Source organism: Zootoca vivipara, chromosome 3 (assembly GCF_965207765.1).
Source record: "Zootoca vivipara chromosome 3, rZooViv2.hap1.1, whole genome shotgun sequence".
Lineage (NCBI taxonomy): Eukaryota > Metazoa > Chordata > Lepidosauria > Squamata > Lacertidae > Zootoca > Zootoca vivipara.
This window is the reverse complement of record NC_142586.1, coordinates 119186056-119253865: the sequence shown is the minus strand read 5'-3', so window position 1 is coordinate 119253865 and position 67810 is coordinate 119186056. Positions and strand designations below refer to the sequence as shown.

At 54.5% G+C, this 67810-nt stretch overlaps 3 protein-coding genes across 6 annotated transcripts in view; 1 reads left to right on the top strand and 2 right to left on the bottom strand.

The window, feature by feature from the left end:
* Positions 1 to 20458, bottom strand: part of CAD (carbamoyl-phosphate synthetase 2, aspartate transcarbamylase, and dihydroorotase) — a 43731-nt gene extending 23273 nt beyond the window's left edge. The window contains exons 1-20 of the mRNA XM_060273243.2: positions 20247 to 20458; positions 18714 to 18853; positions 17122 to 17251; positions 15915 to 16057; positions 14623 to 14764; positions 14312 to 14483; positions 13539 to 13724; positions 13201 to 13313; positions 12491 to 12639; positions 11207 to 11338; positions 9533 to 9766; positions 8229 to 8450; positions 5803 to 5991; positions 5506 to 5630; positions 4992 to 5125; positions 3589 to 3701; positions 3213 to 3466; positions 2489 to 2735; positions 1335 to 1433; positions 215 to 439 (exon numbers count right to left, since the gene is read on the bottom strand). Coding sequence (XP_060129226.2) covers positions 215 to 439; positions 1335 to 1433; positions 2489 to 2735; positions 3213 to 3466; positions 3589 to 3701; positions 4992 to 5125; positions 5506 to 5630; positions 5803 to 5991; positions 8229 to 8450; positions 9533 to 9766; positions 11207 to 11338; positions 12491 to 12639; positions 13201 to 13313; positions 13539 to 13724; positions 14312 to 14483; positions 14623 to 14764; positions 15915 to 16057; positions 17122 to 17251; positions 18714 to 18853; positions 20247 to 20331 — 3234 coding nt within the window. The 5' untranslated portion in view covers positions 20332 to 20458. The remainder of the gene's footprint in view (positions 1 to 214; positions 440 to 1334; positions 1434 to 2488; positions 2736 to 3212; positions 3467 to 3588; positions 3702 to 4991; positions 5126 to 5505; positions 5631 to 5802; positions 5992 to 8228; positions 8451 to 9532; positions 9767 to 11206; positions 11339 to 12490; positions 12640 to 13200; positions 13314 to 13538; positions 13725 to 14311; positions 14484 to 14622; positions 14765 to 15914; positions 16058 to 17121; positions 17252 to 18713; positions 18854 to 20246) is intronic.
* Positions 20459 to 29934: 9476 nt separating this feature from the next.
* Positions 29935 to 39743, bottom strand: ATRAID (all-trans retinoic acid induced differentiation factor). 2 transcript variants are annotated; one of them, XM_060273240.2, is made up of 6 exons: positions 38965 to 39743; positions 34426 to 34497; positions 33519 to 33590; positions 33132 to 33253; positions 30638 to 30738; positions 29935 to 30131 (listed from the first exon to the last, which is right to left on the bottom strand). In XM_060273240.2, the coding sequence occupies exons 1-6, from the start codon at positions 39198 to 39200 to the stop codon at positions 30027 to 30029; spliced, it is 708 nt and encodes a 235-aa protein (XP_060129223.2). In that variant the 5' UTR covers positions 39201 to 39743; the 3' UTR covers positions 29935 to 30026. The 2 variants fall into 2 exon arrangements, with proteins under 2 accessions (XP_060129223.2, XP_060129224.2); XM_060273241.2 differs by lacking the exon at positions 34426 to 34497 and having other exon boundaries at positions 38965 to 39233.
* A 4159-nt stretch (positions 39744 to 43902) lies between these two features.
* On the top strand, positions 43903 to 66150 carry SLC5A6 (solute carrier family 5 member 6). Of its 3 annotated transcripts, none has more exons than XM_035110776.3 (16): positions 43903 to 44104; positions 50424 to 50971; positions 51935 to 52000; positions 53272 to 53323; positions 53549 to 53616; positions 54074 to 54228; positions 55007 to 55147; positions 55841 to 55970; positions 57687 to 57775; positions 58183 to 58295; positions 58450 to 58517; positions 58671 to 58757; positions 59906 to 60078; positions 62748 to 62851; positions 63841 to 63962; positions 65228 to 66150. In XM_035110776.3, exons 2-16 carry the CDS (start codon positions 50630 to 50632, stop codon positions 65399 to 65401), a joined length of 1884 nt encoding a protein of 627 aa, XP_034966667.3. In that variant the 5' UTR covers positions 43903 to 44104; positions 50424 to 50629; the 3' UTR covers positions 65402 to 66150. The 3 variants fall into 3 exon arrangements, with proteins under 3 accessions (XP_034966667.3, XP_034966668.3, XP_034966669.3); XM_035110777.3 differs by having other exon boundaries at positions 43950 to 44112; XM_035110778.3 differs by having other exon boundaries at positions 44039 to 44243.
* Positions 66151 to 67810: the final 1660 nt, after the last annotated feature.

Below are 67810 nucleotides of genomic sequence, written 5' to 3'. Positions count from 1 at the left end.
TAAAGGGCCGCTGGAAACTGGGATATAAGATTTAGGTTAAGCAAGTTTCAATACCCAGTTATCTCCAATATTATTCTTATCATATATATCATTTCTCAATATGCCAAGCACTGCCAAGCGAGGGGCAGAGCCAGCCTGGCCGCTGGGCCCACGGAAAGAGCTGCTGTTGCCCCCAGCCGCCCTCCCTGGCTCCCCCCCCCGGCCCCCTCCTCACCTCGGTGTCCGAGAGCTCCTTCCAGAGGGGCTGGCTGATGCTGATGGTGTCCAGGAGGCGGGAGAACTTGAAGCGGTTCTCGGCCGAGTCGATGGCCTCGGGGGACGTGCCCAGGATGCGGCACTGCTGGCGGTGAAGGGCCATGGCAATGTTGTTGGGCAGCTGCCCCCCCATGGACAGGATCACGCCCTCGGGGTTCTCCAGCTCGTAGATGTCCATCACCACCTGGTTGTGGGGGGGAGGAGGGAGGGAGGAGACTGGGTGAGGATCCCAAGGGGGGGCAGGATCAGGCCCGCCATGCACAACGGCTCAGGTTTCCCGCTCCTCCTGCTGCACTAAGGAGAGACCCCCCCTGCCCCCTGCAAAGCCCAGCTGCGGTTCTAGTTGCAGAGACGGGGGGGCCCTTTTCACGCACTTGGGGGTCCTTTACACAGCCATCGCCGGCCACCACCAGAAATCATTTTGGGGAGAATCCTGATGAGGTTTTATTCCACTGTTTTACAGTTTTAATAGCACGCTACCACGGGAGGCCTTGATACCTGCACCACATCAGTAACAACTCCAATATTTTAGGGTAGCAGCTCAGAACCTTTGGAACTCCCTGCCTATTGAGATCACTGCACTCTTTTCAGCACCCGCTAAAAAAACATTCTCGCTTAAACAAGCCTGCCAGGAGAGTGGATCCCAGTCTCGTGTGGCTGCAGTTTTCTGCATGTCTTGAATTATGGCTGCAACTCAGTGATACTTTTATTGCTCTTATCTTTCCTCTTTTTTTTGTGTGTCAACTGCATTGAGGTCCATCCGTCCGCCCCCCCCCCCCCCGCGCCTATGATCAAGGGGCATGTAGATTTTGTGCAATAAGCAAATCAAAGATGGCTGAGGAATAGCGTGAAATATATAAAGAGAAGCCCTACAAGACAAGTGTATCTGACGAAGTGCGCATGCACACGAAAGCTCATACCAAAATAAAAACTTAGTTGGTCTTTAAGGTGCTACTGAAGGAATTTTTTTTATTTTGCTTCGACTCAGACCAACACGGCTACCTACCTGTACCTACAAGACTTGTTAGAGGCCCCGATCCCGCCCACCCCTGGCATAACCACCCCTGGGCGGGACCCACCTCAAAGGACATCTCGTCGAAGTAGAGCCGGTCACACATGTCGTAGTCTGTGCTGACCGTCTCCGGGTTGTAGTTGACCATGATGGTTTTGTAGCCCATCTGCAGAGGAGAGAAGGAAGGAGCTAGTCTTCCCAGAACACACAATCCCACGGCAGCCTGAAGAAAACTGTGAGTCCGGCCCCCTGCCCTGCCACCCCCCCCCCCCAGGACACCCTGCGACAGCCCTTCTCAAACCTGGGTCCCTAGCTCTTGTTGGGACTACAGTTCCCATCGTCCCTGATCACGGGCGCTGCTAGCTAGTTCAGGGTGATGGGAGTTGTAGTCACAGAATCATAGAATCGTAGAGTTGGAAGAGACCACAAGGGCCATCCAGTCCAACCCCCTGCCAAGCAGGAAACACCATCAAAGCATTCTTGACATATGGCTGTCAAGCCTCTGCTTAAAGACCTCCAAAGAAGGAGACTTCACCATACTCCTTGGCAGCAAATTCCACTGCCGAACAGCTCTTACTGTCAGGAAGTTCTTCCTAATGTTGAGGTGGAATCTTCTTTCTTGTAGTTTGAATCCATTGCTCCGTGTCCGCTTCTCTGGAGCAGCAGAAAACAACCTTTCTCCCTCCTCTATATGACATCCTTTCATATATTTGAACATGGCTATCATATCACCCCTTAACCTTCTCTTCTCCAGGCTAAACATAGTCCATCGACAGCTGGGGCTCCAGATGAGAAACACGGCCCCAAACCATCAATGGCCCGGGGGCCGGACAGAAGGGCCTCCCCAGCGCCGGGGTCGCCCACAGCCTTAAGCCCAGAGACAGCCAGTGTGATGCTCACAATGGTGACCAGGGACAGGACAGGGCCTTCTCCGTGGTGGCTCCCCATTTAGGGAACACCCTCCAGATTGAGATTCAAGAATCCGCCACATCGGCTGCATTTAGGAGAAATTCAGGTGAAAACGTATCTGATAGGGATGCCGCTTAGAGTTCAGCCCCAGTGTTTCTGTTTTATCATGGGGGTCCTTTCAACCCTACAATTCTATGAAATACCATGGCTGGATGGGGCATTAGCATCACCGAACCCTGTGCAGCCGAGGGAGATGGGGGGGGGAATAGAACGGGGGCCCACAGACCCGCCCCCTCCCGGGAAGAGGCTCACCTTGCGCAGCTCCTGAATGCAGCCCACAGCGCACCAGTCAAACTCCACGCTGCTGCCAATGCGGTAGACGCCCGAGCCGATGACCATGACGTGGGGCTCGCGGAAGGCCAGGTCGTGCTCCGCCCCGTTGTAGGTCAGGTAGAGGTAGTTGGTCTGGGCCGGCCACTCGGCCGCCACCGTGTCAATCTGCTTCACCACCGGCAGAATCTTCAGGTCGTGGCGCATCTTCCTGACGGCCAGCTCCGTGCTGGAAGAGACAGAGTTGAGCCAGGGCCAGATGTCAAAAAGATAAATAACTACCTGACATTTAGAAGACATCTGAAGTCAGGGCAGTTTTTAATGTGTGACATTTTAATGTATTTTAAATCTTTGTTGGAAGCCGCCCAGAGTGGCTGGGGAAACCCAGCCAGATGGGCAGGGTACAATAATAATAATAATAATAATAATAATAATAATAATAATAATAATAATAGGATGACAACTCCCATGAGCCACAGCATCTTTCCCTGTGATTCCGGCATTGTAGGGGGTTGGGCTGGATGGCCCTTGGGGGTCCCTTCTATGATTCCATGACAATTGCCCCGGGACAGCTGAATGAAATGCCGAACACGCTGGCAGTCAGGCCTGCAGTGACGCCCTCCCTCCCTCCCTCGCTATTCCCCACATGGGAAGAGGGGGCTGCTGTTCCTGGTTGGAATGGGGGGTGGGGCACACCTCCGGGTACCTGAGCACAGCTTGGGCCACCTGCTTGTCTGAGAAGCCGAGCTGCTTGGCCAGCTTGAGGACGGCGGTGGGCATGGAGCCCGGCTCGGCCTGCCGGTAGGACTCGAGGCACAGGGCGTGGTCCGTGATGTTCTTCATCTTGTGCAGGAACCAGCGGTCAATCTTGGTCAACTCGTAGAGGCGCTCGATGGAGTAGCCGGCCCGGAGGGCGGCCGCCAGGACAAAGATGCGCTTGTCAGTGGGCGTCTCCAGCTCCTGCGGGTTGGGGAAGGGGGGGGCAGGCAGGCAGAGAGGGTTAGAGCTCTGAGCCCGGTGGGGCAGCCACAGTCTCGCCAGGAGGGCAGCCGGACTCTCCCCAGCCCCCGGGACCCCCTTACCATGTCTGAAGCGGGCTTCACGGTGTGGTCAAAGCCCACACAGTTCTCATCCACCATGCGCAGAGCCTTCTGGAAGGCCTCTTCAAAGCTGCGCCCAATGGCCATCACCTCACCTGGGGGGGGCAGGAAAGGAGGGGGGGCAAGATGCAAGTTATCAAATGATCTGAAAGGGAGCCTGTTCCCCAAAGCAGGAGAGGCAGGCACTAAACCAAGGAAGTGAGCAAGACTCAAGGGAGAAGATTGGGGGGGGGTGTCAAGAGACCGATGAAGAATCGCGAGAGTCTCCCTCCTCACTGTTCTCCAAGAATGTGCAAGAACACCAGGAGGCCAGATGTGCGCAGGTGCAGTTTTGAGACTGCTGGGGAATTGACAAAGCTTGTAGGGTTAAAAGAAGTTTTGTAAGGAGCAATTTATAAATTATGGGACCCAGGTGGCGCTGTGGGTTAAACCACAGACTCTAGGGCTTGCTGATCAGAAGGTCGGCGGTTTGAATCTCTGTGACGGGGTGAGCTCCCGTTGCTCGGTCCCAGCTCCTGCCAACCTAGCAGTTCGAAAGCACAACAAAGTGCAAGTAGATAAATAGGGACCGCTCCAGCGGGAAGGTAAACGGCGTTTCCATGTGCTGATCTGGTTCACCAGAAGCAGCTTAGTCATGCTGGCCACATGACCCGGAAGCTGTCTGCGGACAAACGCCGGCTCCCTCGGCCTATAGAGCGAGATGAGCACCGCAACCCCAGAGTCGGACACGACTGGACCTGATGGTCAGGGGCCCCTTTACCTTTTAATTTATAAATTATTGGGGGGGGGTTAAGAATAGATATATTGGAAATTTATAGTAACAAAATGGATAATTAGAAAGACTTTAGAAAACCATCAGTCGAGGTTGAAGGAAGTCTAAGGCTGAGATAGCCAAAAATTTCGAAATGGTGTTTAAAAGGATGCTATGTTGGGAAAAATGTGTAAAAACTAATAAAAAATATTTTAAAAAGAGAGAGAGAGACTTCTGGGGAAACATCCGAGAGAAGAGCCTTTGAGAGAGTGGAAGGCTCAGTCTGGGACGCTGCTCTGTAGGATCAAGACCTGCCCTGAAGGGTTGCTGAGTTGTCTCCTTGAATCAAGAGGCAACTTTGCTGACTACAGACTCTGCCTCTTGGCGCTGAACGGCATCGGACTCCAGTCCCAACTCCAGCTCTACGCTAGTCCGGGGCTTATGCTCTTAACTCAAAGTTCTAGACCCGCAAAAGGCAAAAGGAGGTGGCAGCGTCACGGAATCGGGAAGCTTGCAACTGCCAGGACCAAATCCTGCCTCTTCAGCCTCTCGGAAGCACCCGGAGGTCAGGCGCCAAGCAAGAGAGCTCAGCCGGGTCTCCCAGGGACACCGCCCCCCCCCCCCGGCCGCTCACCCACACTCTTCATGGAGCTGCCAATCTTGGTGCTGACACGGAGAAACTTGCTGAGGTCCCAGCGCGGGATCTTGACCACGCAGTAATCCAGGCTGGGCTCAAAGCAGGCGGTGGTGGAGTTGGTGACAGAGTTCCTGGGGCAGAGATTCGGACAGTTGGAAGGGACCGGAGGGTCACCTAGCCCAACCCCCTGCGAGGCAGGAATCTCCTGCCCAACGTGGGGCTCGGACCCACAACCCCGTTTGTGGAAAGCTCTCCCCAGGAAGCCTTGCCTGGTGCCGTCACGATACACCTCTGGTGCCAAGCGAGGGCAAGGAGGCAAAGCCAAGTGAGGGCAGCTAAAATCCAGACGCAACTCGGCCGCTTCTGTGTTTCAAGGGAAGCTTCTTGCAAGGAAAGCCATTTTGCTCCACAAGATGCTCAAGCAGTGAAGGGCCCTCGGATCCCGTAAGCAGCAAGCCCCCCCTCCCAGCCAGTATTCAGCCCCCCCCTCCCTGGCCAGGGCGAGCATTACCTGAGGACAGGCAGAGGGATGCCCAAAGCCAGTTTGGCAGCCACGTACGCCAAGGGGTAGCCGGTGGCCTTGCTTGCCAGCGCTGAGCTCCGTGACAGCCGGGCATTCACCTCGATGATGTAGTACTGCGGGGGGGGGGGGTACAAAAGAGAAGGTTGCAGCAGCAGACCCAGCCCCCTCTGGCCACAGGGGGCAAGGAGGTCTGAGCAGGCTCCTTCCCGCGGCAGTCGGGGGCCAGAGAGGGCAGAAGCCGCCATTCGCTGCACAGGCACAGGGCAGCCACCGGCTGAGTCTCACCTGCTCCGATTCGGGGTTCAGGGCATACTGGATGTTGCACTCGCCCACAATGCCCAGGTGCCGCACCACCTTGATGGCCGTGGTGCGCAGGAGGTTGTACTCGCGGTCGTTGAGCGTCTGGCTGGGGGCCACCACGATGGACTCCCCCGTGTGGATGCCCAGGGGGTCCAGGTTCTCCATGTTGCACACCTGGCCGGGGGGGGGAGGAGGAGGAGGAGAGCAGGTGAGGCAGGTAGGAGGAGGGGGTCCCTTCTGGGGCACAAACACGCCCCCTCCAACCACACAAGGTGTTCTGGCAGTGGGTGTGACATCAAATGATGTTTATACAGTCGTACCTCGGGTTACGACCACCTCGGGTTGCGAACAATTCGAGGTTACGAACTCTGCAAACCCGGAAGTATTTTTCGCCGCACGTACGTTCCGCGCATGCGCAGGCGCAAAGAGTGCGAAAATCGCGCTTTGTGCATGTGCAAAATGGCGCTTCGGTTTACGACCTTTTCGGGTTACGAACTGCGACCCGGAACGGATGGTGTTCGTAACTTGAGGTACCACTGTATATAGCTGGCAGATAAAGAATCGGAAATTTCTTTGTTTCTTAAGTTTATTCCTCTATTTTACCGTATTGGCCTAAATATAAGCCTGTCTTTTTATTCCAAACCATGAAAAGTTAAAGGGTGGATTATATTCACCACCTTACAAAAATTGGCTTTTACAATATCGCTGCGGAAAGAGACATCCAGTAAAATGGAACGGAATACAGAACACAAATGACTTCGCATCTACCTAATTCAGCTATAGAAAATTGGTTGCCGATACAAACTATTATCATGATTGAACTGCTTCTTCATTAATCTTGAGTCTCACATTGTTCTTGAAGCTACTACTGAAATTAGTCAAATGCTGCGACAGAATTTAAACTGCTATATTTATTGTTTAAATACATTTTTAAGACTTCCCATTTTGATACGAATACCGGTTTTAGTTTATTCTTTCTTTTTTCAGACTATCTAATTCCGCATATTCAATCAATTTTTGAATCCATTCCTGCATGGAGGGGAGTTTGTCAGATTTCCAGTTTGCAGCCATTAACATTCTTGCTGCAACTGCGGCGTATAAGAAGATATCCTTCGTTTTTTTGAGTAAAATCCAGACCTGTAATCCCCGGAAGATAAGCTTCTGGGTTTGTTTTTTTAAAATTAAAAGAGATTTTTAGTAGTTTCTGCAATTCTGTACGGATGTTATCCCCAAACACTTCCATTTTCTTACACTGCCACCACATGTGGTAGAAAGTGCCTGGTTTTTCTGCCCATCTCCAGCAATTGCCTGGGACATTTTTATACATTCTAGAAAGCTTCCCAGGTGTTAAGTACCACCTATGATGCATTTTTAAAAAATTCTCTCTTAGGGGAAGAAAAATGGTAAACTTCCAATGACTTTCCCACAAATTTCCCCATTGGGACAGATTTATTGCATACCCAAAGTCTTGTGACCACTTAATCATAGCCGCAGTGACCTCCTCTTCCTTGACCTCTCAGTCAAGGAGTCGGTACACTTTGGAAAGGGTTTTACTTTTGGAGTTTACTAACTCCAAATCTGGAAGTTTCTGTTGCAAAGCCCTTTTGTTTATCAAATGCAAATTGTTCAAATAATTGATGATACTGGAACCAATCAGATACATGCTTTCAGTTCTATGAACCATTAGAACAGGCACCCCCAAACTGCGGCCCTCCAGATGTTTTGGCCTACAACTCCCATGATCCCTAGCTAACAGGACCAGTGGTCAGGGATGATGGGAATTGTTCGGTTTCTGTTAATTGGTTCTCATGGGAAACTTACAGATTCTTGCTTCACACAATTAACCCAAGGCAGTGTCAATTTACTCTTGGCAGAAAGCCAAGGTCTGCCTGGCCTGGCAACAGCTCTCTGATTGGTTAATGACCAGCACTGAACTCTGTTATCTAGGAATGCTAGCCCAGTTGTTTCTTGTTGGGTGTTAGGAGTAGGAGTGCTGTGTGTGGTTGGAGAGAGAGAGAGACAGAAAGGATTTATTTTGCTTTGTATGCAGAAACTCTGCTGCTTTTATTTTCTTTTAATAAATCCTGTAAATCGTTATTCTGCGTCTAGCCGACTAGTCATTTCCACCTCAACTAGCTTCTGCGCTGTGCAGGAAAACTCTGCTACGTTTGGGCTAAAGCCACTAGACTAGAGCTATGCCTGACACTTCAAAATTCTAAGAGGAATTGTAGTCCAAAACATCTGGAGGGCCAAAGTTTGGGGATGCCTGCATTAGAGGCTTGCCTGGACTGGCCGCTTGCAGACAGAGATCCAACAGGGGAGGAGCAGCCGGGTCCTGCGAATGCCAGATCTGCCTCCTTGGACCCAACAAGGACACACACACACACACACACACACACCCCGCTGCTTACCGTCACGCAGTTGTCGTAGGCGTCCCGCACCACCTCGTACTCAATCTCCTTCCAGCCCTTGAGCGACTTGTCCACCAGCACTTGGGAGGTGTGGGCAAAGGCCTGGCTCACCAGCGCCGTCAGCTCCTCTCGCCCGTTGGCAAAGCCGGAGCCCAGGCCGCCCAGCGCATAGGCAGAGCGCACAAGCACTGGGTAGCCCAGCCTCTCAGCCGCCGCCTGCGCCTGGGGGGGGGGGAGGGAGGGAGGAAGCAGTGAGGGGCCCGGCCTCATCCAGGAGGCCCCCAAGGGTCCCCAGCGAGTGGCACCTCCAGGCAGTGCCCAGGAAGCCACCGTGCCCTCGAGGGCTCCTTGCAGTTCCCCCAGACCCAGCAGTTTGATAAAATCACGCTGTGCAGAACAAATAAGTCGGCGAGTCCTTACAGACACAAGTTCTCAGACTCCATTTGCACTGCGTATGCTGGGGGCAATGGGTGCGTTTAAGATCAGATAAAGACTTTATTGTCATTGTACATCAGGGGTCCCCAGACTTACCGGGCTTTGGGCCGGCGGGCCGGAGGGCAGGGCGCGGCGGGCCGGAGGGCGGGGGAGTGCGCACCCGTGCGCATGCGCACACACACTTACTGGCGCACTGGCGCGCTTCCCGGTCGAAAAAAATCGCCAAAAATCGCTTGTGGGCATGCGTATGGGCCTCCCCCGACCCGGAAGTGCCCCGGAAATGACCTCTTCTGGGTCGGGAGAGGCCCATACGCATGCGCACAAAGGACTTTCGGCGATTTTTCCCCGATTTGGAAGATCGCCGCTGCGGGCGGCGGCAGCGGGCGGCGTCGCGGGCCAGATTGGGAGGCCAATTGGGCCGCATCCGGCCCGGGGGCCGTAGTCTGGGGACCCCTGTTGTACATAGTACAATGAAGCTGAGTGCTATCCCATAAAAACAAAACAAAAACACAATCATAGCCACCCCCCCACAACTCCCCAAGATCATATTATTTAGTTGCAGCGTTTAAGATTGCTGTAGCTCTTGGATAGAAACTGTTTTTTAATCTATTCGTTCTTGATATAATTGTTCTGTATCTCTTAGGGGGGTGGACCCCTCTGCCCCTTTGTAGCCACTCAGATATAGCAGCCTCCCCACCCCCTGATTTTCAGAAGCCCCCCCCCCCCACAAAGAGAAGCAGACGGGACTCTTCCAGACCTTCTTCCCACGGGAACAAGCCCCCCCCCCAACTGCCTTGGGAACCACACCCCCTGCAAAGGAAAGGCCAGCCTTGAGAATGAAGGGGGTCGCCCTGCCTGAGCCCCCTCACCTGTTCCAGGGAGCAGGCGGCCTCGCTGGGCGCCACATGTTCCCCAATCTCCTCCATCTTCTCCACAAAGACCTTGCGGTCCTCCGTCATCTCGATGGAGGTCACCGGAGTGCCCAGAACGCGGACGTGGTAGCGCTCCAGGACGCCCGCCTTGGTTAGCTCCACGCCGCAGTTCAGGGCCGTCTGCCCCCCGAAGGTCAGCAGGATCCCATCGGGGCGCTCGTTCTTGATGACCTGGTCGCAGGGAAAGAAGGGGTCGGGAATGGGCAGGGGCTGGAGCCTGGCCTGGGAGAGCGGGGCAGCGGTTTGCAGGGGACTGTCCTGGCCAGGAAGCAACAGTTGGAGGCAGGAGAAGCTTCAGAGCCGGAGGAAGAGGCCAGCCAGGCAAGCAAAGGATCAGGCCCTTCCCCACCTTCTCCTGCAGAACCAGGAGGGGACTGAAAAGGGAGCAGAGGAAGTTGCCACACGGGGGCAGTCTCCATCGAGCACCTGGCTCTCCTAATGCAGTGGTTCCCAACAAGTGGTCCGTGGACCCCCAGGGGTCCGCGAGCTATGCCAGAGGGGTCCGCAAGATGCTATTAGAATAAAAAATATATTAAATATATTTCGTATGATAACAGATTTTTTGTTTTGGCCGCTTCCTGCATGAGCAGAGTCTAGCGCAGAGTCTGTTTTGCAAAGAGGCAGCGCGCGCTCACCTCCCCAAGATGCTTTGCGCGCGTCGGCTTCATTTGTGCGCTACTGCGCAGGTACCCTGTCTTCTCCATTCCCCTCCCTCCTCCCTGGCGCACGCTGCCTCTTTGCAAAACAGTCGTGTTTGTCAACAAAGCAAGCCTTTTCTTCCATGTGTTTCATGAAAAACAAATATAGGAATCGGCTCGGCATGCGGTCGGATTTCAGAGTGTAAGTTTCAAGTTTGGAACCTAATATTTCAGAAATAATGGACTCAAAGGACAGATTTAACTCATCTCATTAAGAACTGAAAATTAAAACTAACTGTATACTGATGGAGTACTCTGTTGTAACTGTAAAAAAAACGTATAAATATAAAATATAAAAAGACTCTTAATTTGGCTCTCACTTTTTAATTTTAGGATTAGGAATTAATGGGGGTCCTTGTCACAATAGCGGATCAATGAGGGGACCTCGAGAAAATTTTGTTGGGAACCCCTGTCCTAACGCAACACATCTCTCCAAAGCTCTGGGGGCCACCAGGCACCGCTGAGGTCCCTGCTACGTGAAAGTCTTTTCGCCCTCCCTCTCTCGTAACAGCATGACTCTGAGCCATCCAAGGAAGGCTCCGGACAGAGAGAAGAAAGTCCTTCTCCATCCAGCGCAGAGTCATAGCTGCCAAGTTTTCCCTTTTCTCGCGAGGAAGCCTATTCAGCATAAGGGGAAATCCCTTTAAAAAAGGGATAACTTGGCAGCTATGCGCAGAGTTAAACTGCGGAACTCACTGCCACAAGAGGCAGTGAGGGCCACCCACCTGGACAGATTTAAAAGAGGATGGCACAAATTCTTGAAGCAGACGGGTTGCAACGGCCACAACTTGCTGCCTCCAGATGACTCACTATGCCACTTGCCGCTGGTTGGGCTCGATGCCCCTTGCCTGCCCCTCCAAATTCTACAATTCCAGGGTGCGGAGGGAGAAGGGGGGGGGGCAGCTCAGCTCACCTGAGCCACGTAGTCAGGGGTGATGGGCAGGAAGTAGACTTTGTCCGCCAGGCCTTTCGAGGTCTGCACCGTGGCAATGTTGGGGTTGATCAGCACCGTCTGGATGTTCTCCTGCTTCAGAGCCTTGATGGCCTGCCAGGGAGGGAAGAGGGAACTGGGTCAGTCGTGTGTGTGCGTGTGTCCCCCCCACAATCCGCCTTGCCAACAAGGACGCCAGTCAAGGGAACGACCTCGAATTTGCAACCACAACGTTCACAATCTGAAGCAACGCGCTTCAGCCCTATTGTGGGAAAGCAGTTGGCGAGGCTCCGCTTGGCCTTGGGCTGATAGGGAGAGATTAGCACCTCCAGAAGGTTGGGGGGGGATGACATTCCCCACATGCTCCCAGCACCCTGACCTCCCTCCCGTCACCCCCCCCAAAAAGCCCTCTGCCCCCCACCTAATAACTTGAAAGTCTAAATCTGCTGCAGATATTTCTGTGAGATCAGGGACCTTCTGTATGGGGTGTGTCTGTCTTGCGTATTTTAATAAACAGAGGGAAGAAGTATGAGTCATTGGGGGGAGAGTATGTGTGAATTAATTTACAAGTGTTTAGCATATTTTCTGGTTGCTATCGGACATGACTAAACGACTAAATAACAACATCTTGTTTATCTTGTTTTAGAGATTATAAATGCCTCATTGATTTGTTAAGCATAAAACATGGACCTCTGTGGTCATTGCGATGTCCAGCTTGTTTTTTTGAGTTGCAGGTTTGCCAAGAGTCTTCTACAGATTGCAATTGCTTTATTGGGGATTTGTTAATTATATGATTTTTGTTGTCCCTGTGATGATCCGAAATCTTAACTGCTCACAGCTAAATTGCAAAGTATTTATTCTGTTGAAGATTTGCTTTATTGGTGCTGTTGACGTGTTTCTGTAATTTCTGAACATTGCTTTTCTGTGTTTTTATTACTTTGCTCCCAGCTCATTAAATTACAAATATAAATTCATGTTATAATTTTTCTGGTTCACGATACAATTGTTTAGCTGTTTATTGATGTTATTTACATGATTTTCTGATTTTGCCCACTGCTTTTCTCTGACTATTTTCATTACTTTGCTCCCCACTCTGCGGAGTGAAGGGTGGTCTGGCAAATAGTGTACACAAGGTGAAATAAAATGACATTATTGCTACTTATTATTGTTTCGTAAGCCGCTTTGGGATTCGTCTCGACAAGGGGGAAGCGGCATAGAAATACGATCCATCAAATCGATTGCCCTCCCCTCCCCCACTCCACTCACCTGGGAGCCAGAGTAGTCAAATTCGCCAGCCTGCCCTATAGAGAGCCCCCCCGATCCCAGGATGAGCACCTTGTGGGGTCGGGCAGTGCTGGTGGCGGAGGGGGCTTGGGCAAAGGAGAGGCGCTGCTGCAGGAGCTCACGAACTGAGGCTGGGGGGGGGGCGGAGAGAGAGAGAAAGAAAAAGGGGGCATCTCAGTTAACTCAGTGGTCTAGCCCAGGCTCCCCCAAACTAAGGCCTGGGGGCCGGATGCGGCCCGCGAGGCTATTTTATGCGGCCCCCGGTGACCCTGCTACTGCCGCCCGCTCTTAACGGCACGCTGCAGCTGCCCACTTCCAGGTCCCCGGAGCATTGGAAATAGCTTGTGCGCATGCACAAGCGTCATTTCCGGCGCACTTCCAGGCACGAGGAAGTGCATGCGCACAAACTATTTCCGGTGTTCTGGCGACCCAAAAGTGCGCTGGAAATCACATGTGCGCACGCATATGGGTGCACACTCCCGCGCGCTCCGGCCCGCAGCACGATGAGCGCTGGGGGCACCGGCCCTCGGCGAGATAAGTGTGGGGACCCCTGGTCTAGCCCCACCCGAGGTGCCTGCGACAGGGCAGAGACTGGGGCAGGGCCGACCAGCACGCAAGGCGGGAAAGAGGGTCTTCTGCAGCCCCTCAGGGACCAGACCTGCCCCTGCCCGCCCCCCCCCCCCGAGCGGCACCTGACTCAGGGCTCTGCGCTCCCTCCGCCTGGCCCCGCACCGTCTCCAGGAAGATGTCGAAGAGACACTCAAGGTCCGTCGGTCCAGCATTGTGCTCGGGGTGAAACTGCACACTGAAAGGGGGGGGGGGGAGAAAAAAGGCTTTGGGGGGTCAGGAGCCCCAGAGGTGTGGGGAGACCCTGCCAGCACACAGAATCCTGGAACTGGAGAGTCAGAAGGGATCTCAAGGGTCATCTGGCCCCACCTCCAGCATGCACTCTGCCATGTGCCGTACTCCCCACTCCAAAAGGGGGAGGGGGGAAGATGCCCCCCAATGCATACCCCCCCCCGTCTCCCACCTGAAGAAAGGCTTGGAGTCGTGGACGAGGCCCTCGTTGGAGAGGTCGTTGGCGTTGCTGAAGAGGGTGGACCAGCCGGCCGGCAGGCTAGCCGAGTCGACCGCAAAGCCATGGTTCTGGGAGGTGATGAAGCAGCGCTGGGAGGCCTCGTGGAGGCAGGGCTGGTTGTGCCCGCGGTTCCCGTACCTGCCCAGGTGGGGGGAGGAGGGAAGTCAGGCCTGGCCAGAGGGAGGTGCCCAAGGACTTCTGTGCCCAAGGCGAACTTGCGATGGAGAGACAGGAATGGTCAGAGGTGGCCTCTGCTGCCCTAAAGAGCGCAGGAAGGGCCCCGCAGCTGGATCCGGCCCGTGGCCCATCGAGTCCAGCCTCCTGTTTTCACAGGGGCCAACCAGATGCTCATTATGGGAAACCAGCAAGCAGAATCCTGTGGTTTGCAGAAACAGGGATTCGGAAGCACCAGCAGTGGAGAGAGAGCAGAGCCAACTTGGCTAGGAACCACCCATGAATTTGTCAACTCCTGGTGGCAATAATAATAATACATTACTTTTACCCTGCCCATTGAAATGGGTTGCCCCAGCCACTCTTGGGGGCTTCCAACACAATATAATAAACACAGTGAAACATTAGGTGTTAAAACCCTCTAATCCTCAAAGTCATCCAGGTTGGTGGTCATCCCTACCTCCTGGGGGAGGGAGTTCCACAGGTTAACCGTAAGCTGCCAAAAGAAGGGGCTTTCGTGTGACTGCCCCGAATCTCCCCACACAGGCACCTACTTCATCTTGTAGGTCTTGGCCCCGATGGCCAACGCCAGCAGCTGGTGGCCCAGGCAGATCCCAAAGACGGGCTTCGGGGTGGGCAGCTCCAGGACGTGGCGCAGGTTGGCGACCGTCACTTGGCAGAGCTGGGGGTCTCCGGGGCCGTTGCTGACAAACAGACCGTCGAACTCTGGGAGGAGAATCCAGAAATGGGGCAAGCTGGGACCCTTCACCAAGCAAGGATAGACCCCCAAGACCCAAGGCCTCCCCTCCCCGGGTCAGTCCAGGGCCCAGGAAGGCTTCTGCCGCGCCCCGGCTGCCCCACTCACCTGCGCTGTCCAGGGGGTGGTCCCAGGGCACCACTCTCACAGCTGCGCCACGGCTGCAGAGGCACCGGATCTGGTTGTACTTCAAGCCACAATCGACGGCCGTGATCCTGATGGATCCTCCGGGGTTGAAGAGGCGGGGTGCCTAGTCAGTCAGGGAGAGGCAGGGAGGAAGAGGGACGCTTAAGAACATAAGGAGAGCCTGCTGGATCAGGGCAAGGAAATCGAACCCAGAACCCTGTCCTCACAGTGGCTGACCAAGTGCCTCTCTTGCAAAATCCACAAGCAGGATTCAAGCCCCCAAGAGCCCTCTCTCCTCCTGTGGTTTCCAGGAAATGGCATTCAGAAGCGTGGCTGCCCCCTGCCAGGAGGAAGGCAGCAAGAAATTGCACGGCGTCCGTGAAGTTAACAAGGTCTGCTCAGGAAGTCAGGCCTAGCGAGCACAGCAACTCTTTCCTGGCAGATCTTGCCCCTACGAGGCTGATATTTGCCTAAGTCTCCTCCTCTCCCAGGTTCTTCCCAAGCAATCTGAGACTTTGTTGGCGTGCCGGTCTCTGCCCCTCCCTCTTCATGCCTCTTCTGGTTCTGGGAGGGGAGCTTGTCACCAGAGGAGGGGGAGACCCCTGTGACTCATCTCTGCCTCTTGGTCTCCCTCCTCTCCTCCTCCACCTTCTGCCTCCGATTCTGGACTGCTCTCTTGCACAAACTCTCCCTGCTCACTAAGCCCTGTTGCCTCTTCAGCTGCTGACACTTCCTCTCCCCAGGCTTCTCCCTCGGACCACCCACCTCCGTCCCACCCCCACTCTCTGGGCTCTGGGCCTTCTTCCCTTGGGGGGTTCCCCAGCTGCTTCCTCCCCCCCCCCCATTCTTCTACGTCCAAGCAGTCCACGAAACCTCCAACCATGGAGGCTGGAGCACAGCCTGCTCTACTGCTAAGCCCCCAAGGCCACGGGGACACATCCAGGCCCAGAGCAAACTCTGCCAGGCACCAAAGCGGGTCCCCTCATGGGCAGCCAAGCCCTGCAGCAAAACCACAGGCGTCATCCCCACACTTAGATGCCCGCCAACCCAACTGGGCAGGCGGCCAGAGGACACAGGAGGGGGGCTGGGGCTCCAATGCCAACCGGGCACCCGCAAGCAGGGGAATCTCCTTCTCATCAGATTGCAGGCGGGCATTTTGCCCTCACCTTTGGACTGGATAGGTGTGCTTTGCAGGCCAGACTCGCCCCCCTGCCCCCCGTCAGACATGCCACCTCCAGGTCCGACCGCCCGAGCTCCCCGCTTGCCCCACCTACTTGGAGGGAGACCTCCTTCACCAAGTGTCTCTTGTTGGGGTCCTCAAAGGGCAGGTGGTTGTTAGGGAGACCATCGGGCACCAGCCTGCCCAGCAAGCTGCCCTTTTCTCGGATCCTCTTGGTCAGCGCGCGAGTGTCCACTCCTGCAAGCGCAAAGGGCCAGTGAGGGCCAGGAACAGGCTCATCTGCATGTGCGTCCCTCGCAGCCCCCGCCGGACTCAGCGGGAGACCCGAGGCCCTCCCCACAAACACGCCCCACATAGCGGCCACGTTCTGCCCCCAAGTGGCAGCAAACATCTCGTCACACTTCTGCTTCCAGGGGTTTCTGACCGGGCGGCAGCTGTGGGGGCAACTTTTCCTCACCCCGTGGCAGAACACAGAATCATAGAATGGCAGGGTGAGAAGATTCCACCTGAACATTAGGAAGAACTTCCTGACAGTAAGAGCTGTTCGGCAGTGGAATTTGCTACCAAGGAGTGTGGGGGAGTCTCCTTCTTTGGAGGTCTTTAAGCAGAGGCTTGACAGGCATATGTCAGGAATGCTTTGATGGTGTTTCCCGCTTGGCAGGGGGTTGGACTGGATGGCCCTTGTGGTCTCTTCCAACTCTAGGATTCAATGATTCTATGAGAAGGGACCCCAGGGGTCATCAAGTCCAGCCCCTGCAGGGCCAGTAATCACAACTAAAGCGCTCCTGGCGGATCAGGTCTGCTTAAAAACCTCTAAGAAAGGAGAGTCTGCCATCGGACAAGGGAGCCTCTGACGCTGCCAAACAGACAATTATTCCTAGTGTTGAGCCAGAATCTTCTTTCTTGCCATTTCAATCGGTTGGTTTGGGCCTCACCGAGTGGAGCATCAGAAAACAAGCTTGCTCCGTTCTCCACGGGAGGAATCCACAATGGACTGTACGTTTTGGAATGAGAGGCCCCCGTCTGCTCCCTCCCAGAATCCCAAATGTGAGGGAAACACATGAGTATTTGTCACAAGGACTCCTGGGGGTGTCTATAACCCCCCCTCCCCATTTCTGCATTTTCCACCTACAGGACTCTATAATGGAGGCCACATCTTGCACATGGGAAACTGAGGCCAAGAGCACAGCCTGGGCAGGACCAACCCCTGCGGGTGCAGCAGAGGGAGGGCACCAACAGGCTCAGCCCTCTGCCCCCCTCCTGCTGCCCCCCAGGGCCTTCCCGTCGGGCGCTCGGCTTACCTTCCAGGCCAGGAATCCCCTTTTCCTGCAGCCAGCGGTCAAGCGAGGTTGTGGCGCTCCAGTGGCTGGGGTTTCGGGAACACTCGCCGACGATGAGGGCTGACACATGGATGGAGCTGGACTCAAACCACTAGGAGGAGGAAGAAGAAGGGGAGAGGGGATCAGGGCCAGCATCCCACCACCGCAGTCTTAAAGAATATAAGCAGCGCTGGCTGGATCCGTCCAGGTGGGGCCCATCTAGTGGGAAACCAGAAAGCAGGATCGGAGCACAAGAGCAGCTCTCCCACAGTTTTCGGATGTGGGGCTGCCTCCAACTGTGGAGACTGAGCATCGTCATCTTGGCTGGCAGCCCTGGAGAGCCCACCATGAATTTGTCTCATCCTCTTTCAAAGCCATCCAGCTTGGTGGCCACCACTGCCTCCTGTGGGAGGGAGTTCCACAGTTTAACTACATCATCATCATCATCATTATTATTAGAATTTATATACATGCCCCATACCTGGGGGTCTCGTGGTGGATCACAGAATAAAATCACAAAATACATAATCAAAATAAAAACAATAACCAACCGAATAACACCCCCCCCCCGAAAAGAGCCACATTTTAAAAGGGCATAGGATGCCAATCAGATCACCCAAAGGCCTGGTTAAAAAGGAAGATTTTTGCCTGGCACCTGAAGGCGCCAGGCGAACTTCCCCGGGGAGAGCATTCTACAGATGAGGAGCCAATGCAGAGAAGACCCCGTTCTCGTGTTGCCGCCCTCCAGACCTCTCGAGAAGGAGGCACACAAAGGAGGGCCTCAGAAGGTGATCTCGGGGTCCGGGTCGGTTCATATGGGAAGAGGCGGTCCTTGAAACATGGCGCTCCTGAGCCATTTAAGGCTTTATAGGTCAAAACCGGCACTTTGAATTGGGCCCGGAAACTAATCGGTAGCCAGTGCAGTCAGAGCAGGGTCGGTGTGAGATGCTCAAAGCGACTTGCTGGCCGCTGAATTCTGCACCAGCTGGAGTTTCCAAACCGTCTTCAGAGGCAGCCCTGTGTGTAACGCATTGCAGGAATCTAACGTGGAGGTTGCCAGAGTATAGACAACAGAGTCCAGACAGGGGCTTAAGAGCTGAGCCACGAGTTGAAGCTGATGGAAGGCACTCCCGGGCCACATGCATGTTGGGGATCCCTCCTCCCCCACTTGATGCAGGAGGGGGGCTGTGAGAGAGTGGGGTGCGCCCCACAGAGAGGCCCAACTGGGACCCACGTCGTTCTATTTGCAGAAGCAGGGAATTAGGAATTACCATTTCAGTCCTGCAAGATTGTTCCTTAGCTCCCTGTATGAACCCCGGTGATCCGATCAAGGTTTTTTTCAAACAAATTTAATTTACGACTTCTCTAAATACAGGCACAGGCTGGATTCCAAAGGACTAGCGCTTGACCTTTCCGACAGCCACAAGAACCCTCAACGACCAGCTTATTCTCAGGACTGGATGTGGCTCGTATGTCCTTTATAACGGCCTTTGCTGAGAAGCCAGCCGCTCATCCCTATAGATGACAAGCTATGGGAAACAGAACCTGGAGGGCATCTCTGACTGCTTACTCACCCGGCTGAGCCCGTACGGACCCTCCTCTTCCGGCGGGACCCCATAATTTCCGACAAGGGGGTAGGTCAGCACCAAGATCTGCGATTTGTAGGAGGGGTCCGTCAGCGCTTCGAGGTAGCCCACCATGCCTGTCTGGAAGACTGCAGAGAGGAGGCCTGGTCAGCCCCGCAAGGCCCTGGGCAAGGGGCCAGCCCTCCCCCCACCCTAGGAGCAAGCGCTGTGCCCTCCCGCATCCTGCCCCCCCCCAGTGTGGGGTTGCCGGCCACACCCCCAGGCACCTGGCCAAAGCCACTTCAAGGGGCTGGCGGGCGATCAGAGGGAATCGAGCTGCGCCATCGGCACCCCCCCCCTTGCAGGCCTGACCCTCCAGGGGGTCTCAGAGAAAGCCGAGACGCAGCGCCCCTGGACCCAGACCTCCCTGCCCCCCTCCCCACGTTCTCTGGGGCTGCGCTTCTCTCGGTCCTGCCTGCCCATCCTGCCGCCACCCCATCCCTTCTCAGGTGACGGAGAATTAGAAGTGCGCCAGAAGACGCTCAGGTATCAGGTGCCGCTGCCCCTGCAGGAGGGAAGGGGGGCAAGGAAGGGGGGAACCGCAGCACCCCAGGGCCCACTTCTGGGGAGCCCCCCCCAGGGCTAATTGAACGGGCACCCGAGGAGGAGGGCTGCCTGGCCTGCCCCTCAGCCTCAAAGGGGGCGTCACATGCAGACCGTGATCCATTTGTTGGCATTGAGTAAGTCTCATGACTTGTTCTAGGTTGATCAGGCCCAGATCATGGAATCGCAGAATTGCAGAGCTGGAAGGGATCCTCAGGGGTCACCTAGCCCAGTGGTCCTCAACCTTGGGCCTCTAGATGTTTTTTTGGCCTACAACTCCCATGATCCCTAGCTAGCAGGCCCAGTGGTCAGGGATGATGGGAATTGTAGTCTCAAAACATCTGGAGGCCCAAGGTTGAGGACCACTGGGCTAGCCCACTGTTTCCCAAACTTGGGTCTCTGGCTGCTTTTGGACTACAATTCCCATCATCCTTGACCACTAGTCTTGCTAGCTAGGGATGATGGGCGTTGTAGTCCAACAACAGCTGGAGACCCAAGGTTGGGGAACACTGATCTTTATTCTAGCCCATTGCAGAGCTCTGTCTCAGCTCTGAGCTGCACATCAGTCTCACTGTTTTTTTGGGGGGGGGTGTCTCATTTTGTTTCCATGCCCTGTCATTTTACTCTTACTGGAATTAGCCAGAGGTCTCTGTGGGGCCCCGAGAGTCTTGCCCCCCCCTTTTATCCCGGATTCTTTCTGCAACACAAAGCAAAGCTGCAGAAGCCTGCTGAGCACCGGGTCCCGGACCTAGAGAGGGACCCCCGATCGCCCCCCCCCGAGGAAAGAGAAGCCCCCCCCCGCCCACGTGGAAGCAGCAGGCTCTGGGGGGCGGGGCAGCCGCGGACCCAGATGGTGGCGGAGGGGGAGGGGGAAAGGGGGAGGGGCCGCCTTTGTCGCTCCCCCGCACCAGCCCCCCCACCTGATCCCCCCCCACTCACCCACTTCCCCGGCGGCGGCGACCTTGGCGGCTCCGAAGGGGCGCCCGCGCACCACCGTCCCATCTTCCAGCACCAGGCTGCCCATCGCGGCGCCGGGCACGTGGGCGCGCCCGCCGGCTGGACGGAGAGGCGGCGGCGGCGAGCAGGGAGCAGGAGCGAGCGGGCGAGGAGGCGGCGGCGCGCGGAGCGGGGAAGGAGGGCAGGATCGCCGCCGGCGGGAGGAGGGAGGCGTCGGGGCCGGCCTGGCGCGGAGCGGAGAGGAGCGGAGCGGGCAGACGAGGCGGAGAAGAGGCGGAGCCCCAGCCGGAGAGGAAATGACCCGCCGAGGGGGCGGGAGCCAAGCGGAGCCGCGGGCGCTTTGCTGGGGGTCGCCTGCTCTCCTCCCAGGAGGAAGGGGGGAGGCCTCGATCCCTGCCCCACCCCCAGGATCTACAGCTGGGGGGTCTCCACGCCCCCCCCCCAGCCCATCGGCTCTTCCTGCATTGCTTTCAATGGAGGGATCATGCAGCCTTTGCAACGTTGTCCATTGTGAAGTTTGCAGAGGAGGGCGACCCGCTGCCACGCCGGACAGAAGGCCGGCCCCTCTCGGCTTGCTGCCCCCTGTGCCCAGCCAGGCAAGCCTCAGAAATGCCATTTTGTGCAAGCAAAATTTCAAATGCACCCAGCTTTTTGGGGGGAGGAGGCAGCGAAAGGTTGCTGGCCCGCAGGAAGCCGGCAGTCCGTGCAAGGGAGCCGGCAGCTGGGCAGGGCTAGGGGGAGTCGGAATGCAACATCCTGGAGGGCGCCAGGTTGGCAGAGGCTGCTCGGACATCGCCCCAGACCCCGGGGCACGGGCGGGGAGCAGCAAATGCCTGGCGCCGCTGCACAGCCGCAGAGAACTCTGGCCATGCCCCGGTGCCCGTTGCCCCAGGCGCCTCTGGCAGCACGTGGCTCTCCTAGGCGTGTCTTTTCCGGGGAGTCCAGCAGGGGGCGATGCTCTGCCTCTGCAAGGTGCGCAGGTGCGGCTTAGGTAGGAGCAGTGCATTGTGGGAGCACGAAGCGGGGGGGGGGGAGATTGAGGCTCATCCTGGGCAAATCTTCGGGCGCGGCAGCCAGCAGGGGGCGCTTTCCAGGAGGGGCAGCGCATGCGTAGAAGAGCCAGACAGGCTTGGCGCTACCTTTATATGTGGGGCACCCGAGGAGTGTGAACCTGGCAAGGAAAAGCCGATGATCCCCGCCCTGGCAGAGGCAGCCACCTTGAGCGTTTGACACTCAGCGGTTCCTGCATGGCGGGGGTTGGTCTAGATGACCCTCGGGTCCCATCCAACCCTACTGTTAGGGAATTTTATGGGGGGGCACCCAAACGAGGCTTCATTTGGGAATCAAGATTGGCACAAATGCCCTCAAGGGGACCCCGGTGTCTGATCCTACAACACCACTCTAGTATCGCACCGACACGAACCCCTCAAGATCAAGCCCTGAGTAATAAAGGCTCCCTTTCCTACCCTTTCTCTGTTGCCTGAGACTCTATGAAACCATATTTCTTTATGAATGAATACCGTGTATCTGTATTTCTAAATGAAACCCCCTTTTGCGACCCTGGCCAAGGGCTCTCAGGGATGCAGGGAACAGCCATAATCCTTTAAGCGAGAGGTCATGTAGCCAGGGTGGTGCTCCTCTGCATATCCATAATCCATTCAGGTACCATCTCCTGCCATTTCCGACCCTAGGCAATACACACACCTGGACCCATTGTTTTTCCCCGCCAGGTACTCAAGGATCCCCTCCCAGATACTTACTGGTACTTGCTTAACAATGTCCTGGGACATCGTGCATTGTTACCTGTGAGGGACGAGGGATACAGGGAAGTCCCTCCCATCTTAAGTTCCAGCCCATCCCCAAGCGCGGGAGAGAGTAAGGAGAGCTCTGCCTCCAGCGGAGAGTCAGGAAGTGGTGTCCGAGGCTCAGGCAAGGTTGTGGAGCCCAGGCCGCAGGTGGGACAGGAAGTAGGACGCACAGGGGGGAGGCCAATTCCCCCAACTCCCGAATTGCGACGCAAACGTAGGGGGAAGAGGTTGGGTCTGCCAAAGCTGTGGTGCTGGAAGAAAACGCGCCAATCGCCATTCGGGAGTTCAGACACCTCACCTTAAGGATGCATTTTTACTGCTCTGAACACTGTAAATAATCAACTAAGTTTTTATTTTGGTATGAGCTTTCGTGTGCATGCACACTTCTTCAGATACCAATGCACACGAAAGCTCATACCAAAATAAAAACTTAGTTGGTCTTTAAGGTGCTACTGAAGGAATTTTTTTATTTTACTTCGATCCAGACCAACACGGCCACCTACCTGTAACCTGTAAATAATCAGCACTTAATAAAAACCTTAAAAGACCATGCTGGAGTCGTTACTCTAGAGTAGCCATACCAGGCCCTCTGACAGCAACTCCCGAATCTTTTTTTGGCTACTTTGGAGTGCAGCGATGAGCGCTCAAGAGGCTGAGCATTGGAGGCTGGAGGCCGAAGCAGCGAAGCAGGAGCTGCAGAACCTCACAGCGCACGCACAGCAGCAATTGCATGCCGCTCAGGAGGAAGCGCGAGGGGCGCAGGAGGAGCTGAACAAGCTGGTGGACCAGGTGAGGACAAAAGAGGAGACTGAGAAACAGCTAAGGGTGATGGTTTTGGACCTACAGAAGAAGTTGGAAGAGGAGAAAGCCGCTAGAGGTGGGGGGGTGCCCCAGCCGCAGCTAGTCCAAGTGAGAAGGGGACAGAGCCTAGTCACCAAGTTTAGCGGCGACCCTAGGGAATACCTAGGATTCGAGACAGAAATAAATTATGCGCTGGAATTGCATGCAGCAGAATTCCCAGATGACGCGCACAGAGTCTCCTTTATCATAGAGCATTTGACGGGGGCCGCCCGAGAATGGGTAAGACCGCTCATCGCGCAAAAAAATCCTTGCATGAAGAACGCAAAATTATTTCTAGAAGCTTTAAAAATAATGTACGCTAGTGACAGTGAAATGGAGGCCACTAAAGAGGAGCTTCATAACTTAACACAAGGAAAATCGACAGTTAGGGACTACTGGGCGAGATTCACCATGCTGGTGCACAAACTGGGGTGGGATCTGCAAAGTGAGCCAGTGAAATCAGCCTTCTACATGGGTTTGCACGCAGACGTTAAGGATGAGCTGGCAAGAGGTCCCAAACCGCGAACTATGGATGAGTTAAGCAAAGCGGCGCTAGCGGTGGGGGTGAGACAGGAATCCAGATGGAATGACAAACAAGCGACGCGCGCAGCAAAACCTTGGTTCCCACGCTCCCAGGACAGACCACATCACCAAACCCCACCCCAGGGCCCGCCCCCACACCCGCCCAGGCCAAGCCCAGAGCCGGAACCGATGGAGATCCGAGGAGCGCGCGCGCGGGCTTTTCAAACCCCGGCGGCGCCAAGACGCAAGGAGGGAAGAGGCGGGAATTGCTTTCTCTGCAACTCCCCCAGGCATCGCGTCAGAGACTGCCCTCATCGCAGAGAGTGGCAAGGAAAGGCGGGAACGGTTGTACCTTCCCCAGCTGACGCAGCACCACAGCAGGGAAACGAGACAGCCTGGCTGCAGGAGACAAGGGGGAGCGGCCAGGCACAGTCAGCAGACAACAGCCCCCGCCCGCCCACCCGCACAGAGAGGAGCACAGCCAGCCCACCCCTCCCAGAGCAGGAGTGGTTCTAGAAGTCACGCTCACGCTCCCAAATGGCTATCCCCTGACAGTCCTCGCCTTAATTGACAGTGGTGCCTCAGCCAACTTCTTCTCGAGAAACTTTGCGGAAGAGCACCAGATCCAACTTCTGCAGCTGGATTTTCCCCTGCACGTGGCCACCATTGACGGCAGAGAGCTGCTGGGAGGGGCCATCACGCATCAAACCCCCCCCCATGAGAATGACGGTGGGAAGGCACTCAGAGACACTGGCTTTCAACGTCACAACCATCTCAGACCCCCCCATCGTTTTGGGCATGAGCTGGCTGACGCGCCACGACCCCTCCATAAGTTGGCACCAGAGATGCATCACTTTTGGATCGGACTTTTGTCTGGAACATTGCATGCAGCACCAACCAGGGGAGGGGCCTCCGATAGCCACGGTGGCCACCATGCACGTCAAGGGGGGTGAGGCAATACCCAAGCCGTACTGGGACCTGCAGGAGGTCTTCAGCGAAGCGGAGTCCGACCACCTACCCCCACACAGGCCTTTTGACTGCCAGATCAACCTGGTGCCAGGGGCAACTATACCCCCAGCCAAGCTGTACGCCATGTCAGATCAGGAACTGGAGGATCTGCGCGCTTTCATCGACAAGAACCTCAAGCGGGGGTTCATCAGAGAAAGCAAGGCAGCAGGGGGCAGCCCGGTCTTCTGGGTGGACAAGAAAGACACGCAACAGCGCCGTCTGGTGGTGGATTTTAGACGGCTGAATTCGGTGACAGAGCCAATGGCTTTCCCCATGCCCAGAGTGGATGATCTCCTGACAGCGGCACGCAGGGGCAAGATCTTCACCAAGCTCGACCTAAGAGGGGCGTACAACTTGATTAGGATCCGGGAGGGTGATGAATGGAAAACCACGATGTTCACGCCTCTGGGCTCTTTTGAATATCTGGTGATGCCCTTCGGGTTGCAAGGGGGCTCAGCATGCTTCCAGGCCTTCATGCAAAACGTCCTGGGGTCCCTCCTCTTCAAGAACTGCTTGGTCTTTCTGGATGACATCCTTATCTACTCCAATGACCCAGTGCAGCATGTGAAGGATGTCAGGGAGGTGTTGCAGCGCCTGAAGGACAACCACCTGTATGTGAAGCTGGAGAAGTGCAAGTTTCACACCAAAGAAGTGGACTTCCTAGGCTACAAGCTGTCAGACAAGGGGCTGGCGATGGACAAGGACAAGGTGCAGGCCATCCTGGACTGGCACAGCCCCAGGACGCGCAAAGATGCCCAACGCCTACTAGGCTTCGCGAACTTCTACAGGAAGTTCATCAAGAACTTCTCTCGCGTCACGGCTCCTATCACCGACTGCCTGAGAGGCAAGCAGAAGTTCCGGTGGACACCAGAGGCGCAAGCAGCGTTCGAAAGCCTCAAGAGGGTATTCGCTTCAGACCAGCACCTGTTCCACGTGGTGCAGGATGCGCCCCTACGCCTGGAGACAGATGCTTCGGACAAGGCTCTGGGAGCGATTCTGTTGCAACTGGACGCCAACAGAGAGTGGAGACCCTGTGCCTTCTTCTCCAGGAAGCTGACCCAGCCGGAACGCAACTACACAGTGTTTGACAGGGAACTTCTCGCGATCCACGCTGCGTTCCAGCACTGGCGACACTTCCTGGTGGGCGCCAAGCACCCCATCCAGGTGTGCACAGACCACAAGAACCTGGAGTTCTGGAGAACTGCCAGGGTGCTCAACCAGCGGCAGATACGGTGGGCAGAGTTCTTCTCGAACTTCAACTTCTCCATCCACTACATCCCGGGAGAGCAAAATGTCAGGGCGGATGCCCTCTCCCGCAAGCCAGAGTACATGGAGGAGGAGTTGCCACCGGCACCCAGGCATATTTTCCCCCCATCAGCATGGTCCTGCGGAGCAACAGTGGTGAGCGAGGCAGAACTCACAGCACTGACAGCAGCTGATGAATTTGCCACCCGCATCTTCAGAGAACTGAGAGGGGGGGGGAGCAGGCCAAAGACTTTGAGGAAAGGAGGGGTTTGCTTTTTTACAAGGGAGCCCTGTACCTGCCAACCAAACAGCTGAGAGGTAAGGCCCTCAAGCAGATGCACGACAACCCAACGGCGGGTCATTTTGGAAGGGACAAAACCACTCACCTAGTCATGAGACACTTCTGGTGGCCAGGGGTGCGGGAGGATGTTCGGGATTATGTAAGGGGATGTGACACCTGCCAGCGAGCAAAGGTGGTCAGAGCGCCACCAGCTGGTTTGCTGGAGCCCTTAGCCACACCGCACAGGCCGTGGGAAGTAGTGTCCATGGACTTCATCACAGACCTGCCGTCGTCCAGGGGCAAGACCGCAGTGTTGGTGGTGGTGGACCTCATGTCCAAAATGTGCCATTTTATACCGTGTGCCAGGGCGGTCTCGGCAGAAGAGACGGCCAAACTGTTTGTTGACCACGTATTCAGACTGCATGGATTGCCTTTAAGGGTTATTTCGGATCGTGGCCGCCAATTTGTTTCCAGGTTCTGGCGGCGGCTCATGAACCTCCTGCAGGTGGAGGTCAGCTTGTCGACGGCTAGGCACCCGCAAACCAATGGACAGGCGGAGCGGGTCAACGCCATTCTGCAGCAGTACCTGAGATGTTACGTCAGCCAGAGGCAAACGGACTGGGTGGATCGCCTGCCACTGGCAGAATTTGCCTACAACAATGCGGTGCACGTCTCCACAGGGGTGTCGCCCTTTAAGGCCAACTACGGGCGCGACCTCAGATCTTTCCCGGAGAGGGAGGGGGAGGAGGAGGAAGAGGGCCCACAGGCAGAGGATTGGGCAGAGGACCTGGAGACGGTGCACCAGCAGCTCAGAGAACACTTGGAGAGGGCCAAGGAAGCGTACAAGAAGGGGGCAGATCGCCACAGGCGACCGGGAGAGGTCATCAGGGTGGGGGACAAGGTTTGGTTATCCTCGGAAGGTCTTCCCACCAGGGGGCGATGCAAGAAGTTAGCACCCAGGAGGCTGGGCCCCTTCACGGTCACGCAACAGGTCAACCCGGTAGCCTTCAGGCTAGCACTGCCGGAGGACATGAGAGTGCACCCAGTGTTTCATAGATCGCTGCTGTCGCCGTACAGGGAAAGTACCAGGTTCAGGGACAGCGATCAGCCTCCAGAGGGAGGGGGGGAGACGGGAGACGCCCGACAGCTCAATGAGGCAACTGAGATTTTAGACTCAAGGAGAGGGGTGAGAGGACTGGAGTACCTGATAGCATGGGAGGACACTCCGCCGTCCCACAATGAGTGGATACCGGCCACAGAAGTACCTGAGGAATTTTTAGTGGAAGAGTTCCACGCCCTGTTCCCCCACAGGCCCAAGCCCTGGCACATGGAAAGGGAGGGAGAGGGGGAGGGGCAGGAGGAAGGGATAGCAGGCAGCAGCTCTCCATGGAGATGGGAAGCGGAATTTGAGGACACGGAAGAAGAGGTGTGGGTTTCACCGAGGTCAACGACGTCAGAGGCAGGAGAGGACTGGCAGAACATTTTTACTCCCACCAGCTCTGACGCCACTGACTTCTTGGGATTCCCGTCTTCTCAGGGGGAAGGAGAAAGATCGCAGGATTGGGGGGAAATTTTTACACCCACAGGCTCGGATGCCACAGACTTCTTGGGGTTTCACTCGTCCCCAGCAAGCGGAGAGCCACTAGGAAGGGGGGGAGAGGAGCCTGGGAGGGGGATGGATGTGAGGGACGAGGGATACAGGGAAGTCCCTCCCATCTTAAGTTCCAGCCCATCCCCAAGCGCGGGAGAGAGTAAGGAGAGCTCTGCCTCCAGCGGAGAGTCAGGAAGTGGTGTCCGAGGCTCAGGCAAGGTTGTGGAGCCCAGGCCGCAGGTGGGACAGGAAGTAGGACGCACAGGGGGGAGGCCAATTCCCCCAACTCCCGAATTGCGACGCAAACGTAGGGGGAAGAGGTTGGGTCTGCCAAAGCTGTGGTGCTGGAAGAAAACGCGCCAATCGCCATTCGGGAGTTCAGACACCTCACCTTAAGGATGCATTTTTACTGCTCTGAACACTGTAAATAATCAGCACTTAATAAAAACCTTAAAAGACCATGCTGGAGTCGTTACTCTAGAGTAGCCATACCAGGCCCTCTGACATTACCTTATGCTAATCCTGTTTACCTCCTGTTTACCTGTATGCTAATGCCCCTTGCCCCTTCCCCTTTTCTGACTTTTACCCTGTCACAAGTGATGTATGTATGATGCTTTCGATGTGCATTATGGGATGGTGGTGGGAACTTTTAAAAGTTCTTGCAGCCCTGTTCACGGTGTTCAGTCTGGCATTGAACCTGCTGCGCAGTAATAAACCTTGCTGTTTGCTCCGGATCGTGGCTGGACTCCTTCCTTTTATACTCCGCAACGACCACAGGCCCTTGCCTGATGAGCTGGGTGGCTGAGCATTCTCGCACCCAAATTTTTGCCCTAACACTACAAATCTATGGTGTGTATGGAGAATGTCCAAGCATTGAACCGGAGACTGTGAAACTGAAACTCACAAGTATTTTCACAGCAAGAATTTTGTGTTGTTCGCCAAAGGCTCCTGAGGCTGTTTCAAGAGGAAACACTTGAGGAAATTAAACGGTAAGAAAAGCCTTCTGGATCAGACCAATGGCTCATCCAGGGCTCTCACATGGGCCAAATTTCAAATCACTCCCTGGGTGTAAAGCTGACACCAGCAGAAGAGCTACTTTGCTTCTGGGTCCCAGATGCGAATTATGCTCCTTGCCTCGGGCTGCTGCATCCAGCCTAACAGATCTTGCCTGCTGCCACCATCAGTGCAGAAGTTTTTGCACAACTCCAATCTTAGGGCCACACACACCACCTGGGAGGCTGCTCTAGCATCAAGCGGGGAGCAGGTGCCCCTTGCTTGTACGTGATTCGTGGCACCCTCCAAAACTCTTTGGCAAGCTGAAGGGAGCAGCAAAGATGAAGAGTGAGTCCCCTGCAATGCAAGAGTCCCAGGAAGGACCTACTCAGTCCCAGAAGGAAAATTAGCCATATTTCTTTATGAATGAATACCGTGTATCTGTATTTCTAAATGAAACCCCCTTTTTGCGACCCTGGCCAAGGGCTCTCAGGGATGCAGGGAACAGCCATAATCCTTTAAGCGAGAGGTCAGGTAGCCAGGGTGGTGCTCCTCTGCATATCCATAATCCATTCAGGTACCATCTCCTGCCATTCCCAACCCTCCGAAGCCAGAGGCAATACTCACACCTGGACCCATTGTTTTTCCCCGCCAGGTACTCAAGGATCCCCTCCCAGATACTTACTGGTACTTGCTTATCAATGTCCTGGGACATCGTGCATTGTTACCTTATGCTAATCCTGTTTACCTCCTGTTTACCTGTATGCTAATGCCCCTTGCACCTTCCCCTTTTCTGACGTTTTACCCTGTCACAAGTGATGTATGTATGATGCTTTCGATGTGCATTATGGGATGGTGGTGGGAACTTTTAAAAGTTCTTGCAGCCCTGTTCACGGTGTTCAGTCTGGCATTGAACCTGCTGCGCAGTAATAAACCTTGCTGTTTGCTCCGGATCGTGGCTGGACTCCTTCCTTTTATACTCCGCAACGACCACAGGCCCTTGCCTGATGAGCTGGATGGCTGAGGATTCTCGCACCCAGAATTTTGCCCTAACACTTAATTTCAGCAATTGTGGCTGGGGATGTCAACACGGGTGCCCTGGCTCCAGCTTGACTCTTACTGGGGGGCAACGGACAAACCCCATCCATGAGGCCTTTTGGGGGTTTGGGGGGGGCAGCAGCTGCAGCGAGGCTTCTGTGATAATCCCAAAATATCAAAGCGGCCTTGGCAGAGAAGGGGGGAGCCCAGGGACACCCAGAGGTGCTGCGGGCGCCTCCTCTTCTGGGACTCTCTGGCCAGCAGCCCCCAGGCAGAGAGAGCAATGCCACAGCCCCTGAGCCCTGGGGGGTTTCGGTTCCGCCACAAGGACCATTCCTCTCCGTGTTCCAGTTCCAGACTTTATTACAAACTTGTGGCACAAGCCAAAGGGTTTCTGTCCAGCCGCAGGCCAGGAGGAGCAGAGGGAAGAGAGGCCTCTAGGAGACCTTCGCCTTCCGCCTCTGGGTGACCCACAGAAGGAGGGAGAGGGCAATGGTGACGGCTCCCAAGGTCCCAAAGAACAGCAGGTAGGGAAAGGTGCCCTGGAAAAGAAAGGTCAGTTAGGAAAACTGCTCTCCTCTTGGGTCAGCCCCCCAAAGCCCCGAGCCAGAGTCTGCCGGGTGCCTCTGGGGAAGGAAGGCTGGGAGGGCGAAGCAGCTTTGACTCTTGGCTGCTGCCTTCTTGCAGAATAACGAGAATCATCAATTTGTTGAGTTGGAAGGGTCCCTGAGGGTCATCCAGTGCAACCCCCTACAATGCAGGAATCTTTTTGCCCATCGTGGGGCTCGAACCTGCGGCCCTGAGCCGCCAACACAGCTGCAGGGCTGGGGCAAGGCTCCCGCAGTTGGGCCGGGGGCGGGGGGGCGGGGAGGCAGCAGCGGCCCTACATTCCTGGCCTCCACTGTCTCCCAGCCCTCGGGCTTTCCTGGGGCACGAAAAAAGATGCTCTGCTCCAGTTCAGTATCACAACACCCCCCCCCCCGACACCTTCTTTGCACCCCTGCTCTCAAACACAAAGCCCCCCCCCCGCCCTCTGAAGCCAGCCCACCTGGCGCAGGCACTTGTAGCCGTAGTGTGGGCTGATGCAGAGGCACTGGGGCAAGCCGGGCCCATCCGGGACACACGAGGAGTCCTTTGGGCACAGGTGGCCTGTAGGAGGAAGAGGACAAAGGAGGGTGAATAATAGAATCCTAGAGTTGGAAGAGACCACAAGGGCCATCCAGTCCAACCCCCTGCCAAGCAGGAAACACCATCAAAGCATTCTTGACAGATGGCTGTCAAGCTGTCAAGCCTCTGCTTAAAGACCTCCAAAGAAGGAGACTCCACCACACTCCTTGGCAGCAAATCCCACTGCCAAACAGCTCTTACTGTCAGGAAGTTCTTTCTAATGTTTAGGTGGAATCTTCTTTCTTGTAGTTTGAATCCATTGCTCCGTGTCCGCTTCTCTGGAGCAGCAGAAAACAACCTTTCTCCCTCCTCCATATGACATCCTTTCATATATTTGAACATGGCTATCATATCACCCCTTAACCTTCTCTTCTCCAGGCTAAACATACCCAGCTCCCTAAGCCGTTCCTCATAAGGCATCGTTTCCAGGCCTTTGACCATTTTGGTTGCCCTCCTCTGGACACGTTCCAGCTTGTCAGTATCTTTCTTGACTTTCCCCCGATCCTGCACTTCCCAGGCCTCCCTTCACAGCAGGTGAAGAATCTTTCAGCAGTGTCTGCGGGATCAGGCCAGTGGCCCGACTAGTGCAGCATCTCATTCTACAAATATCCCAAAGAACCTTGGAATCCAGATAGACTGCCTCTGGACCTGGAGGTTCTAGAAGAACACAAGAAAAGCCTGCTGGATCAGGCTAGTGGCAAATCTAGTCTAGCGCCCTGTTCTTACAGTGGCCGACCACTTGCCTGTTATGGGAAACTTGCAAGCAGGATTTGATCAGACTACCAGGGCCAGGCCATGATGTCTCGGTGGCGGGGGCAATGAGACCACCCCCAGGGAGCTCCCCAGGTCCTTGCAGGCCTCCCCTCTGTTTCAGCGAGGTCTGAGCAGAACGTCCCACACGAGGCCACAGGGTCTTGTGCAGGAGAACCTCCTGGCAGACGGTGCTCCGTGAGCCACGGGCATCTGCCCTCCCCTCCTGCAGCCCTTGGCACTAACGCAAGAGAGCTTCAGCAGCGGTCCTTTCTAGGGCTGTGCCTCGAACGAGACACATGGTTGCCGTGAGCAAGTGGGCCAGGGGGCACCAGGGATTCTGGGATGCCCCTGGACTCTGAACTGTGTTGCTGCCCTCCCCTGAGCTGGCCTGAGCTGAAGACCGGACAGACACAGCACCATGCCCAGATCCCAGGGTGGGTCCCTCTCGGCCCACAGGGCAATTTTGGAACCCCTGGATGGTTCAGAACCCCACCCCACCCCACCCCACCTCCTGTTCCTGCACCTCAGGCCACATCTCTAAGAATGCACAATCATGTACAGTGGAACCTCGGTTTACGAACACAAATGGTTCCAGAAGTCTGTTCATAAACCGAAGTGTTCGTAAACCGAAGTGAACTTTCCCATTGAAAGTAATGGGAAGTTGATTAATCCGTTCTAGACGAGGAAAAACACCCCCTAGAACGGATTAACCGCTTTGCTCCGATGCCTTTGCGGAGGCCGGGGACCGCTTTCGCACAGCCCAGTCGCGGAAACGCTCCCCGGCCTCCGCAAAGGCATCGGAGCGAAGCCCAGCCTCCCCGAAGGTATCCGACGCTCCGATGCCTTTGGGGAGGCCGGGCCTTCGCTGCGGGCCTCCAGGAGGCATCGGAGCGAAGGCCTGGCCTCCCCGAAGGCATCGGACGCTCAGTAGACCTCCGGCACCTCGGTTTACTAACTTCCGGGTTAGGATAGTTCGTAAACCGAAAGTTCGTAAACCGAGGTGTTCGTAAACCGAGGTACCACTGTACAGTGGTTCCTCGCTTAACGAATGCCCTGCTTAACGAAATTTCCGCTTAACAAAATGACAAAAAGACAAATGCGTCTTACGAAAAATTCGTCTAGCGAATCACGGTTTCCCATAGGAATGCATTGAAATTCAATTAATGCGTTCCTGTGGGCAAAAAAAAATTTCAATGCATTCCTATGGGATTCGCTAGACGAATTTTTCGCTATAAGAAAAGACCCGTGGAACGAATTAATTTCGTCTAGCGAGGCACCACTGTATTGTCAACCACGAAGAAGGGAGAGGAGAGACCTGGCAAGGAAGACCCAGTACCAGCAGCACTCAAAGGCACATTGTGTGGCCTTCACGCTCTCCCGGTGCAAAAGGGGTGTTGGAGGAGGAGGGTGTCCCTTGGGTCCACCTCTGTGCTCAGCAAGGCTCCAGTTCCTACACACAGCGCCATCCTGCAGCTCTTTCACTGCAGCGGATAGAGGAAGTACTTTAATGGCTTCCCAAAGCGATGCCTCCTGGGCCCTCCAGCTGCCCTGACACCCCCATTCCACACGAGGTTGCTCCTCCAGCACCCACACAGGCCAGCCCCCGCCCAGCCCCTCCATACCGAGCCCCCCTGAGCTGTTGCAGGGGTTCCTCTGGCCATGGCAGACCCGGCTCCTCCCTCGGAGGGTGACGTTCTCCCAGCCTTCGTTGCCTCCAGGGCAGTCCAGCGTCGGGGGCAGAACTCTGCGGATCAAGGGGGGGATTTTGAATCTCACCAAGTCCAGAACTGGTTTTTGCCCAACTGTCCCAACAGCAGGACCCAGGGGCCGTATCCCAGGGGCCTGCCCTGCAGCCAGGGGCCACGGGAGCCACAAAAAGCTTCCCGGCCACCACTCAGCTGCTATCTCCCGGGAGGCAGCAGCACCTTGTGATGCCATCGCCCTCGGCCACGGTTGACCCAGCCCAGGAGCAGCAAAAGCCCCCCGCCCAGCTCTCCCCCCCCACTCACAGAGTCTGCAGCTGGGTGAAGCCCCGGAAGGCGTCTTCAGGGAGAGGCTCCAAGGGGTTGTCAGTCAGGTCGCTGCATTGAGAAGGAGGAAGCAGAGTCAGGCCCTGCGCTCCGGCACAGAAACCCAGGAAAGGGCCTGATGCAGAGTCAGGCCCACTGGCAGCGGCTCTCCGGGGCAATGGTTCTCGTACTTTTTTTCTCTGGCCCACGGAATAAACATTTGCTTTGGCTGCACCAACTTTTAAATTCTTAAGAAATACATTGGGAAACGACAAGAGAGAGCCACGGCTCCAGGGTTTGGGGCAGGAAAGCTTTGACCAGCCCTACTTGCATCTGCACTCCCCGGAGGTTGACCCTGAGGCCTTCCTTCTGCAGGCAAGGCACCTGCTCTGCCACAGGGCTGGGGCCCCTTTGCCTCCTGCCAAGGTCTGCTAACCATTTTTGGTGTGGCACAGCACACGGGCGTCATTGCCCCCTCCGGGACTGGGCTACCCAAACCTAAGGGCAAGTGGATCATGTTGAGGCCTTACTTCTAGCCTGAAGTGGAGCCCGGCTGAAGAACCCAGAAGAGGGAGCTTGGATACAAACCTCAGGCACCCTTCCTCATTCTTCCCTGTACAATGGGGCACCAAGACTGTGACTCAACCCTATTCCAGGCCAGTCCAATCCCAAGCAAAGCCCAGAACTCTCTCACTCCATCTCCCTCTGAGAAGGCGGGGGGGACGGACGGACGGGACAGGCGACTTCAGGTTAGGACCCACCAGCTGAATTCATCCCACCAATGCAGCCTGAACCAAGAGAGCTCGGGATGACAGAGAGTTCCACCGTGAGAACAGGAAGCAGGGCGGGATGGGCCCCTTTGGCCTGATCCAGCAGCCAGGCTCCTCTAAGGTTCTTATGGACTCACATGACCAAAGCAGTGCTGGCCTCCTGGAAGCTGGAACACAGCTGCTGCAGCGAGCAGTTCCCCAGATCCAGCCTAGAGGACAAGGAGAGAGAAGCGGTGTCATATGGAGGAGGGAGAAAGGTTGTTTTCTGCTGCTCCAGAGAAGCGGACACGGAGCAATGGATTCAAACTTCAAGAAAGAAGATTCCACCTCAACATTAGGAAGAACTTCCTGACAGTAAGAGCTGTTCGGCAGTGGAATTTGCTGCCAAGGAGTGTGGTGGAGTCTCCTTCTTTGGAGGTCTTTAAGCAGAGGCTTTGGAGGTCTTTAAGCAGAGGGAATTAAGATTGCCGGAAGAAATATCAACAACCTCAGATATGCAGATGACACAACCTTGATGGCAGAAAGTGAGGAGGAATTAAAGAACCTTTTAATGAGGGTGAAAGAGGAGAGCGCAAAATATGGTCTGAAGCTCAACATCAAAAAAACCAAGATCATGGCCACTGGTCCCATCACCTCCTGGCAAATAGAAGGGGAAGAAATGGAGGCAGTGAGAGATTTTACTTTCTTGGGCTCCTTGATCACTGCAGATGGGGACAGCAGTCACGAAATTAAAAGACGCCTGCTTCTTGGGAGAAAAGCAATGACAAACCTAGACAGCATCTTAAAAAGCAGAGACATCACCTTGCCGACAAAGGTCCGTATAGTTAAAGCTATGGTTTTCCCAGTAGTGATGTGTGGAAGTGAGAGCTGGACCATAAAGAAGGCTGATCGCCGAAGAATTGATGCTTTTGAATTATGGTGCTGGAGGAGACTCTTGAGAGTCCCATGGACTGCTAGAAGATCAAACCTATCCATTCTGAAGGAAATCAGCCCTGAGTGCTCCCTGGAAGGACAGATCGTGAAGCTGAGGCTCCAATACTTTGGCCACCTCATGAGAAGAGAAGACTCCCTGGAAAAGACCCTGATGTTGGGAAAGATGGAGGGCACAAGGAGAAGGGGACGACAGAGGACAAGATGGTTGGACAGTGTTCTCGAAGCTACGAACATGAGTTTGACCAAACTACGGGAGGCAGTGCAAGACAGGAGTGCCTGGCGTGCTATGGTCCATGGGGTCACGAAGAGTCGGACACGACTAAACGACTAAACGACGACGAAGCAGAGGCTTGACAGGCATATGTCAAGAATGCTTTGATGGTGTTTCCTGCTTGGCAGGGGGTTGGACTGGATGGCCCTTGTGGTCTCTTCCAACTCTACGATTCTAAGCAACAGCAGCAGTTAGCAGGAGTCCCCAGTCCCTGCCCTCCAGCAGTTTTGGAGGGGGCATTCTTTAATGTTGGGGGTGGAGGGTTAGTTTCTCACAGCAGCAATCATATGGGGCTCACCCTAAACCTCAGCTGCAGAGCCTCACACTTCCATTGGGCCTTTGGAACAGCCGCCAACTAGGCAGCATCAGGTCACAGTCTGTTCCAGGCCTCCAAGCATAGAATTGTAGAGTTGGAAGGGACCCCGAGGGTCATCCAGTCCAACCAACTGCAATGCAGGGGCCCTCCAGATGTTCATCAGCCCCAGCATGATGCAGCCACGTTGGCAGGGGCTGATGGGGGTTCTAGTCCCACAAATCTGGACCGTATCAGCAGTGCCGGATTACCAAATAGCCAGAGTAGACAGCGGTCTATGGGCCCCATGACAACAGATCAAAATAATATTGATTTCATCCTGAAATAATTTTTAATTTGGAAGAGAAACTCCCATTCAGAAGCCTACATCAGGCATGTCCAACAGGTAGATAGTGATCTATTGGTAGATCACTGGACGTCTGCGGTAGATCCCTGGTAGATCATTGGCTCCCCCCAAAGAAGCTGAACAACTGTGGCTCCCCTTAAAAAAGCTCAACATTTTACCTCCTCCTTGAAAAAACTCAACAACTTTGACCTGAACCCCCAAAAAAGGGGGTAGATCACTGCCAGTTTTTAACTCTGTGAGTAGATCGCAGTCTCTTGGGAGTTGGCCACCCCTGGCCTACATCATTGCAAGAAGCCTCCCGAGATTTTGACTGCCTTAGGGCCCCCACAGGATTAATCCGGCCAGGGATGGATGCAGGTTGGGGGCCACCTGAGAGCATCATTCTGCGGAACATCCAAGTCCAAATGGTGATGTGGGATGAACATTTTCCTCCCCCCACCCCAGACAAGATAGCCAATTGTCAAGCAAGGGATGATGGGAGTTGTAGTCCAGCAACATCTGAGAAGCACATCACCTGCTACGCTTGCCACTGAATGACAATGCATTCACATCGGGCGACTGGAGCAGCTATCCTGTTGCCAGAATCTAAGGTCAGAGTGACAGGTAACATTTTTCAGGTGACTATTCCTCGAGAGCACACATGACAGGCAGTGGTGCTGCGAGTGTGACTTGGGAGACCAGAGTTCAAATCCCCACCTAGCCGCGAAGCTCAATGGATGAACCTTGGACCTGTCTCTCAGCCTAACCCTACCTCACAGGGTTGTTGTGAGAATAAAATGGGGAGGGGAGAACCATGCAGACCACCTTGAGCTCCTTGGAGGAAAAGTTGGGGTAAAAGAAGAAGAGGAGGAGGAGTTTGGATTTGATATCCCACTTTATCACTACCCTAAGGAGTCTCAAAGCGGCTAACATTCTCCTTTCCCTTCCTCTCCCACAACAAACACTCTGTGAGGTGAGTGAGGCTGAGAGACTTCAGAGAAGTGTGACCAGTCCAAGGTCACCCAGCAGCTGCATGTGGACGAGCGGAGACTCTGTTATAAGAATTTTGAGGTCATAAAATAATTGTTCATAAAACATGTACATGAATGTACAGGCACATGTCTGAAGCAGCACAGGAAGACAGGCCTGACTGACACCATTTTGACTCTCTCTGACCAGGTGTTCCTCTGCAAGGAAGAAGGGGGGTGGGGGGGGAACCTTCTCATTGTGTCAGGAATTAAAGTGATAATCCCTGGCATCCTGATACCTGAGTGCCAGACAAAAGGGTGTGATTAACTTGGCTGGGAAACAGGGAAATGTAATTACAGGTAGGTAGCCGTGTTGGTCTGAGTCGAAGCAAAATAAAAAAAATTCCTTCAGTAGCACCTTAAAGACCAACTAAGTTTATATTTTGGTATGAGCTTTCGTGTGCATGCACACTTCTTCAGGGAAATGTAAATATCTCTCTTTTTTGTTGATTAGGTTTTGGGGGCAGGGGGCAGGGTCCAGGATGCTCAGATTACTGCCACCAGACCTCCCCTTTCATGATGTACCTATGATGAATCTAGGGAGGGGGGTCTTGGGCTACACCCCTTCTGTGAGGTATGGGTGATGCTTCTGGGGGGTGGGTGGGACACCTTTGTTTGGGGTTCCTTCCTTGTTCTCCTGCGTGAGGGGAAGGACCCTGTTGCAACAGCGAAAATAAAGGCTTTGCTTCTCAAATTTCTCTGGTTGGCCTCTGTTATATTCTCCAACCGATGGAGAACCCAATAAGGGAATAAGGGCAGATTTTTGCCTACATCATCAACTCGAACCAGGTTCCCCAGATTACACAGCATAAAAGCACAAGATACATAGGATCATAGATCCCAGAAAAATAGAGTTGGAAGGGACTCCCAGAGTCATCTAGTCCAAATTCCTGCAAGGTAGGTGTTATAAGAATTTTGAGGTCATATATATATATATAATAATTGTTCATAAAACATGTACATGAATGTACAGAAACATGTCTGAAGCAGCACAGGAAGACAGGCCTGACTGACACCATTTTGACTCTCTCTGACCAGGTGTTCCTCTGCAAGGAAGAAGGGGGGTGGGGGGAACCTTCTCATTGTCTCAGGAATTAAAATGATAACCCTGGCATCCTGATACCTGAGTGCCAGACAAAAGGGTGTGATTAACTTGGCTGGGAAACAGGGAAATGTAAATATCTCTCAATTTTGTTGATTAGGTTTTGGGGGCAGGGGGCAGGGTCCAGACTGCTCAGATTACTGCCACCAGACCTCCCCGTTCATGATGTACCTATGATGAATCTAGGGAGGGGGGTCTTGGGCTACACCCCTTCTGTGACATATGGATGATGCTTCTGGGGGGTGGGCTGAAACCAATTTCAAATTTCTTTTTAAGGGCAAGACACCTTTGTTTGGGGTCCCTTCCTTGTTCTCCTGCGTGAGAGGAAGGACCCTGTTGCAACAGCGAAATAAAAGTGCCTTGCTTCGTACGTCCTGGTTTGGTCTCTGTTATTTGGTGGGCAGGAGACGCTTAAATTCGTCTGTTTGCCTGGATCCTTGGGCTCTCCCTGGGTCAGGATCCATTTCTCTGGGTTCATAGGAACCAGCTTAAATTTTACATCAGTAGGAATCTCAAGTAAAGCATCCAGGACCCGTGGCCATCCGATATAAAATAACACATTAACAGAAAACAACGCCCCTCCCGGCATGGTGACATCCGTGTTGATGACAGAGGTCAGCGTCTTCCCTCCGTTAAAAGCTGAATAATGGCCGGGATTTCTTTGGATGAAGCCCTCAGGCCGCTCCCTCCCGGGCCGGACTCACCCCACGACGGCGGCGGCCTCGCTCCCCGGCGCCCCTCCCGAGCAGCAGCAGCGGCCCCGTAGGTGGGCGCCCGGCCGGGAGGCGCATTGGGCGGCCACCGCGGAGCCGTTCCGCACGGTCCCCGGGCAGCAGCCGCCGCTGCACACCTCCGGCAGCCCCGCTCCGGCGGCCAGGCAGAAGCCAAGGAAGGACAGGACGATCAGAGGACCCGGGAAGCGGCCGCTGGGCGCAGCCATGTTGCGGCACGTGACCCCGCCCCGGGAGGGGTCACGTGAACGACAGAGGCCCCGCCCCTAGATCACGCCGAAGGCATATGCGCAGCCTCCCTTGGCCTGGGTAAGGAACGTGCGAAGGGGCGGCTCTGTGCTGGCTTAACATCGGGGCAGGAGGAGAGTCGCGCTGCTGGATCGGGGCAGCCCAGGCCAAAAGTCCCTAAGAAACTCGGAATGCAGATAGACTGCCTCTGCACCTGGAAGCTCCACTAGGGCATAAGAAAAGAGCCTTCAGCTGGATCAGGCCAAAGGGGGACCATCTTAGTCCAGCGTCCTGCTCTCTGTTTCCTGCAAGCAAGATCCGAGCACAAGAGCAACTCCTCCCGCCCCCGGGGGTTCCAGCAGTTCAGGAGCATTGGTCTCTCTGACTGTGGAGGCAGAGAGTGGCTGGGGAAACCCAGCCAGATGGGCGGGGTAAAATAATAAATTATTATTATTATTATTATTATTAAGCAGAGCCATCCTGGTTAGCAGCCACTGACAGCCCTCTCCACCTTCACGATCCTCATTTAAAGTCATCCAGGTGGGTGGCCCTCGCTGCCTCTTGTGGGAGGGAGTTCCACAGTTTAACTGCGCTGCCTCAAGAAGGCTTTGCTTTCATCCCTCGCCCCTCATCCCACTCTGGATCCTGCCCCACAGATTTTTTGCCCCCATGTGCATCCCTCCCTCTTCCCTCCGAAGCACCTCTTGCAACCTGGCAGGGGTGGCGGGTCTTGTGCTGCTGCCCCTGCAAAGAGGGTCGCTCTCCTCGCAAGCGATGGGTTGGTGCAGTCACGGCGCCCCTGCCAGGCACCAGGGGCACTTGGGCTGCCAGTAAAACTCTGGCCAATGGTCCGCCAGGTGAGCTGGGCTGCAAGGCCTCCCTTGCAAGGGCAGAGGGGACAACCAGAATGTGGAGGCCTGCACTGCAAGCAGGAATCTCAGAATCAGTGTTGGAAGGGACCCAGAGGGTCATCTAGTCCACCCCCTGCTTCCACCTAAACATTAGGAAGAACTTCCTGACAGTAAGAGCTGTTCGACATTGGAATTTGCTCCCAAGGAGTGTGGTGGAGTCTCCTTCTTTGGAGGTCTTTAAGCAGAGGCTTGACAGGCATATGTCAGGAATGCTTTGATGGCGTTTCCTGCTTGGCAGGGGGTTGGACTGGATGGCCCTTGTGGTCTCTTCTAACTCTAGGATTCTATGATTCTTCGGAGGCCCCAGCTACATCCAGAGATGCCATGGCTCCCCTGTGGCCTCGTCGGTCCCATGCTCTCGGGGTCTCTCCTCTCGCCTGAAGGAGGGCGGCACCTTTGGGTGCCGGCAGCGCTCACGGGGCGTCCTCAGCTGCCTTCCTGCCATGATGGCTTGGCCTCTGCAGGGCATCCTCTCTTCTCGCCATATTGGCCCAACGGAGGCCTCTCCATTGGGAGATGCCAGGCAAGCGGCCTTAAGGGATCTGTCATGTGACAAAGGCACATGGGAGCAGGGACAGCAAGGCAGGCTGTAACGGCCAAATCCCAAAAGCCAAAGTGTAACTGTCCACTGCCATTCTAGGCTTGAGTCTCCTTCCAGTTCTGTGTAACTTAACAGTCATGAACATCTTTGCCTGTATGTTGTATGTTTGTATGTTTAGCCTGGAGAAGGGAAGGTTAAGGGGTGATATGATAGCCATGTTCAAATATATGAAAGGATGTCATATAGAGGACGGAGAAAGATTGTTTTCTGCTGCTCCAGAGAAGCGGACACGGAGCAATGGATTCAAACTACAACAAAGAAGATTCCACCTAAACATTAGGAAGAACTTCCTGACAGTAAGAGCTGTTCGGCAGTGGAATTTGCTACCAAGGAGTGTGGTGGAGTCTCCTTCTTTGGAGGTCTTTAAGCAGAGGCTTGACAGCCATATGTCAAGAATGCTTTGATGGTGTTTCCTGCTTGGCAGGGGGTTGGACTGGATGGCCCTTGGGGTCTCTTCCAACTCTATGATTCTATGCCTCTGTGTTTCTGTAACTGAGTCTATGTTTCTGAAACTATATTTTTGGAAGAGCAATGATTTAATAAAGTTTCCTTATTTCAACAAAGAACTCTGCTGAAATAAAGACCGCTGCGCTTCAGGTTATGGGCCGCAGAGTTTATGGATGGCGAATTGCTAAAGCTGGAGGGATCAGGGTGCTGTCGGTGAGTGAGGACCTCGAAGGGACTGTGTTGTCTAGTGGTGAGGCCGCGTACCGAAGAAACAGACCCGGTGCAGCAAAGAGCAGAAGCCACGTCAGCTCAGCAACCTGCGCAGTTTATTAATCTCGGCAACACTGCCCAGATGGAACGCCTAAATGATGAAAACTATTTGACTTGGGCTCTCAAGCTTGAATTAGTTTTGAAACGTGATAAACTTTGGCACTGTGTGGAAACCCGGTTTGGGGGCACTACCCTCTGATAAAGATCGCGAAGAAGATGATAGAGCCAGAGCGCAAATTTTATTGGCTCTAGAGCAGTGGTTCCCAACAGGTGGTCCGGGGACCCCCAGGGGTCCGCGAGCTATGCCAGAGGGGTCCTCAAGATCCTATTAGAATAAAAAATATATTAAATATATTTTGTATGATAACAGATTTTTTGTTTTGGCCGCTTCCTGCATGAGCAGAGTCTAGCGCAAAACTAGAATTAGATAGAGGCAGTAGTTCTGCTGTATGCCGCAAGGACTACAAGAAACTTGGAGAAAAGGCAATGAAAAAGATCCTTCCATTTGCAACCACATATCGGTGTGAGCAAGCATTTTCTTCCATGTGTTTCATGAAAAACAAATATAGGAATCGGCTCGACATGCGGTCGGATTTCAGAGTGAAAGTTTCAAGTTTGGAACCTAATATTTCAGAAATAATGGACTCAAAGGACAGATTTAACTCATCTCATTAAGAACTGAAAATTAAAACTAACTGTATACTGATGGAGTACTCTGTTGTAACTGTAAAAAAAAACGTATAAATATAAAATATAAAAAGACTCTTAATTTGGCTCTCACTTTTTAATTTTAGGATTAGGAATTAATGGGGGTCCTTGTCACAATAGCGGATCAATGAGGGGTCCTCAAGAAAATTTTGTTGGGAACCCCTGCTCTAGAGGAAGCACAGGTTCTACACATTGCAGATTTAGACTCAGCCAAGCAATATTGGGATCGTTTACATCAGATCTACCTGTCTGACAGTGCTGGTTCAATAATTGGACTAACTAGGAGACTGTACAGAACTGTGCTACCTGAAGGTGGATGTTTAACCACCTTGGTGCATGCACACCCAAGTTTGCCATAGGTATGAGCTTTCGTGGGCACGCACAGGTGCTACTGGAAGGATTTTTTATTTTTATTATAACCCTTCACTTTCCCAAACTCTCGCCTTTGTCATTCCTCCTCGTGGACTGAAGAAGGGTGAATGTGTGGCAGGATCCCGGGGGGGGGGGGAGAGTAACAGCAAATCCTCCGTGCAGCGAAGAGTTAAACTGCGGAACTCGCTGCCGCGGGAAGCAGTGATAACCACCAACCTGGGTGGCTTTAAAAGAGGACGGGACAAATTCATGGAGGAGGCGAGGACTATCGATGGCTAACAACCCCTGAGGGCTTTGCTCTGGCCCCACAGTCAAAAGCAGGAGGGGAGAGCGCTGCTCTTGCGCTCAGATCCTGCTCATGGGATTCCCTTGGGGGGGCCAATGTGGGCATAGGGTCCTGGGCTAGACGGTTCCCCTAGATCCAGCCGCTGCAGGGCTTAGAATCATCGAATCATAGAGTTGGAAGAGACCACAAGGGCCATCCAGTCCAACCCCCTGCCAAGCAGGAAACAGCATCAAAGCATTCCTGGCAGATGCCTGTCAAGCCTCTGCTTAAAGACCTCCAAAGAAGGAGACTCCACCACACTCCTTGGTAGCAAATTCCACTGTCGAACAGCTCTTGCTGTCAGGAAGTTCTTCCTAATGTTTAGGTGGAATCTTCTTTCTTGTAGTTTGAATCCATTGCTCCGTGTCCGCTTCTCTGGAGCGGCAGAAAACAACCTTTCTCCCTCCTCTATATGACATCCTTTTATATATTTGAACATGGCTATCATATCACCCTTTAACCTTCTCTTCTCCAGGCTAAACATACCCAGCTCCCTAAGCCGTTCCTTATAAGGCATCGTTTCCAGGCCTTTGACCATTTTGGTTGCCCTCCTCTGGACACGTTCCAGCTTGTCAGTTTCCTTCTTGAACTGTGGTGCCCAGAACTGGACACAGTACTCCAGGTGAGGTCTGACCAGAGCAGAATACAGTGGTACTATTACTTCCCTTGATCTAGATGTTATACTCCTATTGAGAGAGTCCTGAATGGAGCCTCCAGGGCCAGAGCCAGTCTACCTTAGAATGGCAGAGCACAAGGTGGGGGAAGGCGCTCTCTTCCTGGGTACCACCGTGAGCGCAGGATCCTCCTGGGCTGGACGGGTCCCCTTCGGCGCGATGCAGCAGCAGCAGCTGCAGGGCTGAGGAGTCCTGGCTGCATGGAGCCTCCATGGACAGAGCCAGTCTACCTTAGAGCGGCGGCGGCGGCGGCGGCAGCTGCACGAGGTTTGGGGCCAGGACGGCGGGCCACTCGCGCGCCCTTCCGCCGCTCTCCGGGGCCGCGAGGGGCTCCCTCTTCCCCGGCGTCATCCTCCAGCGCCGGGCGGAGGCGGCGCCTGTCCTTGGCAATGTCAGCTCCGCCGCGCGGCGCCGTGCAGCGCGCACTCCGGCCGCGGCGGCGAGGAGGAGGAGGAGGAGGGACCCGGCGGCTCCTCGCACGTGGGCGGCCCGAGCAAAGGTCGCTGTCGGCGGGCTGGCCGGGCGGAGAGCTCGCCAGGCGACCCAGGAAGCGCGATCCCCGGCGGACGCCCGGCTAGTAAGTAGGTGCGCGCTGGCCCCGCACGTGGGGACCGGACCGGCGGCGGGACACACGCGTGTTCTCTCTCCCCGCTGCCCCTCTCGGCACTCACACCCCGGGCGGATCCTCTTCGCCTGGAGCAGGCGGGGTCCAACAGGTACAGCAGCCGGGGAGGCTGGGGGGGGGGGATCCGCCAGGGACGCCGCTCCTTCGCCAAACCGACGAGATCCTCCCTCCCATTGAACAGATCTCCTGTCTAAAGGGAAGCGGGGCCCCAACACAACAGCCCTGCGGGGTAGGCTCGCCTGGGAGTTTCACAGCGGGCTCTCGGGCTGCCGGCCCTGCAAGAAGGGAGCCCCCCCCCAAACGGCCACCCGTTGGTATCTAGGCGCAATCTGGGGGGGGGGGGTCAGGGAACTGTAGAACTGGAAGGGACCCCAAGGGGCATCGGGGGGGGGGGCAGGAATCCCACCCTTGCTTAGAACCATTCTGGCTTGGCTTCATTCCCCTTCAGATGGGGGGGGGGGGAGGCAGGGCCGGATTTACCTATAAGCTAAACAAGCTCTAGCTTAGGGCCCCACTCTCTTGTGCCCCCCCCCAATCGCTAATAATATACTTCTTAGTTGTATTTCAATTCAACAATTACTTTGATAAAATACGTATTTTGTGATGTGTAAATGGCTTTGGAGACCTCTTAGGTCCGTCAATTACCATATATAGCATATAGTTACAGGTAGGTAGCCGTGTTGGTCTGAGTGGAAGCAAAATAAAAAAAATTCCTTCAGTAGCACCTTAAAGACCAACTAAGTTTTTATTCTGGTATGAGCTTTCGTGTGCATGCGCACTTCGTCAGATACGTCAGTGTGCATGCACACGAATGCTCATACCAAAATAAAAACTTAGTTGGTCTTTAAGGTGCTACTGAAGGAATTTATTCATATAGCATATATTCAACACAAAAAATACAGCTACAAATTGTTGTTGACAAAGGATAGCTAGACATATCAAGGCCCCCCCCCCGGTTACTTTCAGGAGCTGAGGGCCTCATCAAACCTAAATCCAGCCCGGGGTGGAGGTGGAAAGAGTCGGGGTGGGGTGGGGGTGGGAGTGCATCTCTAGCCGCTGGATGCGTGACCCGATCCTCGAGCTGTAGAATTGGGCAGGGACCCCCAGGGGTCATCTAGTCCAGCCCCCCTGCAAGGCAGGAATCACAGGAATCAATGGCCCCCTGCGAGTGAGGCTGTAGTTGGTTTCCACTGAGCAGGGGGGTGGGCTGGATATCCTCTGGGTGCCCTTGCCGCTTTAACATTCTTTATTTGCGACAGCCGAGCTCTGGGTGACTCATTGGAGCCGGGAGAGCCTTCTGGAAGAAGCCAGCCTGTTCCTAGCGGACCCCCCAGTGGGCAGGAGGAGGGGGGGCTGGCTTGGCTGCCAGTGCAGAACCCCCTTGGGTGAGGGGCATGTAGCAGCTCATCCCCCAGGGAGAATCTCTTTCTGGTTGGAGCTCTGCAAGTTGCCAAGGGGATCGGGGCCACCGTCCTGGGCTATGGAAAATCCCCACTCTGCCGCATTGCTCCCGGTGAGGTCATGAGTCTCCCTCTCCCCCCACCCCACCCCCCAATTTGGATGGTGGTGGCTCTGAGGCTCCAACGCAGTTCCTCGGATGCTGTCCTTGGGTGAAGGTCAGGAAAAATGGAGAGGGGGCCCACAGATGGCAGGGGGCAGCCTGGGGAGCCCACTTTTCCTCCCCCCAGACCCCCCACCCCTCTGGCTTATCTCTGGCGTGCCAGTCATGTCTCTGGGGAGAAGCAGTTCTTCAGCTCTGGGAAATCAGCTGAATGGGGGGTGGACCAATTTTCCCTGGTGGGTGGACGTCTGGGAGTGAGGGCAGGGAATACCGTTTGGGCATGTGAAAGACAGGGGAGTCCTGAGGCAAGGGGGCAGCTGGCCACACAGACCACCCCTCCTTATTCCTGCCCCCCCTGTCAGCTGTGGAGACCCTTGAACTCCGAGGGCCTTGAGCAGCTTGGCACAGCTGTAGAGAGGAGGGGGTGCCTGGGTTGCGCTTGCAGCCCCCCCCCCCGTTGGAGCATTTGTGTGGGGACAGGATGCTGGTCAGGGGGGGGGACTTTGGCCTGATCCAGCTGCAGCCAGACGCTTCTTTGCTTCTTATGCTGCAAGGCCTCAAATGCCGATCCGCTTGCAAACGAAATAGGAAGCAGGCTTGGCGGCAGCAGCCCCCCCCCCATCCCGCTAGTTTCCTTCTGCACTTTAGAGAAAGTTCCCTCCTGGATCCTTGCAACCCACCTCGCTTCTCCTGGGCCCCTATCCTGACCCTCAGACCGGCAGTTCGGCTTTTCTCCCGCTAGGATCGGACAAGCCCTAGCAAGCCACGGTGGGCCGTAATCCCAGGAACTATGCATTCGGCATTCCTGGTTCTGTGGATCAGGGCCCTCCCTGCTGTGTTGTGCAGCAGCTTCTCCCCCACCCTCCATAAGTCATTTTCCTCCATGCCAACCTCTCCTTTGAACTTGCAGCCTGGAGGCCCACTGACTCCTCAAAGTTTGCCAGTTGTAGAGGTTAATCTCCCTCCCTCCTGTTCAGATGCTTAATCTCTCCTCTCGCTTGGCTGCTGTTTCCCAAGCGATGTGGCTGATGATTAAGGAGCGCTTCTCAAGACCTGAGCTTGCTTGATGGAAGCCAAGCACTTTGCAAGAGAACTCGGCCCCTGCTGCTTGCCTTGTTAAACTGAGCTGCTAGATCTTGCAATGCCCCCGGTGCCTCGGTTTGCCCAGAATTTGTTTCTTTGCTAGCCGACTCAGCCGAATGCCTCCATTCTCACTCTTTCTCTTCACGTGAATCTTTTTAATTGTAAAACCACAGGCTTGGCGTTGCCGTGTGGTGCAGCTCTTTGCCTTCTTAAAATTCTTTACAAATATTGGTCATGCCTAGATGAGAACGATGCCTTATGAAGAACGGTTTAGGGAGCTGGGTATGTTTAGCCTGGAGAAGAGAAGGTTAAGGGGTGATATGATAGCCATGTTCAAATATATAAAAGGATGTCATATGGAGGAGGAAGGAAGGTTGTTTTCTGCTGCTCCAGAGAAGCGGACACGGAGCAATGGATTCAAACTTCAAGAAAGAAGATTCCACCTCAACATTAGGAAGAACTTCCTGACAGTAAGAGCTGTTCGGCAGTGGAATTTGCTACCAAGGAGTGTGGTGGAGTCTCCTTCTTTGGAGGTCTTTTAAGCAGAGGCTTGACAGGCATATGTCAAGAATGCTTTGATGGTGTTTCCTGCTTGGCAGGGGGTTGGACTGGATGGCCCTTGTGGTCTCTTCCAACTCTATGATTCTATGATTCAAATTGGGAGAATAACAAAGGCTTCAACGTGAGTCTGGTTGAAATGCGAGTCTTTCTTCTTCTTTTTTGCTCTGTCCCGGGGAAGGCTTCCAAGCCACACAGAGGAGCCTGGCTTCTCTTCTCGGGGGGTTCGGGGTTCCAAAGAGGGCAGCCTGGCAGTGCCCCCCTCCTCTCCATGCTGACCCTCATTCCAACCAGGCTGCCCTTGCAGGTCCAGTTTGGGGAGCCTGAGCTCAGATTCCCAGCAGTGCATCCTACATGTGGGACCCCCACAAATGATCCTTTCCCCCTCCCCACAAGGGGCCTGCGCTGCTCTCCCCACCCCATTGGACTGAGGTCTGTGGGGCTCCCTCTCCCCATTTCTGCTCAGGCTACCAGGAGCTATTTGAGGCTGCAATTTCACAACTGGCTCCATCCTTCTTAGTCCCAACATTCTGGGATCTCAGCCGGGCAAGACTGCCTTCCTCCTCTTGGCTTTTTTTGGGGGGGGGGCTTCACTTTCTGGACTCTTCGTATGAGGTTTGCAAACAGAGGCTGGGGGTCATCAGTCAGGGGTTCTTGACCTGCAGTTTCTGCATTGCAAGAGGTTGGACTGGATGAGCTCTGAGGGTCCCTGCCTTCCGACTCCGCAGTGTTATGATTCTACGAACTCTTCCCAGGCCCCCTCAACAGGGACACCCCCTTTCTCTTTAAATGGCCTTCTTCCCTCCCCCCCCCACAACCTGGGCATCGATCAGGCATCCCCAAACTTTGGCCCTCCAGATGTTTTGGACTACAGTTCCCATCTTCCCCGACCACTGGTCCTGTTAGCTAGGGATGATGGGAGTTGTAGGCCAAAACATCTGGAGGGCCGCAGTTTGAGGATGCCTGGCATAGATGGTTCCCTTCCACAGTCTCTGCTGGGAGGCCTAGCGCGGCCCTCTCTGCAAGTTGAGAGCAAGCAGGGCTGGATCAGGCCCGTTTTCTGTCCCATGCCTTTTCAGAGTTCTGGATGGCCCTTGTGGTCTCTTCCAACTCTATGATTCTAAGATCTCTTGGCTGCTCAACTCTCTCTCCATGTGGAGGAGAGGACAATCTGCGCAGCTGACACCAACCCTCAGGAAGTGTTTTGCCTTGAAATGTGAGCAGAACAAAAGAGAAGCCTGCTGGATCAGGCCAAGGGTCCATCTAGGCCAGCATCCTGTTCTCACAGTCACCAACCAGGTGCCCATTTGGGGAACCCCACAAGCAGGATTCCAACACAGGAGAAAGAACTTCCTGACAGTAAGAGCTGTTCGGCAGTGGAATTTGCTGCCAAGGAGTGTGGTGGAGTCTCCTTCTTTGGAGGTCTTTAAGCAGAGGCTTGACAGGCATATGTCAAGAATGCTTTGATGGTGTTTCCTGCTTGGCAGGGGGTTGGACTGGATGGCCCTTGGGGTCTCTTCCAACTCTATGATTCTATGAGCCCTCTTCCCCTCCTGCGGTTCCCAGCAACTGGGATTCAGAAGCATCGCTGCCTCTGACTATGGAGACAGAGCAGACCCATCTTGGCTAATAATAATAATAATAATAATAATAATAATAATAATAATAATTTCTTTATACCCCACCCACCTGGCTGGGTTTCCCAAGCCACTCTGAGTGGCTGCCAACACAATATAAAAACATGATAAAAGATCAAACATTACAAACATCCCTAAACAGGGCTGCCTTCAGATGTCTTCTAAAAGTCAGGTAGTTGTTTATTTCCTTGACATCTGATGGGAGGGCATTCCACAGGGTGGGTGCCACCACCGAGAAGGCCCTCTGCCCGGTTCCCTGTAACCTCACTTCTCGCAATAGGGAACCGCCAGAAGGCCCTCAGAGCTGAATCTCAGTGTCTGGGCAGAACGATGGGGGTGGAGACGCTCCTTCAGGGATACTGGGCTATCAACAGCCCTCGCCTCCTCCCTGAATTTGTCCAACCCTCTTTGAAAGCCATTGAAGTTGGTGGGCACCTGTGGGAGGGAGTTCCACTGCCTAACTATGGGCTGTGAGAATGAAGCCTTTCCTTTATCCGTCTACAAGTTCTGGTGTTACGAGAGAGGAATCATAGAATCCTAGAGTTGGAAGAGACCACAAGGGCCATCCAGTCCAACCCCCTGCCAAGCAGGAAACACCATCAAAGCATTCTTGACATATGCCTGTCAAGCCTCTGCTTAAAGACCTCCAGAGAAGGAGACTCCACCACACTCCTTGGCAGCAAATTCCACTGCCGAACAGCTCTTACTGTCAGGAAGTTCTTCCTAATGTTTAGGTGGAATCTTCTTTCTTGAAGTTTGAATCCATTGCTCCGTGTCCGCTTCTCTGGAGCAGCAGAAAACAACCTTTCTCCCTCCTCTGTATGACATCCTTTCATATATTTGAACATGGCTATCATATCACCCCTTAACCTTCTCTTCTCCAGGCTAAACATACCCAGCTCCCTAAGCCGTTCTTCATAAGGCATCGTTTCCAGGCCTTTGAAGAGCTTTTCTCCACCCCCTCCCTCCAGGCTAGGCACCATGTTCTAAATGTCCAACGCATCTGCTCCTACTTGCCTCTTCTCTCAACTCGTAACCCCAAACGCCGCTTCTCCGGGGCTGGGCAGTTGGCGCGAGCCAATGCTTCTCCTGGCGGCACCCCCCACTGCGCCCTCGGCACTCGGAGGCTGCTCTTGGGCGGCAGAGGCTGTGTGCTTTGGCCCCGGCTGCTGCCCCTGGGGCGCTTCTCCGAGTCCTCCCTGCCCCCTTGCTGGGAAGATTGGCAGCCAGCGCTTCCCTCCCTTGGGGTCCTGCCAGAATACTTTGCTCCCTCCCTCTCTGCCTCGCAGTCCTTGAGACGGAGAGATTAGCAGCGGCGGCCGAGCGAAGGTCTGCTGCCTCCCAGAGCTGGGGTGTCTGGAGGGGGTGCCGGCTGGGTCACGCGGTGCTGGGTCCTTGGGCTCATTCCTCCTTCCCTCCCTCTCTCTTTCAGATCGCCCCGTCTGGGTCATGGCAGCTGCAGCGGATCCCTGGCAGCGAGGCCACCGCTCGGCGTGCTGGTGATGAGCTGGCGCCCGCTTTTGGCAAGTGGTTGGAGCTGAGTTTCAGCGCAGGGGTCCCTCCCGTGATGGCCGAGGGACAGTAAAAGCCCCTCGCCCTCCCAGAAGCTCCTGAGAGCCGGCGCCTTCTGGGACAGCCATGGCTGCGGCGTTGACGTTTGGAGTGGCCGACTACACCATTTTCATCCTGCTCCTGGTCGTCTCGGCTGGCATCGGCTTCTACTACGCCTTCAGTGGCGGGAAGCAGAGCACCACGCAGGAGTTTCAGCTGGCCAACCGCAGCATGGGCTTCTTCCCCGTGGCTCTCTCCCTCCTGGCCACCTTCCAGTCGGCCGTGGCCATCCTGGGCGTCCCCGCCGAGATCTACCGGAACGGCACAGAGTATTGGTTCCTGGGGTGCTCCTATTTCCTGGGGCTCCTCATCCCGGCTCACGTCTTCATCCCCGTCTTCTACCGCCTGCGCCTGACCAGCACGTACGAGGTGAGTGGGTATCTTCAGGGTCTCCTGGGAAATGGCCTGGCCTGGAGATGGGATCAGAATTGGACCCACGGCCCTCTTCCCTCGGTGTCTGTCTCCCGCTGCAGCCGGTCCACCGAGGCACAAAGTGTAGTGCTCTTTTGGTGTGGTGGCATCGACACTGTGGAACTCCCTGCCTCTTGAAAATCAGGCTTCCTTGCACTCTTTTTGGCACCCGCTAAAAACATTCTTGTACAGTATATATATAAATTTATTTATTTGGTTTTTCAACTTAAAATTTTACAAAGATGTATCAAACATAGATGATAAAAAGAAGATTCCAAGGAATCTCCTGGACTTCCCTCCTCCCCTTTGTGGGTCCTATTATTTATTATTTCCTTCTGCGTCTTTTATGATAGTCCAAATCTTTTACATCTCCATTGTATTCAGAATCCCCCCTTAAACTACAAGTGATATTCCAATCCTACTAACAAAATATTCTCACTTAGACAAGCCTGTTCAGACGTCTGGAAAGTTGGTCTGTTTTTATTTTGTTGCCATTTAAACTTTTTGAAAGTCTTTCATTGTTGGTGTTATTAATTCTTCTTGCTAGCACTTTTATCGCATTATCTTCTTGGCAAAACCGCCTTGAGATGTTTTCTTGGTGGGCGCTGCCAAGTCGAGTCCTGCGAGGAGGCCGCTTGGCTTAGAGCCCCACTGAGAAGCCGGCAATTGGGGGTCTCTGGCCATCCCTGGGGTCCTCCTCTCAAGTGGTACCTGCAGCTGGGGATGTGGCAGGTGAGGGGGGGGTCAGGAATGCTGCCCCAGGAGAGCAGGGGGGGCTGTCCAGGGGTCCTTGGGCACCCTCTTACTTGGCTCCTGCCCTCCCACCAACAGGGCAAAGGCTGCGCCTGGAAGCCAAGCCATATTGTCTCTCTGCCATACTGACACCCCCCCCCCCCAATTCTCTTTGTCGCCCCCACCCAGTACCTGGAGCTGCGTTTCAACAAGGTTGTGAGGGTCTGTGGAACAGCCACCTTCATCTTCCAGATGGTGAGTAGAGAAAACCCCCCTGGTCTCTGGGGAAAGGAGTCCTCTCCTTTTGAAGCTCCCAAACCTCCTGCTTAAAGCCCTCCCTCCCTATCCTCCCTCCCTGTCCTTCCTTCCTTCTTTCCTTCCTTTTTTCCTTCCCTCCATCTTTTCCCTCCCTCCCTCCCTTCTGTCTTTTCCTTCCTTCCTTCCTTCCTTCCTTCCTTCCTTCCTTCCTTCCTTCCTTCCTTCCTTCCTTCCTTCCTTCCTTCCTTCCTTCTTTCCTCCCTCCCTCCCTCCCTCCCTCCTTTCCTGTCCTTCCTTCCTTCTTTCCTTCCTTCCATTTTTCCTTCCCTCCATCTTTTCCCTCCCTCCCTCCCTCCTGTCTTTTCCTTCCTTCCTTCCTTCCTTCCTTCCTTCCTTCCTTCCTTCCTTCCTTCCTTCCTTCCTCCCTCCCTCCCTCCCTCCCTCCCTCCCTCCCTCCCTCCCTCCCTCCCTCCCTCCTTTCCTGTCCTTCCTTCCTTCCTTCCTTCCTTCCTTCCTTCCTTCCTTCCTTCCTTCCTTCCTTTTTTCCTTCCCTCCATCTTTTCCCTCCCTCCCTCCCTCCCTCCCTCCCTCCCTCCCTCCCTCCCTCCCTCCCTCCCTCCCTCCCTCCCTCCCTCCCTCCCTTCTGTCTTTTCCTCCCTCCCTCCTTTCCTGTCCTTCCTTCCTTCCATTTTTCCTTCCCTCCATCTTTTCCCTCCCTCCCTCCCTCCTTTCCTGTCCTTCCTTCCTTCCTTCCTTCCATTTTCCCTTCCCTCCATCTTTTCCCTCCCTCCCTCCCTCCCTCCCTCCCTCCCTCCTTTCCTGTCCTTCCTTCTTTCCTTCCTTCCATTTTTCCTTCCCTCCATCTTTCCCCTCCCTCCCTCCCTTCTGTCTTTTCCTCCCTCCCTCCCTCCCTCCTTCCCTGTCCTTCCTTCCTTCCTTCTTCCCTCCCTCCCTCCCTCCTGACTTCCGCTTCCTTCTTTTCCCACCCCCCCCACGGTCTCCCCCGTCCTTCCCTCTTGTTCTTCCTGCCTCAGCCATGGAGCTCAGTGGGTGGCACACGCAGAGCAAGTCCTTCTCTCTCAGCCTCGCCTCCCTCACAGGACTGTTGTTGGGCAGGTGGGGAAGGGAGGGAGACCCAGAGACCCTGCAAGGGGTCATGATTCTCCTCTGGCGTCGGCTGCCCCCCATCCTCCAACCTCAGGGCATCTCACAACACAAAAAGGCCCCGTGGGGTCCAGTTCACAATGGGGCTGCCTTTCTCCCCACAGGTGGTGTACATGGGGGTCGTCCTCTACACCCCAGCGCTGGCTCTCAATGCAGGTGAGGAAGAGGCCCTGATCCCAGGGGGGCAAGGCTTTTTTGCGCTGCAGGCAGCTGGAGCATTTGGGGTGGTCTGGGGGCAGGGAAAGTGGGTGGTCTGGACCCAGCCCCCCCCCACTTGGCTGGCGCAGGGTGGTGGGTGGGACCCAGGCATCCGGGGAAGGGTCTCGAGGGGCAGGCAATCTGCCACTGGGCCCCTCCCTGAGGTCTCTTTCTTGCTTGCAGTGACCAGCTTTGACCTCTGGGCCTCTGTGCTGACCATTGGGCTGGTCTGCACCCTCTACACCTCCCTGGTGAGTAGGGACCCCGCAAGGGGCAAGGGGGCAGCTTGAGCCCACTAGAGATTCTCTCCCCCCCCCCGCACGCACGCACACTTCTGGGCTGCAGGAGGTTGTGGGCTCCACAGGGCCCCCCAAGAGGGCAAATTCTTAACCACTATTATTAGCAGTTTGCACTCCCTACTAAGGAAGAGAATGACGCGAGAAAATCCACAACAGCGACAATTAATTCCGTGCTTATTCAAAATCCCATTTAAACAACAGAATGGATGGACTTGATCCGGGGAACCCTGATAGTCAGGGACCCTTCAGTGCTCCCCTTTGCCTCTTAGAGCCCCCCCACAAAATCCCATTGCCCACCCACACACCCCAGGGACCAGGACCACCCACTGTGGAAACCGTGGGCCGGGCCCAGCAGTGCGATCACCCCAAATGTTGCCCCCCCTTAACCGCCCCCTCCTTCCCTTTGCAGGGCGGCCTGAAAGCCGTGATCTGGACGGACGTTTTCCAGACCTTTGTCATGTTTGCTGGCCAGGTGGCCGTGATCGTGGTGGGCACCGTCAAAGTGGGCGGCATGGGGCGCGTCTGGCAGCTGGCGGATGAGAAAGGCATGGTGTCGGGCATCGAGTAAGTCGGGTGGGGCGGATGGGGGGGGCTGGTCCTTCCGTGTGCTGCCCTGCCATTGCCTTTGGGTGCCCCGCAGGATGGGCCCAGCAGAACCCGGGCCCCGGAGCCCATGGCCTTAGGGCCACAGGTGCAGATCCTTCCCTTTGCACTACACCTCTGCACAAGGAAAGCGCATGGGGAAAGGATCCGGGGGGACCCCAAGCCGAACACGAGCCAAGAGGGAGATGCAGCAGCAAAAAAGGCCAGTGCTATTCCAGGCTGCATCTACAGAAGTCGAGTGTCCGGATCAGGAGAAATCAAAGTCCCGCTCTATTCTGGAATACTGTGTCCAGTTCTGGGCAACCTAATTTAGGAAGGATGATGACAAGCTGGAAGGTGGGCAGAGGAGGGGCGACCAAGATGGTCAAGGGTCTGGAAACCAAGCCGTATGAGGAGCGGTTGAAGGAGCTGGGGATGTTTAGCCCGGAAAATAGGAGGCTGAGAGGAGAGAGGAGAGCCATCTTCAAATATCTCAAGGGCTGTCACATGGAAGAGGGGGCAGGACTCGAACCCATGGCTTCAAGTTACAAGAAGGGAGATTCTGACTAACATCAGGAATAACTCGCTGGGGGAATGGGCTCCCTTGAAAAGAGGAGGTTTTAAACAGAGGTTGGATGGCCCACAGTTAGGGGTTCTTGAGCTGCAATTCCTGCATTGTGTGTGTGTATGGGGGTTGGTCTAGATGACCCTTGGGGTTCCCTTCCAACTCTACCATTCTCTGCTTCCCTTTCCTCCCCAGCCTGAACCCCGACCCTTTCGAGCGGCACACCTTCTGGACGCTGGCCTTTGGGGGCGTCTTCATGATGCTGTCTCTCTACGGGGTCAACCAGTCTCAGGTCCAGCGATACCTCAGCTCTCGCACGGAGCGGCAGGCTGTGCTGTGAGTGGGGGCGTCGTGGGGGGGCCGGCGGGGTGTTTGGGAGACGTGGGGCTGAGTGCCCCAAGGTGCTCCAGTCGCCACAAACCTTGACCCCGTCTGGAAGCAGGAACAGGGGGAGCTGGGAGGAGGCTTTGGGGTCAGCCTAAGGATGTCCTGCGAGAGAGAGCTATGGGGGGGCTACTAGGTGGCTGACCTCTTTCCCTCTGGAGCATCTGCCTGGCCGCTGTGAGAAGAGGACGCTGGGCCAGATGTGCCTCCTTTGGCCTGATCCAAACTACAAGAAAGAAGATTCCACCTAAACATTAGAAAGAACTTCCTGACAGTAAGAGCTGTTCGGCAGTGGGATTTGCTACCAAGGAGTGTGGTGGAGTCTCCTTCTTTGGAGGTCTTTAAGCAGAGGCTTGACAGGCATATGTCAAGAATGCTTTGATGGTGTTTCCTGCTTGGCAGGGGGTTGGACTGGATGGCCCTTGTGGTCTCTTCCAACTCTAGGATTCTATGATTCTATGATTCTATGATTCTATGATCCAGCAGCCTCCTCGGGGCCCTGATGGAACCTCCAGCTCCAGAGGCAGTCTACCTGGATTCCAAGTTCTTAGGGGCCTTTTGGCCCCTGTGAGAACAGGAGGCTGGACTGGATGGGCCTGATCCGGCGGCCAGACTCTCCCGACCTCTGTCTCCTCCTCCCTCCAGGTCTTGCTACGCCGTCTTCCCCTGCCAGCAGCTGGCCCTCTGCCTCAGTTGCCTCACTGGCCTGGTGATGTTTGCTTACTACCAGGAGCATGAGCAGAGTCCGGAGCAGAGCGGCGCCTCCCCGGATCAGGTGGGCCAGGCGCTTGCTTCTGCCGGGAGAAAGACCCCCCCCCTCCTCAAAATCCCAGAGAGGCATTGCTGCTGCCAGTCAGTGTAGGCCAGGGGTCCCCAAACTAAGGCCCGGGGGCCAGATGTGGCCCAATCGCCTTCTAAATCCGGCCCCCGGAAGGTCCAGGAATCAGCATGTTTTTACATGAGTAGAATGTGTCCTTTTATTTAAAATGCGTCTCTGGGTTATTTTGTGGGCATAGGAATTCGTTCATATTTTTTTCCAAAATATAGTCCGGCCCCCCGCAAGGTCTGAGGGACAGTGGACCGGCCCCCTGCTGAAAAAGTTTGCTGACCCCTGGTGTAGGCAATACTGTTGCACAAAAAATGGGAGTGGGCTTTTGCAGACCAGCTCCCCATCAAGGGACCCGGAACCCCCTAAGAAGAATGGGCGGAGACTCTGTCCCAGGAGCCGCCCCAGATGATCTTTGCGGGCCGGCTCCTGTTTGGGGGGGGGCAACTGCGCTCCCTGACTTGCCCCCTGATTTGCATCTCCTCCCCCACTTTTTATTTTATTTTTTTATTGAGATTTTCCAACAAAATTTACCATAATCAATACTAAAAACAAAACAAAACGAACGCAAATGGCATTTTCCATTTCTATTCCCGCCCGCCCCCCACAGCTCCCCCCAACTTCTCTTTCTGGTTTATCACTTACTCATTTCTTCTGCATGTCATTTTCTATACCTTGATATATTGAAATTGAAATCGTACTTTACTGACATATTCTTAACGTTTTACCCTCATATTCATATTTTCTATTTATTAATCAAATCCTGCAAGTGAGTTCAATTCAGTACATTGGGAACCTTTTATGATGTATATACAGAAACAATCTTTCTTAAAGTCATAGGTGGGTTGCCGTGCTGGTCTGAGTCGAAGCAAAATAAAAAAAATTCCTTCAGTTGCACCTTAAAGACCAACTAAGTTTTTATTTTGGTATGAGCTTTCGTGTGCATGCACAAACAGGCCAAACCCTACGCCAAAGGCTAAATGGACATAAATCTGACATCAGGAACCACAAGACAGAGAAACCAGTAGGAGGACACTTCAATCTCCCAGGACATTCTATACAAGATCTCAAAGCAGCTGTTTTATTACAGAAAATTTCCAGAAACAGACTGGAAAGAGAAGTTTCTGAATTGGAACTCATTACCAAGCTTAAAACCATGGAGCCACCTGGGATGAACAAAGACATAGGATTCTTATCTCATTATGCATGATCTAGCTTTCTTTAGCGCCTCAGCCCTTGCTTTCCCCCCCACAGGACCAATTGCAGTCATCAGCAGTCGTTAACAGCCATCAACAGGTTTACCACTCCCATCAGCCCATCACCCATTCCCATCACCCCCACCCTCTGAATATACATAAGGGTCTGGTGGATTCTGTTTCAGTGTATCTGATGAAGTGTGCATGCACATGAAAGCTCATACCAAAATAAAAACTTAGTTGGCCTTTAAGGTGCTACTGAAGGAATTTTTTAATTTTTCTTAAAGTCCTTATCTTGAAGTCTCTCAATCCGCTTCGCCGCCATTTCCACGTATTCCGTCAACTTTTTTCTTTGCCATTGTTCTTTCGTTGGTATTTCGTCGCTTTCCCATCTTGCAGCTAATAAAATCCTGGCTGCTGTTGTCGCTTCCCTAAAGAGATTCTTCTGGTCTTTTGGTCAATCTTGCAGATGGTCCTCTTCTTCGTGATGGATATCCTGCAGGGAGTGCCTGGCCTCCCCGGCCTCTTTGTGGCTTGCCTCTTCAGCGGCTCCCTCAGGTGAGCTCAGCAGGCAGGCAGGCTTCCTTCATTGGGGATCATGAGGACTAGAACCCTTTGTTACTCCCATGGAAGGACCAGAGCACAGGGCTTGGCACGCAGGCTCTGCCAGGTTCGGTCCCTGCCAGCAGCATGTCCAGGGAGGGCTGGGGGGGGGGGGGGAAGACCCAGGAGGGCTGCTGCCGCCGGCCAGTGTCGACAGTACAAAGCCTTTGTTCCTGCTTAGATCTTCCTTCGGAAACAGGAGGACTAGAGCCTCGTGCTTATTTCCCCTCTCCTGGGAGGGCTGGGAGAAAGAGCCAGCCCTGAGCTAGAGGGGCTTTTTCTGCCCAAGGGCCTTTTTCTGCCCCCTTCCCTTCGGCTGACTCCCCCCCCCACCGCTGTGCCCCCGTCTCGTCTCTCGGCAGCACCATCTCCTCCGCCTTCAACTCCTTGGCCACCGTGACCATGGAGGACCTGATCCGCCCTTACGTGGGCCGCATCCCCGAAGGACGGGCCACACTCTACTCCAAGTTGCTAGGTGAGCTGCCCCGGGGGGGAGCCGGAGGAGGGGGTTGGGGGGCAGGTAGTGTCCCAGTGCCCCCACCTCCAAGGCTCCAGCCCCACAGCCCAGGGGGGGGCCTCCCTCTCCTCTCCCTCTCTGGGGACCTGACTGGACTCCCTTCTCTCCCCAGCTCTGGGCTACGGACTCCTCTGCCTGGGCATGGCTTACGTCTCCTCCATGATGGGTTCGGTGCTGCAGGTAAGGGGTCGGTGGAGCAGGCAGCCTGGGAGGGAGGAGATAGGTTTGGAGGCGGTGCACATTTATTTTTTTAAATAATAATTGGGGGTTGGTCTGGATGACCTTTGGGGGACCCTCCCAACTCTATGGTTCTATGATTCTCTCCCCCCTTAGGCTGCCCTCAGCATCTTTGGCATGGTGGGGGGCCCTCTGCTGGGAGTCTTCTCCCTGGGCATGTTCTTTCCTTGTGCCAATTCCGTGGTGAGTAATGCTGTTTATTTGGGGGGGGCGGTGTTAGGAGCTGTTGTGCCCTCACCCCTCTTTCTCTGGGGGCAGGAGCCTTCCCTTCCTCTTCCCATGCTTCAAAGGGGGCAGCCAGCAATAGCTGGTGGGTTTTTTGTGTGGGGGTGAGGATCCCTTGAAGACGCAATGGGATATTGGCTCCTCCCAAGGCAAGATGGAGAGCGGCGACGGCCGGGAATAGACATACGGTAACATTTTGCAAGGACGGGAAGAAGCGCCCCGTGCAGAATAGTCGTCTCGCACAGGAGGAATAAGGATATAGTTTGAATGCTTCACCTATCTATATATATAAAAATGTAAAAATCTTGAAATTGTTGGCCGCTATGTTCTCCGTAACCGCTTGACCGATCGTCCTGAAATTTTGACACAACGATCCAGGCCACTCCCCGGGGGTCGCTGGGGACAAGAAAACCTCAAATCACACACCTGGGCAGGTGTAGACCTGGATTTCCACCAAGTCAAACAGCACCCTCAAGTGGAATTCCTCCCACAGTACACCCCCTCCCTCAGACAGAAGTGCATGCTGGGAAATAAAACCCAGAACATAACAGTTCCTTCTCCAAGGGTGGGGGCCAAGGTATGGAGATACAGGGGGGAGGGGCCAACACTCCCCAGGGACAACAGAGGAAAGGGTATCCTACCGAAACACAGGGATGAGCCAGGGTGGATTCAGGAGGGGCAGGATACGTCATGGATCGGGACGGGGGGGGGGGCACAGGAAAGAACCACAGCAATGCGTGGCTGGGTCAGCTAGTAGATTTATAAATCATTGAATGTGTCTAGACGAATGGATGTCCTTAATATTGCAGTTGTTGTATCAGGAATTGTTCTTTTGAATGGAATGGAATTGAGATGAACAAGATTTTGGGACTTGGAAACAGAGGAACATCATCAAACCATCAATTTTAGCACGCAGACACAGAGGGGGCCACCTAAATGATATAATTTGGCATCTGAATGATTGGGATTAGTAATTGTGTTATAATTTGGCACCCTTATAATGAGGCTACCCTTGGATTATTGTAATTGAAAACTAATAAAAATTATTGTCACAAAACACCCCCTCTCTTCCTCCACCTCCTCCTCCTCTCGCTGCTCTTCCTCAGGGGGCCATCTCTGGCTTGGCTGCCGGGCTGGCCATGGCGTTTTGGGTGGGCATCGGGAGCTGGGTGACCAAACAGGCGTCTGTGCCCCCCACGACTGGCATCCCCCAACTGGACGCAAACCTCACAACGGCCGTCATGACAACGCTGCAGACCATAACGACGACCCCAGAGAGGTAATGGGGAACGGGGGGACCCCAGGAGGCAGTGGGGGGGCTGTGTGTGTGTTTAGGGAGAGCTTACTATTCTTTATAGCATTCGTATCCCACCGTTTTTCTCCAAGGGGCATCCATGCTTCTCCCCGCTCCTCATTTCATCCCCACAACGACCCTGCAAGGTAGGGCAGGTAGAGAGCCGGCAGGGCAGGAGCCTTGTGGCTGAGGGGGGGGTCTAACCCCCACCCCGGGATGAAGCGTCTAGGGTTGGGCTCCTCTTCCCAGGTGGCCTTTCCCATGTTTGCTTAACCTGAATGTTGCTGGAAAGAGAGGTTTGGTTGCCCTGAGCGACTGGACCGTGGGTCACAAGGGATTCTGGGGTGCCTCTCTGGACTCTCTCCGCCCCACGGACCACTTGGGGGTCCTGTGCTGCGAACGGGATCTGAACACCCAAAGCCCAGGTCCCAGCATGGGTCGTCCGTCTCTGGCTTCGAGGCAATTTGTGGCTATTTTGCTGGGGTTGGGGTTGGGGGGATGCCTCCTCCACCTACACCATCCTCCTCCTTTTCCTCGCTTACCTCCAAGCTCTCATCCTGCCATTTCCTTCCTGAACTTAGAATTGGAAGGGACCCCCGAGGCACATCTAGCCCAACCCCCTGCAATGCACGGTTCAAGCATCCCTGGCAGGCAGCCCTCCAAGGAAGGAGAGAACCACCGCCTTCCGAGGGAGTCGGTTCCACTGCCAAACGCCTCTTGCGCTCTGCCTTCCCAGTCTTGAGTCATAGAATCCTAGAGTTGGAAGAGACCACAAGGGCCATCCAGTCCAACCCCCTGCCAAGCAGGAAACACCATCAAAGCATTCTTGACATATGCCTGTCAAGCCTCTGCTTAAAGACCTCCAAAGAAGGAGACTCTACCACACTTCTTGGCAGCAAATTCCACTGCCAAACAGCTCTTACTGTCAGAAAGTTCTTCCTAATGTTTAGGTGGAATCTTCTTGTAGTTTGAATCCATTGCTCCGTGTCCGCTTCTCTGGAGCAGCAGAAAACAACCTTTCTCCCTCCTCTATATGACATCCTTTTATATATTTGAACATGGCTATCATATCACCCCTTAACCTTCTCTTCTCCAGGCTAAACATACCCAGCTCCCTAAGCCGTTCCTCATAAGGCATCGTTTCCAGGCCTTTGACCATTTTGGTTGCCCTCTTCTGGACACGCTCCAGCTTGTCAGGCTCTCCTCTCTTGCCACGTGAAGCCATTGGTTCGGATCCTTCCCTCCGGAGCGGCAGAAGACAAGCTCTGCCTTCCATGTCCAGGCAGGCTCATCAATGGGCGAGGCAGCTTCTGGGGCAAGCCCCTCGCTCTCAACCTCCTCCGTTCCCAATATGGGGGTGCAGTACTTGCCAACCCTACAGGGTTGTTGTAAGGACAGCTCTGCTGGATCTGGCCCAGCGGTTGGCTTCGCCAGCGCCCCACTGGGAGACCCACAGGATCCCCTGCGGCTGGTGTCTGGAGCTGCTGGTGGTATAAAAGCATTTTCCCAGTCTCCACTGCCCCCTTGGGACTGGGGGGGGGGGCGGCTGCGTCCAGGGGCCAGCATCTCTTTCTTTCTTCCTTGGATAGATTTTATTAAAGTTTGAAAGGAGATTTATGAAGGTTAATTTCCAATATCCAAAGATTAAAGATACTAATATAAATAAAAACTCAAACCAGAAGAAGGGTGGAGGGAGAGAAGAAAAGAAAAAAGGAGAACTTTCTACGCTTTGTATATCAGCTATAGATAGAAAATGACAGTATTGAAAACACTCCCTCCAAGATAAACACCCAACAATTCTACTTTCTACAAACCAGTATTTTCTTCAGCCCTCAGACCCCAGATATTGTAAGGTCATGTTCTTTTTCACACAAAAAGTCTGTAAAGTCAATATTGACAGTCAACTATTTTCCTCTCATTCAACATGTCAACTTTCCCATCTAAATCCAATAATTTTAGCACCCATTCTTCCACTGTGGGTCTCAATGATGATCAACGTCTTGCTACTGTGATCATGTATTGAAATAATGTTCCATAGTCCTTTTCTAATAATATATCCATTCTTTCTAGCAGGGAAAGTTCTGGTTCCAATTGAAGGTTAATCCTTAAAATCATCCGCATTAATGTCTGCATTTGTAACCAATATTTCTTAGCTTTTTTACAAGTCTACCAAGCAGAATAAAGTTTCGCTTCATATTTTTCACACATGCCAGCATCTCTTTGGGGGGCTATGCATTATTATTATTATTATTACTATTAATAATATTATTTACCACACTTAAGAAGCACCTCGAAGCCGTTTCACATTGCAATAGAAAGCACACGTAAAGGCAATTGCATCTATAACACAGTTTCAGTTTAAATCTCAATAACTCTTGGGATAAGAAATCTCCCCTTGGAAGGCGTGCTGAAAGAGGAAGAGGTGGCGAAAAGACAGGAGAATCCTAGGATTGTAGGGTTGGGAGGGACCCCAAGGGTCATCCAGTCCAACTCCCTGCACTGCAGGAATCAAGACAGTGCCCGTCTGATGCGAACTCAATCTTTTGGTGGGGCAGCACCTGCCCTGTGGAACTCCCTGCCTCTTGATATCAAGCAGGTGCCTCAACTGTCCTCTTTCCGGCGCCTGCTACAAATGTTTCTGCCTTTTGCTGCAGGCTGACGGGGCTGCGCAAGTTCTACAACCTGTCGTACCTGTGGTACAGCGCACACAACTCGACCACCGTCATCGTCGTGGGACTGCTGGTCAGTTACCTCACAGGTAGGTTGGGAGTACGGGTGGCACTCGATTTCGCGGCCCCCCCCACGAAGCTGAATGTTGGAAGATTCAGGACGGAGGAAATTTGAAAGGGCCTCTTGCAGCTTCTCGTTAACCTACGGAACTCCCTCCCTCAGGAGGCAATGATGGATGCCAAGTTGGATGGTTTTAAAACGGGATCAGACACATTCATTGGGGGGGGGGGAGAGGGCTATTGATGGCTCCCAGCCAGGATGGCTCTGCCCTGCCTCCAAAGTCAGAGGCAGCGATGCTTGTGAATATCTTGTGAATATCAGTTGCTGGAAACCACAGTGATGCTCTTGGGCTCGGATCCTGCTTCCGGGTTGGCCACTGTGAGAACAGGAGGCTGGAGCAGATGGGCCACGGGCCCTTCAGAGGTTCTTACGACTAGAGGACCAGAGCTGGCCCAAGTCAGAAGATGCTAAGGCAGGCATCCCCTAACTGCAGCCCTCCAGATGTTTTGGCCTACAACTCCCATGATCCCTAGCTAACAGGACCAGTGGTCGGGGAAGATGGGAATTGTAGTCCAAAACATCTGGAGGACCAAAGTTTGGGGATGCCTGTGCTAAGGGGGCAGGTGCTGGGGTCTCTGTGTGTATTCTGCGCCCAGCGAGCCAGAGTGCGAGGCCTTGGGGGTCTCTGCCCCCCCTGCCATTGCAGACTAGTGGCCTTCAGCAGAAGGGGGGTGGAATCCTTATTTCATTCCTCTTAGAAGCCACCACCAGCATTTTATAGTGGGGGGTGGGGGTGGGGAGGTTGTTTCAAGCCTCACTAATAAATGTATAAAAGAAGCCTGGAGTCGGGGGCATGGAAAGGCGGGTCCCGGTGGGGCCCTTCCGACCAGCACCCTTTGTGAGCCTTCCTTGGCATTCTGACTGGCACCTGGGTTCATGCCTGGGAGGCCGAGCAGGGCTGCCTCTCCTGGCCCCATCAGGAGAGAGTGTGACGCTGCCTTCTTGCCCACCCCCCAGGCCCCATGCGGGGGGAGGACGTGGACCCCCGGACCATCTTCCCTGTGCTGCCCCGCCTGTTCTGCTGCTTGCCGGCGAGGTACCGAGAGAGGCTGCGCTTCGGGGTCTGCTACCCCCAAGAGGTGAGGTCTTCTGCGTGCGCCTTGAGTGTGTGTGTGTGTGGGGGGAGAGCTCTGGAAGGGGGGAGGCTGGGGAAGGCGACCTCCCATGTGCTTTGGAGCCCTGAGGAAGCGCACCGAGGGGGGTTGGAGCAAGAAAGAGGGATTGCGAGGAGCTCCAGAAAGACCCCTCCAAACTGAGAAAGGGGTAGTAAAGCAGGTGTGAGTTCTATATAAGCTAAGGTTATGGAAACCCTCAGGAAGTGGAATAGAAGGTTGTGTCCAATTTCGAATGCAATTGGTCAAGCGGTTTCAGAGAAAAGTGGACTTTAACAAACATTTTTTATTAGATTTCATGACAAAATCTCAGGGCAGTTCACAAGGTGAGGGATACCTAGCTTACTAGCAGCACATGTGAAAAGGATCTGGGGGTCTTAGTGGGCCACAAGCTGAACATGAGTCAGCCATGTGATGCAGCAGCAAAAATGGCTAATGCTATCCTAGGCTGCATCAGCAGAAGTCTAGTGTCCAGATCAGGCACCCCCAAACTTCGGCCCTCCAGATGTTTTGGAATACAATTCCCATCTTCCCTGACCACTGGTCCTGTTAGCTAGGGATCATGGGAGTTGTAGGCCAAAACATCTGGAGGGCCGCAGTTTGGGGATGCCTGGTCCAGATGAAGGGAAGGAATAGTCCCACTCGATTCTGCCTTGGTCAGGCCACACCTGGAATACTGTGTCCAGTTCTGGGCACCACAACTTAGGAAGGGTGATGACAAGCTGGAAGGTGTGCAGAGGAGGGCAACCAAGACGATCAAGGGTCTGGAAAGCAAGCCTGATGAGGAACAGTTGAAGGAGTTGGGTATGTTTCGCCTGGAAAAGAGGAGACTGAGAGGAGAGAGGAGAGCCATCTTCAAATATCTCAAGGGCTGTCACATGGAAGAGAGAGCAAACTTGTTTTCTCCTGCTCTGGGGGGGGGGGCAGGACTCGAACCCATGGCTTCAAGTGACAAGAAGGGAGATTCTGACTCAACATCAGGAAAAGCTTTCTGACAGTAAGAGCTGGGACTCCGTTTCCTTGGAGGTTTTGAAGCAGAGGTTAGATGGCCATCTGTCAGGGGTGCTTTTGCTGAGATTCCCGCGTTGCAGGGGGCTGGACTAGATGATCCTTGGGGGTCCCTTCAAACTTCAAAATTCTATTGCTCTAAGCATGCAGATTGTTCTGCTGGTGCAGGAAAACCGCATCCCTGAAGTTTGACTTGTGCCATCTCTCTCTCTCTCTCTGCCCAGGACGGAAACCGCCAAGAGCCGGTCCCCCTTTCTGTGGGAAAGAACACCAATGGGCTACTGAATGGGCCACCGGAGGTCCTGCCCCTTGGGGGGAACAGTGAAGGAGGGGAGCCCCCCGGGGAGGGGGTTGCCCAGCCAGGTGGAGGCCACATCCTGCGGGAGACAGCCCTCTGACCTGGGCGGTGTGAGCAGGCAGGGGGCGGTTGGCACTGTTCCGAGAGAGGACACCCCCCAGGGGGGGGGAAGGGGGTTCCAGACCCTCCTTGGGGCCCCTGTGGGCCGCTCTGCACTGGATCCTGGATGAGCCCCTGATGTTGCAGCACTGGGGGGGGCAAGCTGGACCCCACGCCCGGGTGATGGAGGCGCCCTTTCCGGGGTCCTTTCCGGGGTCCCTCCTGCCGCTCCTTCTCTTGCCATATTGTGAATGTGCCAATCTCTTAAGTGCGGGTGGGGGGGGCTCTTGCCCCCCTAACTCAAGCCCTATTGGGGCGAGGCAGGCGTGCCTGTGTCCTCCTGCCACCCGAACGCCCTCAGAGCCCCCCAGCCCACCCACCTGAGGCCTCACCAAAGAAGCCCCCCTTGACCTTCAATGGGGTGGGGGGCTACCCTCTCATTCCACTCCCCACCACCACCCCAGTTTGCTGCAGAGCTTCTTCAGCAAGAAGCAGCCCTTCGGGGGGTGGGGAGCAGGCTTAACCCTGTTCCAAAGTCCTGCCCACCAGTGGGGGGGGGAGCACAGACATTCCTCCATCTCAGCGGCAGCCCCTCCATCCACTCGTGGGCCTTGTCATCCCCCCCTCGTTTTCTCTTTTCTGTACCCCATGTTGCCCTTCTCTGAGAAGTACTGTTTTCCCTGTTCCTTGCCTTTCTGACAATGCTCAGCGAGGATTTTGGCTGCTGTTAATAAAAAAATGGTTCTTGTTGCTGCTGTCTGCTTCATGGGTGGAAGCTGGGCGTTGGGGGAGCCAGGTTCAAATCCTGCCTTGCTGGGCTGCTCTTGGAAGACGATCTGGGGCATTGCTCAAGGGGTGGCACTGTGTATGTGGGGCCCGTTGTGTCCGCTGGAACGTATTTATTACATTTTTAACTCACCTTTGCTCCCAAGGAGCTCAACGTAGAGCACACCGTTCTTCCCCCTCTCCTTCTAATCCCCACAGCAACCCTGTGAGGTAGGCCAGGCTGAGAAAAAGACAGAGACTGGCCCCCAAGGACCGACCGCCAGTGAGCTTCATGGCCAAGTGGTGATTTGAACCCTTTCCTCTCATTTTCCAGTCCAACACTAACCGCTACTCCATACTGCCTCGTGCAAACAACAGTCAGAGATGCAGGGGGAGGGGGGAGCCTGGAAATTGCAGGCTGGTTAGTCCCAGGAAAACAAGAGGCAGCAGTGGCCACCACTTTGGGAAGAAGATTAGATAAATAGATGGAGGAGGAGAAGGCGGCTCTGGGTGGAAACTCGCCAGGAAGGCTCTGCTCTGCCTCCACAGTGGGAAGAGCATTGCTCTTCTGCTCGAATCCTGCTTGCCCGCCTCCCACAGCCACCTGGTTGGCCTCTGCGAGAACAGGATTCCTGCATTGCAGAGGGTTGGACTAGATGACCCGCAGGGTCCCCTTTGGCCGGAACCAGCAGCCAGGCCCTTCTGTGGCAGGCGACAAGAGGCATGAAGGCAGCTGCTGCTGTGAGCAGTAGGAGAGACATCTTCAAATATCTCATGGGTTGTCACATGGAAGATGGAGCAAGCTTGTTTTCTTCTGCTGTAGCGGGTAGGACTCGAACCCATGGCTTCGAGTTACAAGAAGGGAGATTCTGATGGTACTTTCTGATGGTAAGAGCTGTTCAACAGTGGAACAGACTCCCTTGGGAGGTGGTGGACTCTCCTTCCTTGGAGGTTTTTAAGCGGATTGAATGGCCATCTGATCTAGTTTAGATTGCTGCAGTGCAGGGGGTTGGACTAGATGACCCTTGGGCCCTCTTCAGCTCTATGATTCTTTGAAACTATGGAACTTCCTCCCAGATGCCCATTTTGGGAAACCCACAAGCAAGATTTGAACACGAGAGCCCTCTCCTCTCCTGCTGCCTCTGACCGTGGAGACAGAGCAGAGCCCTCAGGAGTCCCCTCTTCCTCCCTGAATTTGCCCAATCCGCTTTTAAAGGCATCCAAGCTGGTGGCCATCGCTGCCTCCAGTGGCAGTGAGTTCCGTAGGTGAACTGCATGAAGAAGTCCTAGCAGCTCTGGAGGCCTCGCCTTGGTGCCCCACATGCTCCTCTGCCCCCTAAGCCACTCTTCCTGGCTCCTGCTCTGGGCCCTTAAGCCGTGGGGAGGGAGGGAGGGGGGTGGCCCAGCTGCTGGGCGTCTGAGCCAACTTTTCCTGGGAACGTAAACGCCAATTCGCCCCTAAAAATAGCTCTTGTCTGGGAGCGGCTGGAGTTTTGCAGGGCTGGGGTGACCCCTCTTTCCACGGACCTTTGAGGGTCCTGCCTGCACCTGGAGGAGGAGGAGGAGGAGGAGGAGGAGGAGGAGGAGGAGGAGGAAAGCTCGTTAGCTCGCTCGTTAGGGCAGGCTTTGGTCCGGGGCCAGGATG

Bases quoted from the DNA above. Each gene is read 5' to 3' on its own strand.
- ATRAID (XM_060273240.2), bottom strand. From the start codon at position 39,200: ATGGCTGCGCCCAGCGGCCGCTTCCCGGGTCCTCTGATCGTCCTGTCC. The intron at 34,498-38,964 runs GTGAGTCCGGCC...CTTGTCCTCTAG, and splicing joins GAGGCCGCCGCCGTCGTGGG to GCTGGATCTGGGGAACTGCT. The intron at 30,739-33,131 runs GTATGGAGGGGC...TTCCTCCTACAG, and splicing joins CAACAGCTCAGGGGGGCTCG to GCCACCTGTGCCCAAAGGAC.
- SLC5A6 (XM_035110776.3), top strand. From the start codon at position 50,630: ATGGCTGCGGCGTTGACGTTTGGAGTGGCCGACTACACCATTTTCATC. The intron at 54,229-55,006 runs GTAAGTCGGGTG...TTTCCTCCCCAG, and splicing joins GGCATGGTGTCGGGCATCGA to CCTGAACCCCGACCCTTTCG. The intron at 55,971-57,686 runs GTGGGCCAGGCG...TCAATCTTGCAG, and splicing joins GCGGCGCCTCCCCGGATCAG to ATGGTCCTCTTCTTCGTGAT.